This window comes from Ptychodera flava, chromosome 16 (genome assembly GCF_041260155.1).
Source record: "Ptychodera flava strain L36383 chromosome 16, AS_Pfla_20210202, whole genome shotgun sequence".
Taxonomy (NCBI): domain Eukaryota; kingdom Metazoa; phylum Hemichordata; class Enteropneusta; family Ptychoderidae; genus Ptychodera; species Ptychodera flava.
In genome coordinates, this window is record NC_091943.1 from 13,008,668 (window position 1) to 13,069,774 (window position 61,107).

General features: G+C 36.3%; 2 protein-coding genes across 3 annotated transcripts; one reads left to right on the forward strand and one right to left on the reverse strand.

The window, feature by feature from the left end:
- The first annotated feature begins 1,429 nt into the window (after positions 1 to 1,429).
- On the forward strand, positions 1,430 to 6,686 carry LOC139114042 (iron-sulfur cluster assembly 1 homolog, mitochondrial-like). The gene is made up of 3 exons (XM_070675518.1): positions 1,430 to 1,528; positions 2,437 to 2,596; positions 4,133 to 6,686. Exons 1-3 carry the CDS (start codon positions 1,445 to 1,447, stop codon positions 4,279 to 4,281), a joined length of 393 nt encoding a protein of 130 aa, XP_070531619.1. The 5' UTR covers positions 1,430 to 1,444; the 3' UTR covers positions 4,282 to 6,686.
- Positions 6,687 to 8,314: 1,628 nt separating this feature from the next.
- On the reverse strand, positions 8,315 to 54,679 carry LOC139114053 (sorting nexin-27-like). Of its 2 annotated transcripts, XM_070675537.1 has the most exons (10): positions 54,525 to 54,679; positions 39,281 to 39,344; positions 38,810 to 38,911; positions 23,344 to 23,460; positions 21,113 to 21,154; positions 20,374 to 20,501; positions 19,855 to 19,955; positions 17,473 to 17,508; positions 14,168 to 14,309; positions 8,315 to 13,347 (listed from the first exon to the last, which is right to left on the reverse strand). In XM_070675537.1, exons 1-10 carry the CDS (start codon positions 54,588 to 54,590, stop codon positions 13,195 to 13,197), a joined length of 951 nt encoding a protein of 316 aa, XP_070531638.1. In that variant the 5' UTR covers positions 54,591 to 54,679; the 3' UTR covers positions 8,315 to 13,194. The 2 variants fall into 2 exon arrangements, with proteins under 2 accessions (XP_070531638.1, XP_070531639.1); XM_070675538.1 differs by lacking the exon at positions 17,473 to 17,508 and having other exon boundaries at positions 54,525 to 54,678.
- Positions 54,680 to 61,107: the final 6,428 nt, after the last annotated feature.

The window sequence follows — 61,107 nt, forward strand, 5'->3', positions numbered from 1 at the left end:
TCTTACCTCATATGCACATTTTTGACACTGACAAGTTCATTTGAACAAATTCACATCTCAACCCCTACATCTACCTGTACACCAAATACTGAGATGGTAGCTTTGGCGGTATGGGAGCCTTTGTGTGTGACGGACATACATCCGCACATACCCACAAATATACAGACACAGACGCCACTCAGACTCACCATATAAGCTCTTTTTGGTATTTATATATAAAACCAAATATGAGCTAAAAACAATCAAGAGTTGCAGCTTCTGCCCCTTTACTGGGCCCACTTGTTTCGTTTTTGTTTACAAAAAAAATCATACGTGTTTAGATTTTTTCAAGATAAAAGTCATGACGTATGATCTGACAAAATGATTCTAGATTTTGTTTGAGTATTAGGCCTACTAACATTAGCACAATTATAGCATTAAATTTATTCATTTTTCATTGAATTACCTTACTAACCCTGGAATTGGAAAATGTAAAGGTAAAAGGGAACCAAAAAATTTTCAGGTCCCCCCCCCCAACAGGCAGTGCAAAACTTTCGAGTCCCCCCTCCACTACCCCCAAATGTTCGAATCCCCCCTGAATTCCTCCAGCCCCCCCCCCTCACCATTTTTTGTGAACGCATGCGCAGCCTTAATAAATCTAAGAGTACGATACTTTGCTCATACTCCAGTTCTCTCCCAGGCCCCAATCCTGCCTATCAGCACATATGGCATAAATTGATGGATCCTAGATGGAATAATTGTAGCCCGCGCTTTCGCACCAGTCCTTAGGTAAACAGCTATTAAACAAGAAAGGGGCCATCGCACCCCTACCCCCACCTCCCGGCAAGACTTATTGCAACTACACACACCTATTAAACTTCACAAGGTAACCCCTCTCTGCACTTTCAGACGTGGGAGAGCCAAGAGAAAAGAAATCTTTACAAAACCAGTTCCAGTAGGCTAAAGATAAGACCAAGACACATTTTAAAGATTGGTAGCATAGGCCTAAACTTAAGCATATATCTTCATTGGCAATATCATTACCGAATGATAAACAGTAGACATGTAACTCCGGCATTGTACATAAACAATAGCAATAACTTGAATAAGATGGTCCTCCTCTACCTCTCTATATATACTCTAGTATGTAGAGAGGAGGACTATTCCATCGCAAGGTGAATCGAGTCTGTTTCATGGAAGTCTCACAATTGATCCGTCAGTCGTTTGTTTGTTTGTTTGCTTGCTTACTTGTTTGTTTTTTTATTTTTGTTTATTTGTTAGTGTTTATTATGTATAATTATATTTTTTACCGTTTCTTCAATTTTTTACATTTTTTATAATATTTATTTACTTGTTTACTATTAATCAGTCAGAGTTCCCAGTGATCTTGTGCATCACGGTCCCACCGTGTGCGCATGCATTGTCGATGTCATAGGTGTGACGAAATGAATTGTGGGGAATCAAAATGGCGGCGCCCGTTATTCGAGCGACGGTGCGTGCCGCTGCGGGTAAAACTCGGCGTATTCCGACCAGAGCAGCACTCAGTTTGGTAAGATGTGACCTTTTGTGAAAATGCTTGATCGAGGGATTGGTCAGACCAATATACTAGCTAGCAGACATTCATTAATATGCTATTCAAGGCGGAGTTATGTGCAGTTGGTCTTGCTTGGCTGCCAGAGTTCCGTAGCCCATGCATAACTATGCGATCTGCCGGCTATTTTTAGTTTCCCCATGGACCAAGGACCTGCATGTAAAAAAAGAATTTTTTAGGACCTAATGTGCATTTTAGGTCCATGGTTTCCCCACCACCTGTTGTATTTGGGCGATCGTTTGTGTTGGAGCCCAAAATATAACACACCAAAGTCGCCAGGAAGAGTTAAAGGCTCCGGAACTACAGTAAGCCAAGACCAAATCAATATCCGCAAAGTAGCTTCGCGACACCAAAGTTTTGTGAGATTGGGATTACTGTTGTGATGTGCACCAAAATTTGAGTCATCACCATAATCACAGCTCTAATCTTTGATCTTAACTGCAAAACCAGATTTACTACAGTTTGTTGATTTAGAGATTTAGATGTTAAGATGGTTTAGTCCTTACCTGTACTTCCCCACGGCTGTTCTTGTCATGGTCACCTGACAACTCAACAGCTACAAAGATCTAAGAGATTCAGCCATATTGGACATCTGATTTCAACCTGTTCATGTCTACCCCAAAATTTTCACCACACCCCCCCCCCCCCCCCCCCCCCAGTTCCCCTTGAACAGGTCCACACTTACCATTGAAAACAATGGGTTTGGGTCAAACCATGGCAGTGAAAGGTTTTATCAGACTGATGTTCTTCATGCCATAACTAAAAACTGAAGCAAGAAGTGAAGGAAGACAGGATAAATATCATTTATATGAGTCTTATTGCGAGATAAAGTAAGTCAATAAGGTGTGTTTTTTGCTGTATTGTAGACACCAGTTGCGGTCAGTAAAATCAAGACACTGATGGAAAACAAACCTGAAGTGCTTGGAGTGCGGATAGGTGTGAAAACTAGAGGATGCAATGGACTCTCTTACACGTTTGATTATGCCTATGAAAAACAGAAGTTTGATGAAGAAGTTACACAAGATGGCAAGTTATTGTTAATGTGAATAGTGGTGATCATGATTACAGGTTTGTTACTAAATATAGCTGCATGTGCACGACTTTGGACAACGCTGCCTAAAATTTGGACAAATTTTGATGTTGAATGCACAGCTGTTGTTTTCAGCGTGTAGTCTGAGCTATAAATTCATACAAATTAGTGTGACTTTGAGTAGCCATTGTAACTCTAGCAGGTTTTATTTTTGTCGTTTATGCGGGAAATGCGGACAAATATTAATTTATGCATGTTAACGAGAGAGAACAGTGATGTCATTTGCGATCAGCACTATTATTGAAACAAATGCAGAGCCTTCTAAAGTATTATTTTGAAACCAAATCTCATTGATATGACAATAATTTAAATATCTAAAGGATTTTTCAGGAAATGTGAATGCTGAGCAGTAGAGCCTATTAGTTTGTTGTGTTGACTCCAAATACAAGATCTGATTTATTTACTTCATAAAATGTTGACGCAGACCCTTAGATTATAACTCATTCACCCCTGATACCCCCTGTGCAGATGTACCGTTCCTGTCAGTGTGAGAAACAATGACCAAGTACCAAAATCAGCCAGCAAAATAAAATGGTCAAAGGGGTGAAATTGCTCTCCCACCATGATTTTAATTTAAGGTAGAATGCCCCTTTGAGACAGATATTCAGACTCTCAAATTTTGACAAATTTTACATAGTATTACAAACCTGTCATTCATTTGACATATTTTAATCTACACACATTGTTAAGGTTCATGATCAATTTCAAGAAAGCACTTCTTGAATCATTGTTCATGACAGGTACTGTACATATGCCAAAAATTGCCCAATTGCTGTCAAAGAAAATATTGACATTTTTTTCGCAAGCCACATATCAAAGATTCTCAAAGGATCATCATGTCCAAAAATTTTCAACCCGTTTGTAGAAACAATGGACATTTTCAATCTTTTTAAAATATTTTCAATCTGTGAAATCACCCTCCTGTTTTTAACGATTGTTGTTTCCAGTGGTTATATTATATCTAGGTCATGGAAAGTTCTTGAAAAGTCCTTGAAAATGAAATTGAGTCCTGGAAAGACCTGGAAAAATGATAAGCCATCAATCATTTTAAAAAAATGACAAGATGATCAGTCATGATTCTGTAAAAATGATATGTAAAATAGCGTATAAAAATGATATTTTGTAAAAATGATATCTGGAATGGTATTTTGGACCTCAAAAGGTCCTTGAAAATTGCTATAAAGTCCTGGAATCTGAATTTACTTGGAGTCAGTCAGTCAATCAGTACGTGCTTAGAAATTTGTCAGGCAGATGGTGAGTATTTTTCCTCTATTGCCATTGCTTTCAGTCTTTAAAGGTACAGGGACTTGATCCCAGGGATCGAGTTTGTTCTAGTCTGTAAGAGAATTATGAAGGTGTCATAGCCTTTTGTTTCCATTGAAATTGTAATCTAGTAAGTAAATCTCCTGGCAAGACAATCTGACGCCTGACCCATGCCTTTAACATTGGCTGTCTCTCTCTTCTGATTTCAGGTGCCAAAGTTTTCATCGATGCCAAAGCTCAGCTGACTCTGCTAGGAACAGAAATGGACTTTGTCGAGGACAAACTCAGTAGTGAATTTGTTTTTAATAATCCGAACATTAAAGGCACTTGCGGCTGCGGTGAAAGCTTCAGTGTGTAACAGCAGTGTCCTTGACATTACTGCATTTTATTATATACCTGGAAGTCATCCATATTTATCGGAAATATGAATTATAGAAGGTTAGGCTGGAAGACAGGCTGACACTTTTCTGATCTTCAAACCTTAAAACTTTATACTTGTGGAACAACCCCATTGTATTCAGTGGCAAGGTTGGATCACTGTATTATGAAAAGGGGGAGAAAGAGTTGTCAATCGTTTGGTTAGAGGTTTGTGCAGCACAGTTGGCTGAAACCTTTGATGCACAGTTTGTTGAAAGAAAATATCCTTTTGTTTTTCATACCTGTATTACACGTATGATGGTATTATATAATGATGTGTGTGGAGTAGAACAACTAAATTGAATTCCCATAAACCAGTGTCTAAGGGAGTTTTGAAATCAAAAATGACCACTAACCTATCAGTATAGGACACAGTCAACATCAAAGTTATCAGGCATATGAAGTATAAAGCTGTATATTTATATTAATAGGGATTTTCAGGATGTATATTAGCAATGTAATTTTATTTATTGCCCTTTTATTGCCAAAAATGTGACGTGTTGACCCAAAAGTGACCAAGGAATGCATACTAGCTGTATAATACAGAGTTTTTGGTGTAAGAATTCAGCAGCAGACTCAATGTTGTGTAGTAATGTGCTGTCTGATTGTATTGCTTGTCACGCATGATGACATGCACGCTTGTTTTACTCCAAGTTTGTGACCAATGTCCGCCTTAACAGGCCTCGGTGATGTGAGAATACAAAGGTATGTTTTAGACACTGTAAATCCAAAAGAATCTTTTAATATTTTATGTAATGTAATATATATGAGTCAATTTGGGTCATCGTCGCCTGCAACAAGCAGTGGAATTCCTCCAAGCTGTTCCTAATTGAGTTATCCATTGGCTGATTGGTTGGTTTGTATCTGTGATACTGTTTTCTTTTCATCTGATTTTATGAAAGGAATAACTCTCCCAAAATGCATGAGGTAAATCTATCTGGTGTTTGATGATCACCGCCAGCACCGGTTATCACAGTAAATCCAGTGGTCAAGTAGGCTGACTCGGTCTTCCTGTGTACATTCTTTGCTGCACCATTCTGTTCAACCCACATGGTCGGCCAGATCAAGCAAAATTGAAAATCCCCTGATCACAGCATTACAAACACATGATCCCACAGTTCGGACTGCAGAATTTGCTAATCTCTTGAAATGCTTTCTTTTTAGAAGTCGTATGTTTTATAAGACATTATCGTTCAGAATTCCTACAAGTTTGTTTGAATGTCAACCTTTGTACATTTTTAAGCATGTACATTTTTGCTGTTTGAAGTTAACACTACTGTAAATAACAGTAATTTATTATTTTGTTGATTGTAAATGTATACTGTATGTCGGATTGAATTTTAATATTCTCTGAAAATCATTATAATTTAACAACGACAACTGAGGAAGATCTAAACTTTCACACAGGTGATTTTCATATGTCACCTGGCAAATCTATAATGGCGTAACTAGACCTGATAGGATTAGTATTTTAAAAATATTGAAAGTTTTAAAGATAGTCTCATATGCGTGTGTGTAGGGTTAAAAATATTTTACCTATAGGAAAGAACAGCATTAAAAATTGAGAATACACAAAAACGACAGTATGAAAAACATGTAGCTTACAAAAACAAAGAGCCTGTCAGGGCATTTGATGGCTGTCAATGTTTCAAGACACTCGCGTCTTTCCAAGATTGTGATTTTTCAGTAATATTTCTTCTTTTTTTAAACAAATAAACTGCCCTTTGTGCCTCTGACATTGAGGCTGACAGCTCAACATTACCTTCTATGAGACTACCATCTGGGCAAAGATGTAGCCAAATGCTTTACACGGGCTGTTTGGGACTCCACTCCCATGTTAGCACACCTGGTGCACTTACAATGGAAAATCTGTTGTCCAAGGGTGCCCTGTACACTCCCTGTCTAAAGTGTAAAGAGCGCCCTCAAACTACAGATTTTCCAGTCTACTAGTCACCTATGTCATGGTTCCTCGTGCCTATGTACAGCAAACGTTCTATTTTGATCACAAATGAATGTCATAAACTCTGATGACACTTTGCTCTTGGAAAGTCTGAGCCACATCATTTTCCCTTGCAGCCTTTAATAGCTGCACATTCAAATATCTCATTCCTCTTCTATTTTGGCATATACCATTGTTTTCATTGTGCCTACCCAAAAATATAAACATATCTGTGTTCTTGCCAGTCTCTGAAACCTGACCACAACACAATTCAAAATGACCCAGCTTACCTGCAATGCATGGTGCAGCCTTTTTCTGTGTGTAACCAGAAACGTAATGAGATTTCACCTTACATCAAGTGTGTAAAAAAGATTTGACAAGTTAATAAAATAAAATGTCACAACTCAGTTTTTGATTAATCGTTAGCTCCACAGAGCTTTGAGATAAGTCACGTCTGTTGAATTTTCCTTGTATGTATGTATGTATGTGTGTGTCTGAGTGTGTGTGTGTATGTATGTATGTATGTAATTTGGATCACAAGATCATGGGAAAGCTCTCATTGAGATGTGTGAACATCCAGAATAAGTGGGCAAAATTGTATTTGGGATACCGGTATTTGTATTTTGTTGTTCGGTAAATATTTTCAGAAACTATTAGTCTGAAGACTGATTGCTTTGAAGAGTGATTGCAGTAAACTAGGCTGTGGCTGCTGTCTCAGATTTGTTCAAACGATGGCAAAACTGACAGCATTTTTCCTCAGAATATACCATACTATTACTGCATATCCAATGTCAGTCCCTGATTATAGAACTAGATGATGTTTGCAACGGTGAGTATGAGACCAGGACTGGGATATTCAGTCGTATGTTACTTGTTGCAGGATCTCTGACCAAACTACGACGGATGATGCAGTGTAGGATAGCTGCTTTGCAACTGAATCTTGTTTACACCGATGATGTACTAGTCCGGTTCCCTGTCCCTTTCTACAGCTGCCTGCGCTACACTCACAAAAAGTGAGTGTAGTGCAGCCAGTGGTAGGAAGGTGGGCAGGGAACCGGACTATCATACATAGTTCACCATTGAGTGTAGGCTGAATGTTGGTTGAAAAGACCACACTCACAGCCTGCATAAAATGTAATACACAGTTGCTTGTGAACCAATACACGACGGCCGCTGTGTGGTATACATCAGAAAAGGAATGCACACCACACAGTGGTTGTCATGTATTGGTTCTCAAGCAACTATGGTGTCATCAAGTAGTTGGCTTGGTGGTCCCGGAGCACCCTAACACAACTGGATCTTTCAGTCTTCATGGGGCAAAATGTACTTTGTGGTACGTGTGAGTCAAAATCAAGCAAACCAGTATCTCTGAGACTGCTCTCCAAGTATGAGGTCCTGCACAATCACAAATATTGGTGACACTCTATACCACCTGCACAGGTTGCCTGGCACATCAGCAACAGTACATCTCTGTATTTTGGTCCCAAAATCAAACAAAAGACATTCTTTTGCATTTTTTTTTCATTGCAAGAGCAATTTATCCTGTACACTGAGTTATCGATCAAGTGTCTTTCTTTGTCATCTTATGAAAAATGTGGCCAATCACATTTTGGCAAATTGTAGCAGTGGTGTTAAGCCTTATGCAGAGAACGTGCAAACACCTCCTAGAATGCGTAACACATTGTCTAATATTTTCCTTGCATCAACTTTCCTCAAGAGAACCGTGACTCTTTTGAAGCATCTGTTTTCCCCATGTTTTGACCAACTGACCACAACAAATAAAGGGAATTGAGTACAGAATAGTGCCTCAACATCATGGAGCCCCATGCTGCAAGATGTGTCTAGTTTATGCATTTTATGTACATCGTTCTTTCCTGCAGATTTCAATGGTTACAATTTGGCCAGAGAAAAACGTGTATAGCACCCTCCTCATACATATTCTCAGCTCTCTCTCTCTCTCTGACGCACAAAGTCACGCATTGTAAGTGAAATTATGTGCAAGAACAAGAGAAATCGACAAAAGATTCAAAATCAGTTCTCTTGTAACACTCCCTTTATTTTATTCACACTTTTTTTTTATTTTACAACTCGCAAAATTAAAAATTCACATTATTATTATCGGAATAATTACAGAAAACAAAGAGAACTTTCCCTTGCCATCAGAGACAAAGTGTCTTATTAATGTTGGTAATCAGAAGGCACTCTATACACAACTCTTGTTAAATAAATGTACATAACAATGCTAGAAGGCACACTGTGAATAAAAACAAGGCATCTGATCTTTACATCTGAATGCCTGGGCTGCAAAATCTGGAAGAAGTTTGCTGTCATACACATGTGGGAACCTATAGGGTTGGTGTCCCATAATCGAGGGTTGAAGTCTTAAAACAGAGTTCAATGCAGTAATAAAAGCATATGTCTATCGACAGTCTATTATACACATTTGTAAAAGCAAACTGTACACAAAAAACAGAACAAAAAAGATGCGTTTCTACTTTATGGCCAAAGCTGTGGTATAAAATGATCATGATCCTAAAAGATATTTAAAGTCCGTTAATCTGCGAAAAACTGGCTCCACTATGAAAATGCTGAATTTGTTAACACGATTTTAGACGATTTCTGTGATACAACCTGATTAGAAATTTAAAACCTACTTCAAAATCCACACAGGTACCCGTCAAGGATTACCTCAATCCTAAAGTCTTTCTGCACCGCACTTCCCATGAAACACTGATGTTCCTAAATCAAACACTGATTTGTCCCTCAAACCACTAATATACCTAGATGTTGATAAAATTTGATAAAGCCATCGTTGATCTAAGAACTGATTGCTTTTTCTATTCTCAGCTGAAAATAAATGAAGGTGACCACAGTAAAAATGGTTGCCATTTTATCAACTCGCTGCACTCGGGGCCAAATTTGACCCTGATAGTCCAAAACATGTCACAAATACTGATGTAAAACAACTATTGAAACACACACAGATACCAGTCTTCAAGAGCCAAAACATCTCCTTGATAATTTCAAGTTCTTAGAGGTCATTCCACCGGCTCTGATGATTTTTTGGCATGTGTGAAAAAAAACCCACTTCAGATAGTTAAGAAAATTAATGACAAGTCCTCCTACACAAAATGGCTACCACATTCTGAACAATCACCAACACAGAAGTTGATGGCGCTCATCTATGAGTGCGGCATTTACAAACAAAATTTTGTAAATCATGGCTTACAATCATTTGTGACAGTCTATTTGTGTATCACAGGACCAAACTGTTTCAAAAAAAAATCCAACTTCGTCATTGATGTAGTCGTCAAAGACAATTTTCCGTTCGCTGCAAGATCTTGTACAAGGACGTTTCACATTCAACTTGGTTTCCAACATTATGAAAAAGGTCTAGCTCTGTACGAAAGGAGAGAGAACTTCTTAACAGTCCTACAAACTGCAGATGATGTCCTGTTCGTTCTGTGTTGCAGTACTTTCTACACAAACACCATCGCCACACAACATCTCGTGAAATCTCATGTCGAACAGAAAGTAGTCATAGCAACAAACCATTTATCACAGCACAGTTCAAACATAACATACTCTAATATTTCTGTCACTAGGGTTTGATCTCCTACTGAGGCTATCTCCTAAATTTGAACACAAACCTGACCAGCCATAATTGTCAATCACACTTCTATTTTTGTGAAGAACACAATATTTTTTTTTCTGAAACGTAATTCTCTCAGCGGTCTAAAAACTAAAAGAAAGTCTATCATTGAACAGTTAAATACAGCATTGAAACTGTAAGAAATTTACAAATTCACAGATCTATTTTTTTTAGATAGCTGGTACCACAATGAAAACAAAGAATTCAAAAATATTAGCATGACTTGTGAGAAAGTAAATGAAGCAAGTAAAGGAATAAAGAATTAAGCACAACTTTTTGTTGAAAGAGTTCATTTTCTGACCGTATTGTATGAATTTTAAGAAATACTGTTCTTTCATAAACTTTAATTTAGAGAATTACTGCAGAGTAGCAGTGAATTAGCCGGTTGGGTACACATTTCCAAAAACATGCAGACTAAACTTCTCAGCTTTGTTTCAAAGTGAACAGGTCTTTTTTTTTAAGAACGAGTATTTACAAGATCACACTGCACAAAAGTTTGTATATCTATCAATGTTGATGCACTCTGGTATTGTGGTATTGTCACCTTGCCGCATGAGAGTGGCTTGACAATTGTCAGGATTTGTCTAATCAGCAAAGTCATGAACGATCAGGAACCCATGTCCTCAATGGATAGTGGGAGGTTCTGAGAATGTTTTGTTGAACATAGATAACAGGAGTATCATCGCAGTCCACTGCTACTGTCCCCGTTTATGTGGCTTCATCAGTTTGCAATGGGTATATTCCTTGAACAGTCAAAGCTCTGACACTATTGGGGTGACAGTAAGCAAAAATACCACAAAACATAGAAACTCTGTGAGTTTGCTCATTTCATGTGCGAAATCTTGTCTTTTGGTATTAGCAGGTCAAAATAACTATCTTAGACTACAAAGATAAATACGCTATGACGCGATTGTTCATTTACGACACAATATACAGGGTAAATACCAACATATCTTTGTTACTGTTTCATTTGCTGGTTTTCATGAAGTAAAACCCGCCAGACTACCCAGCACATACATCTTCTTTCAATCAAACCATGTTAAAATTTTTATTTACATGTTTACGCCATGTTTTCTACAATCAAACACATAATTTGAATCTATTATTGCCTCACTTCAAGATAGAGAACACTGTAAAAAACAGCAAGCTGGTTTCAAGTTAGGCTTTAAAAGTTCAGCTCTTGAAAGCTGCTGGGTAAAAGCACTAAGGCAGGTGGATGTATGAAAAGTAGATCAGGACCATAGTTATTAACAACTTGGTGCACACCGGAAAAGCTTTGATAGGGCGCCCTCTACAGGCGAGCTGAAGCCAAAGTTCATAAGTGTGTGTAATTACAGCTTTCTTGTGACTTTTCGAATAAACATGCAGCATAGAGAAGTATAAAATTGGAAGATAAAATTTAATTTCTCTCTGACTAACTTCTACAGACTGTTGTTATAATTTATAGTGCTCATTTCAGCATCATGCTAATGTAGCAGATTTTTAAAAAGTTTAAAAAACGATTTTTTTGAAAGACTTATAAAAAGGAGTTATCCGATGTGCTCTATGCAAAGACTAAAACTAGAGCTGGGAACGACCTAAAAAATATGAAAGCACTTCATGACTGTCAAACAAAAAAAAACCACATCTCAAACACACTTTACACACATATACAGACAGTTTGTTAAACCCTGGAATAGCATACTTCAATCAAATATTCACTTTACATCATTTCCCATTGAAACTCTTCAAAATATAACTTAAGGCACAACCAAATCACACCAGTACAAAGGCTAGATCTTAAATTCTATCGAAAACACAAAACCGAAGGTAAGCAAATGCCGAGAACCCCCTCTAGAAACCATACAGGGGAGGGGAAAGGGGGACAATGTGTTTGCATTGATTCTGGGATGAGCAAAATGATTTTGAATTTGGTGGACCCCGGATTGATTTCCACACACTTGCAGCAGTCTAGTCTGCAAGTCCGTATAGCACACAGTCTAGCCTGCTATTCCCCATACATTCTCTGCGATATTAGTTTTAATATAGGTATCCGATGTTCAAAAGGACCAGGGAAGACAGTCATTTTTCCAGTCTGACTGTCATGATAGATTTTGGTGGTCTGAGATCTCACATGTGCTCATCCCTGTCACTGTCTTCTAAGGCACAAAAGTGAGTGAAGACAATTTGTACCCAATTTTTCAAAAAAATATCTGGTAATATTTAGTTGCATAGAATGTACCTGTAATCTGTACAGGTCATTTCAATGATGTCATCTGGTTCTTCATTTGCCCCGGCCAAGAATCAGTGGTTTCACAACCCCCTCCCATCAGTCTAAAGGAAGTCCTTCTCTGCTTTTTTCAAATTTAAGGCACGCGCAGGATAGATTTGCTTGCCAAAGGAAAACAGCACCATAAACATAGATTTTTCAAAACTTGGACAGCCATGTCAATGCGATTATCAAAACTATTATGAATCCCACTGAGTGATTGGCTTGCACTGTGTACTTTCACAGTTTCAATCGTCTTTTAGCCAATCAGAATCCATGTGATATTATTTCAGCCCGATGTGTAAAACACTATATCAACTCTGGAAATAACATCCATGAGATCAGTAGCACCCATGGATATGAAGATAATTTTGTGAAATTTTATGATTATATATCTTCTTTGGTAATCAAGAAAAATATTAGATGGATTTGAAGGAAATTCTCCTTCCATTCCTGCTTTGAAGCATGTTTGCATAGGTAAGATTCAAAGATGTATTGTTTTTTCAATGAATATCGTTTGCATATTTTGAATACTCTGGAAGACTATCTTCAAATATAAATACAGTAATCCTGTATTACATATAATGCCGATAAACATTTATCAACTGATGTTCCATATTGCTTTCAAAGGTGGTAACTCTTCATATTGACTTCAGAAAAAAATGGCTGACGACTTCCAGGGTGTTCAATATTAATTATGACATCTCAGATTGACCATAGCGACCCTTGCCTGTCCTGGCACATCCCATAATTGACTTGTAATGCTGATAAGCTGCCGTATTTGACTCCTTGCAGGTCGACATCTTTGTTAATGACCTCTGCACTGGTGAAAATAAAAATGAATCAACTTCTACGGTTTAAAAAGTTCCCACACAGAAACTGTAAATCTATATTGACTTCTACACGTCTACAGTTTGAAATCCCCACGTTTTATCACAGAAATGACTTCTGTGAGCACACATTTGTCTCTAAGAGAATAAATCTACAGTAGTCTACTTCTCATGTTAGCCCACTCCTATGCCGACAAATCGGTGTATTGTTCAGCTAGCTGTCCCTCCAGGGCCGTGCGTTTCGTGGTGAACATCACGTTACTCCAGGCAACAATTGCACCTTCTTCGCCTTCCATTTTGACATCTGAGGTCTGGAAAGGAGGGCCATCCAGCTCTTCCTGCAGGGGTGGTTTGGAAGGAGGAAAACAGAAAATGGGGGTCACAACACTTGAGTCATGTGACTTCACAGTGAAACCTGACTGAGTCATGTGACCTAACAGTGAAACCTGATTGAGTCATGTGACCTAACAGTGAAACCTGATTGAGTCATGTGACCTCACAGTGAAACCTGATTGAGTCATGTGACCTAACAGTGAAACCTGATTGAGTCATGTGACCTAACAGTGAAACCTGATTGATACAGACAGTCTATTCTGCTCAAGACATATTGAAATCGCTATATGCAATACCTTTGGTGTATTTTCATGTATTTTTCTCTTGTTTGTAACTGCATTTCATGGTGACTTTAGAAAATTTAAACTTTTAAGTTTAATTCTCCTCTAATCCTCCTTCATCAAATGATTGCTGATAAAGCTTTCTCTTACATCTGTGTTGTTTCTGTAAGAGGGATGCGGCTAGGGGACAGATACTTAGATTTTCAAATTTGTCCAGTAGGTTTTTGTCTTATGCTTGTGTGTGTGTGTGTGTGGGGGGGGTCATTTTATAGCTTGGAGTAGTAAAGTTTTTGTTACCTTTGTTTTGTGAGAATCAACATTTGATTTTTCCCCATAGAGTCAACACAGGGGTGGCAGCCATTTTGAATTTTATAATAAATATCAGTAAATGATATGTAACTTGTATCTCAAGTTCCAAACTTCGTACGGTGACCCCTGATTTTTATTCTTGATTTGGTAAGAAAGACAATGGTTGAAAGTTTAAGCAAAAGTTTAGGTCATAAAAGGTTTGTCAGGAGTTTAAACAATAACAGAAAAAACTTACCTGTAGTATTCTGATCATTTCCAGCGTGACAGCTAATAGATAAGGTGCCTGCGGCGTTTTGATATGTAGTTGTGTAAAATTGTTGTTGGATACCGAGTACATCTCATACATTAGATACATGTCTCTCTCTGCCCTCGTCCAACTGTGGAGAAAAGAAACAGTTAAAGTTGAAATATAAGAGCCGCGATATACAGGCAGCTGCAGCGAAGCTATTTTCACAGGAAATTAATGTGCGAGTTACCGGTTTTGCAATTACGAGATTCAAAACTATTTGTGACAAAAAACTTTTTTGCACATTAGAGCATTGCACAAATGAGTATAGATTATTCAGTGACAACAGTCATGAGTTATAATTGAGTTCTTTATAGGAAAATGTTGCATTGTGAATCAGATTAATTCGGTGAACATTACTTGGTTTTGTACCAGTATGTGACAAGGGGGTTTTGGTTAGTTAATAGGCATATTATGTAGAGGGCGCTATATGAAGATGTTTGTATCTTCTGCAGTCAGTAGCTTGTTGTGCTTGTTAAATGTACAACTTTTTTAGTTTCTTTTGATGCTTTTTCTAAAATGCTGTCTTTCTGAAGTTCTTTTATCTGAACAAAATCATAGAAAGTTGTGACAGCTGATGTGCAGTGATTCTCTGGCTTTTTATACAGTGCAGAAATTATTTTTCAAAGGCATGTCAGATGTAAAATGTGCAGCATAACCATATGCAGGTGCACTCTCTGCCGTATTTTCTTGTTTTCAAATAATACAACAGGATATTGGACATGGCTGGCTACAATTCCCTTGGTGTTCTTTCCCTACCCTGTTCCTGATTTATTATTGATGATAGGTGAAGCCCACTTCCCATGATGCTCTTTCTACCCTGTTCCTGATTTATAATCAACCATTGGTGAGGTGCCCCACCCACTTCCCATAACGCTCTTTCTACCCAGTTCTTGATTTATTTATCAATGATAGGTGAGGCGCCCTACCCATCCTTTCTAAGCAACAGAAACCTTGCAATGAAGTATCTTTTATTTCTGTATCCTACACGAGTATGGTGGTGTCAAAGGTTATGTTCTATTTTTGGTAAACATTTATCTGGAGATCTGTTTGCTCATTCCCCACTGAATCGAGAGCACAACATTGCAAAAAACATGTGAACACAAACTCCAAATTTTCAACTAAACTTTGGCCCCCTAAAAAACATCTACTTATGCATAAAATTCTTCTAAAAATTTTCCTTCATGGAATGCAGATTATTAGATTATATTTCTTTTTGGAGCCATTTTTGAGGTGAGAATGGAAACTGTTGCCATAATTCTAGGGATATTTCTGAAATCGAATTTCAACATTTATTAGATTTCATGTTCAATGAGTATCTAGAAATATGATTTTTTTACAAATTATTTTGAGAAAACGATTGCAAAAAAAATCTCTGTACTTTGTGACTTATTCTACAAATTCTAGACCACTTGTAAAACCAGCATCATATTCACAGAGGAGCTAATTCTTAACTTCCTCATTCTGTAATATTGATTTAGCTGTCATTTAACTTTGTCTCAATATTTTAGAAAACGAGAAAGTGCAACATTTCGGTCACAAAATTAATAGAAATTGCCACAAGCATATGAAATTTTAATAGCTACGGTCTTCAAATTATCACAAGGTTACTGCAGAACACACGACACTGTGGAGGAAAATAAGTAACAAGCAAGCTTACATGGTTTTTTGCACATCTCCGTGCCTGTCCTTGTTTGCAAAGAGCATTCTACTTCACTATTTGTGATTTATGTTTACAACCCTCAATTCAATGCTGGAGCATGCTCATTGACGCATTTGAACAGCCATTACGAATAATCACCCATTGATTGGTAAATTAAATGGCAACTTTAAAAGCCCTCTGGACCAATCAAATTTCATGTCATGACAATGATATTTATCACCAAGCTTTGCATTACCTTGGCTCGTAATACCTCATTAAATACCTAAAATCAAGACAATGTAATCTGAGTACAGCTATGATCAACGACCTTTTGCAAAGTAAGGTCACCGAGCATGAGCAATTAAGCCTGCTTCTTCAGAAGCTGAAATGTATTTACAGGTTGGTGACCTTTGCTGAGGAATCGCCAACGCCTGGTCAGGTTCTTTGTTTTTGTATGAAGCCTGGTTATTATTTTCAAGTAATTATTAAGTGATCTAATTTCAGAGTGACAGATCAGTGGCATATTCCACTATTTGGGGGGGGGGGTTAAGGAATGGCAGAACAAAAATTGATGGGATACCACACAGATCACATTTTAGTATTTGCAGTCACCAATAGCAGAAGATAAGAATGGCTGTTAGAAGCGAGTAGCAAAGCCCTGGTTATGCAAAGGAAGCGCTAAAATAAAAATAAACCGAACAAACTGCTCTCTATTTACTGGTATCTCATACAAGCAGGTTTTGATTACTAATAACATGGTTACTAAAACACATCACTCATTTGTTAAAGCCAATAAGGCATCACTTTTGATGCATGTTTCACGTTTTTATCGTATTTGTAAAATACATTTCTTCTTCTACTCCTAAAAATCTGGCAATGCAACTTGTCAACACAGCCTGTACATAGGTAATGTTATTGTCGACGACTGAAATTTAGTCTGGACTAGAATTTATTTATCAACAATAACACTGCATAATAATATAAATAATGCGTTGTGTTTGCAAGTCTTACACTGTCTCTATCAATATCCTTTGGGTTGAAGAAGAAGAAAATACGCAAATTTGCTGAACAAAAATAATCAAAGTATGGCTGAAAGTTATAGTTATTGTGCTTTTATAATGACCCAATGGCACACCCGTTGTCTTTTTGCACACACCATGGCAGACAGAAACTGTCTTGTGTTTTATACCAAGCACCCACTTTTTTTTACCACCCTGCAACACCATCATCCTTTCAAAAAAGCATCAAACAGCCACACTTGGTAACTTTTTTCATTAGTATCATAACTGTCATATAGAATTCTCATGATACCATGGCACATGAAAATCAAACATGGCCGACAACTCATTTCACCAGCTGTAATCACACGCATGAGTATCACATGAGCCATTCCAGTCTAGCCTTGGATAAAACTGAAGCAAGCTTGATGAAAGATTACTGAAAAACAGAGCAAAGCGCAAGTCTTTTTTGTTAAAGTTCCTCAATGCATAGTAGCAAATGGGTAAGAAAAATTGAGAGTGGGAAGAAAAAAAAGAACACTATATCTGTGGCTAGTTTTGTTGTCAGCACTGCACAACAATCACTTGGAGAGATGGAAACCAAACAAACATACCTAGAGTTAGACTCCCCACATTTGCCTGTGTAAATACTGGGATGAAAGAAAGCAGCATATTACAAATTTTTCAAACTTTGACTTACTATGGTGGTGAAATTTTAACATCAACTTGTACTGTTCCCGCAGGGAGTTTTGAGAAGCATTCAACGATCGGGAACTTCGCATAGAAAACAAAGAGGGAAAGCTGGTACTAGATTGACCCTTTCACTGCTAAATTTTGGAAGAGTCCTATTGTTTTTTATGAAAAAATTTAACCTATGTCAAGTAAAACGGTGGTGAAAGGTTCAACAAATTGGTTGATGTTCTCTATCTCTACCTATGAATTTTCAATTACACATACAAACATTTTTAATTTCTCCACAAACAATTTCATGCAGTATGACATTCAAAGATGAGCAAATTGAAAGTCAATACTTCATGTAAATTTCTAGGTGATCTGATGATCTGACAGTGAAATGAAGATCTTTTCGTATTTCCAGATTACTATCGAAGCCATAGTTTGAATTTCAATTCAAAATATTGACAAATTACATCGCAAAAAAAACAGAACTGAAACACGGGAAGAACAACCTCATCTGTGGAATGGGATAGAATGGACATACAGCGATGAAAAAATTATTATCAAAACAAGGAAGTATGAATTTTTGCTTATCTGAAGCTACTCCTTCAATATACGAAATGCATTACAACATTGTAACATAAAAATTTGGAGCAGAATCCTTGATCTTGGAAAGAGCTGGTGGTCAGAATGAGGACATCCAAACTTAACCTGTTCATCCTAATTCTCTGTAAACAAGTCAAAAATCCCAATTTTGGATTTAAGCCAAACCATGGTGGTGAGAGGTTTAGTTTTTCTGTCTTCAAAGATTTGACGTTTGGCAGAAGTCAACATTTGTTTTCAGTACCCTGTCATGTGAATATTTTTTTTGCAAAAAGGTACATTTTTTCTGCTCTGTAGACCAACTATTCCCAAGATCTATGTGTGAGAAAGAGAGGAAAGGTTTGTATTACGTAAAGGAATGCAGACAAAATCACGGTGTGAAAACTGATCAAAGAATACTTATGAAAATACATAAATTTGGTTCATATGGTACATAACATGAATCCACCATTTAGTTTGATGGAAAATTCATGATATATTTTCCATACATAAAATCATTAATATATGAAGAAGGAGACTAGAATATAGTCTAGGTCAATCAAGCCAGTTTGTGGCTATGCAAATTTCATAACACCTGGGCTTGCAGAGCCATGAAACTGGTCAGCTAGATACTGATCTAGGGCTCTAGACAGATTGCGACAAGAGGATACAAAAGAGAACAAACAAACATAGAAATGGATAGACAAACAGACATATTACGAGGCATCATGGTGCTACAGAGAGAGAAAAGACTATAAAACTAGACAGACATATGCACATCAATATGTAGAGAGAAATAGTATTGTCTGTTCAAATGGTTTATCTGAAATCTAAAATTTTTGTAATATTAGTCAGAAATGTATTGTCTACTACAATATGTCCTACATGACAGTGACCAAAAAGCCAAATCTGAGACTTTCTGAAAGTATACAGCTACGTGTATTTGCATATAGTGTTTACTGATGCTGTCTACACAGACACATTTACGGTTCACAAATGGGACAATAACATGTCTGACATCTACGAACAAAACCACAATTTTTCTATGATTCAACCTGTTACATTTTGTATAGAAACAATCAGCATGTGGCATTTATCATTTTACAATATTTCTATTAGTTTATTTTTCACCGATTGTTGCACTAACATTTTTAACTGAAAGGATATATTTATGATTAACATATTAAACATGCCATAACACGGCACGTTTTCACAAATTCTGTCCCTACTCCCCGTTTATACACTCTGGGTCAAACCACACCATGAGGGGTACAGTAGAATCGTACTGGTGGAAGAGCTCACTAATTATACCCTAATATAATCTTGATAATACACTTACAAATGTATTTAAAGAATATTGCATCAATTTAGTTTTACATAAAAATATTTGAAGTAATTTATCAAATTACAAATATTGGAAGAAAATCTCTAATTCAATAACCTCTAAAGTTTTGCATTTTAAAGTATAATTTGTAAATTGTCAATCAACAAAACTCTGGAGGTCAAGGAAAACTTAACATTGCACAAAAAGCATCAAGCAAATAGAGAAAAAAAAGGTGAACTAAATTTTTATATATTTCGTTTCAAACTTAATAATGGCTCCTGCACTTCCTTAATGTTATAACACTTTCAACTTGTATTTGTGGATAGACATCAAATTGTCAAATCCTTAACACAGTCCTCTCATACTGTTAAAAACAAAATTGAACTTTCACTTGTAACAAAAAGTTAACACTCACCTTTTAACTTTTCTCCATGAAACAAAGCAAGTTTTGTTCGTAAGTTCAAGTCTTAAACCTCGCCGTGTCGCTGCAATTGTAACTTGTGCCCCTTCTGGTATCTGCAAGAAATTTCACATATACAACATTTTAGAAACATTTGGAATATTTAAATATTGTAAAATTATATTCATAGGTAACGTTTAACAAAATATTCCCAACTGTCAATGATCACGCGCAGAATGAAAGAAATTTGTAATATACCTCTCATCATTTTCAGTTGGTTATAAAGTTTAACCCTTTCCCCACCATGGATTCACAAAAAACAAATTGTTATCAATACTGATCATGGGCGGTACCAGTTTACAAGGAACTGGGGTGAACTGGTTGAAGTGGCGTACATTAACTTATTTCTATCAGACTTCTGGTGCCACAGCACAGGTCTGGCCACCAAGCTGATCACATGATATGGTGATGAATCATCCGTATTGCAGCTATCCCAGAAGTCAACGCTCTACAAGCAATAAGTGTCATCCTTACCGATACACTCTTGGCTGTGAATTCCTTATGTATGGAACAGTTTCTGATAATGGCTGAGGTATAATCTTCTAAATTTTGGCACAAATTTATATATTGGAGCGGAACCGGGAACTGTGGGTCGCAATTTTCTGTGAATAACAGAAAAGACAATTGATTTTTAAGAAGGCACAGTGAACGGGAAAATTTTCAAAACTGAAAGATTGAGAATTGGTCATTCGTATGACCCATGACCTTACATCCTGATATTTTTTAGGGCGAACAGTATTAAAAATTAAAAATTCAGCATAGAATTCCTGGGGCTATACAGTTATGTTTACAGAATTCATGGAATATGATGGTTGGCTGTTGGGATTCATAATCAATGCAAATACCAAGACGTAAGATCGTCTAAAGGTCTAAAAAATGGTTGACGGTTCCTTCACAGCTTATGTTATTGGACTCCAGCAACATTTAGTAAATCCAATGCTGTTACAATATATCAATTATTACATCTCAATTTCAACAGCACAGAATGATGATTTGAAAAAAACATTTTATGGTATTTTAAATAAAATTATGACTATATACAGAAACATGAATTTTCTTTGGAAGTGAGTTAACACATTCTACATTTTGGAAGCTATTTCCATCAGTCATATTTGAATTTTTTTTTCAATAACACTTTACAAAAATTTCTTTTCAGAGTAAGAGTGGCCCTGAAATTTTCTGATGAAAATGGCCTACAGAGGGATCCACTCACCTTCAAGTTTTGCCCTCTGTTCTTCTGTTGGTTTTAATTTTCCTAAAAGAGAAAGCAGATCAGTTATCAGAGAGTGAAACCTCTCCATTTAGAAAGATGATGAACAAACATACTGATCTAACTTGTATGCAAATTAGTGTCAACATCCACGCCCAATAACAATGACTGACACATATGAAAAGAGAAAATTGTGCTTTTTTAAAATTTCAGCAGAAAGATTATCTGAAATTGTTGCTTACTCAAAGTGGTTGAAATTCTGATTTTTTTTTTAACAGCAATAGCTACAATTTTGTTTTTAGTCAGATTCTTTGCCTTTGAGTCTAAATTTTTATTTTCCATTTTTTATATTGCCTGCTTTTAATCACCTTGTTTGCCACCTATGAATATTTTGTGGATATATGGTGCTTTACACTTACCAACTTATCATTATTGTTATTTCAATCGACAGAGGAAGGATAACCAACATTTAATCGGTAAAGATCGCACAAATACTAGGCAAATTACACCAAGGAGAGTCTGTACAATGCTCCCCTTGTGTTCAACTTTGGATCAGTGTCAAGATTTGCTACAAATCTACTTCTACTTATTACCACAAAGATGGCAAAAATGGCCTTTCAGGATTGAACGAATGGTACACTTTTTATGTCTAAAGCTGTAAATCTCTGACATTAACTGAAGTATTCATAAGGTACATAAGGTACTTATGTGAAAATTCACAAAAATTCTGATTGAATAAACAATCTCAGATTTCAATATGGTAGTACATTACAGTCACTACGGAGACGTTGATTATAATAGCTGACGCACTAGAAATGTAATCTTTTGTTTAGGGGAATGGTGGTAAGACCCCTATTTGTAGTGCGCGTCAAAATCGCGATAAGGATTCTGGTGAACAGAAAAATAAAAATTCAGACTGTGAAACCATGACAAATATGATATCTTATGTGCACCGCATGACAGCAGAATGTAAGAGAGAAACTCAAAGAAGAATATGAATGACAATACAGACATGGGACATGTATTTGTGTTAGGTTTTAAATGTGTGGACTCAACTAAATGTGATTGTATGGCTTCCATGCAGTACTGTACGATTTCTGCCGTCGTTGAGAAATATAACACAAAAATTATGGCAGCCTACAACACAAAAAACATAAGTTAAACTCTGACAGAAGAATGTAGACTACTTGGAATGTTGAAAAAGTGAAATCATAAAATTTGTTTATCTATATCTATGTGTAGAGGTCAGGTTGGTATTCTCCGTGCATAGTGAACAGCAGAGTTTACCAGAAACCAATTTCACATTATGGAGTTTCATTATGAAGGGGGTGGAGGATTGACACCAAAAGTAAGGAATTTTGTCTCTGGTGCATCAGCTTTTATGATTGATAACCCTTACGTAAACTGTACCTGATGCATAATTCAGTGGCAAATAATGCATTGGATAGCCTTTGTGTTACAACTTTAAAACTTTAAATCGCATACAGGATGGTCGATTATAAAAGTGTCATTTGTAAATTTGATCTTTTTCATGCACTATGAAAGTCTGATAAGCAATGCCAGTGTAATAGTTGTCTAAAGTTTTATCTCATATTTTATGTTAATTTTGTTGAATATTTTCCAATCATTCCAGTAACAAAGGAACACTCAGAGTTTAGTCCACACAGTCTGATCCTAGAGTATCTTTTGTTGACAGTCTGTCACCTGACAAGGAAATAATTGTTTGCTTGCCGTGGGTAAATTTGTAGCAGGGCAGGTGAAATTTCCAATTACCTGCCAGATGGGAGTATGGAAATAATTTATGAATCTTGATTTGCTAAGCTCAGAGGCAAGGTATATTTTTCAAAGTTACCTGCCTGGACATCTGGTTGTCATTTTCCTTGAGTGTCATAAACTGATATTGTGTATTTACATGTGTATTACTGCACACAGTCTGTCTACATAATTTGAAGTGGGTATCTGACCTTGTCTCAGAAGGAAGGACAAAACCAAAAGATTTCTTTATAGTATGGTAAAAGTTCAAATGTCTATGAACTATATGTTAGAGTTTTCGTGAAGGGCAGTAAGCAGGTAAATGTTACCGGGTCTCGCCTTGGTATATCAATGCTGTCAGATTTTATAGCGGACAGCAACGATGTTACCAGGGTTCACAAAACATTTACCAATATTTGCTCCCTGCCCTACGCAAAAACACTGCAAGTAATATTAAAATGTCTGTGTGCACTGTATCTCACCATTCTTGATGTCTGCCTTGGCTTGTGTGAACAAAAATTTTAAAGCAGCCTCGTCATTTTTTGTCAGTAATTTCTTCTCTGCCCTGATGTCAAAACACCATTTCTGTATACAGAGATCTGTAAATAAACAAACAGTAGACGTTGTTTACCATTGTTTATCACCATAGTCATTGTACCGTTTCTTGAACACTTTAATTTTTGAGGAAGAGATGCTATGTGAACATTCTTTTTGATACTTTAGCCTTGATTGTTGAAAAATATACACCACTAATTTGGGTAATTTACATGTAATTTACATAAATTTACATGTATGTATGAATTTGCATGTTACTACATGGAAGGAGGATTGTCCTGATCATCTTAACGACAGGTGCAAATCTATATATTGCATATAATACTACAGTTAGTGATTGTTGCGTTACAGCATCCCAAGAAGTTTCATATTTCCCCTAAAAAGAATTTAAAATCGCAACAGGTGCCTAAAGATGAATGAAGTTGACATGTTTTGCGTCATTCCCGGGGATTTACGTATATCAGAACCGGGACAAGACCTTAAAATAGATTTCAATTTCCTGAAGGAGTTGGTGATCATGAATAATAAATTCTGTTCATTTGTAGTTATAGCAGCTGTACCTTTGTAAAAGCGAGACTTTACACAACCTAGGTGTACCATACTTTTCGTTTGAGATAACAAGAAAGATTTGAACTCTGTTACATGTTGATTTTCATGCCTCTTATGGGGAAAAAATGTAAACATATTGGCATTAAATCGATTTCACTATATCTTGCAAATCAACAGAGCATGCCATTAAGCCTGGTGCCTAATCAAAGTTAACTTACTGTAAATAAGCGTGTTTTAGCTTTACGGTGCAAGATGCCAAGGTACACTGCATATTCGCCTTTGATAATGACTCATATTTGAGATACATATTGAAATTATATTACAATACAATTTTGCAAATGTGAAATTTATGTTAATTTTGTCACATCAAACTTTTGATAGTACTCACAATTCCTGTCAGAGTGGGGTCAAGCTTGGTTTATTTCCAAATCAAACAAACATGCTGAGAGGGGTAAATATATTGCTGCCATGAAAATTATGGCCGCCTACACCTGGTCTTTCTATCCAGTCAACAGTGAAAGATTCTGGGGCAAGGCTTACAGAAATGAACTCATTTACCCTCTCTGCCATCTGCAGGGCAGAGTTTCGTCACATGGAAATGAGTTGTAACAGTGTCACTTGATGAATTCCAATGTACTTTGACAGAGGTTAAAGTACGAATTTACTGAGATCAGCTGTAACTGCTGTCTCAGAAAGCCGGCCCATTCTGTTGTAATGATTTCTGAGCCACTGAAAGACTGGCCATGGTGCTCTCTTCTGAGACACAGACAGGGCAAAATACTTCACAAACTATCCAAGCACTGTTGTTAGCAATAATGTTTATGTGTCATTGATGAGTTCTTGCAAACATATTTTTTTCTTAAATTTGAGTTGATGGTAAAAACTCTAAACTGACCATGACTATGAAATAAGTACTAGAATAAAGGGAAAGAATTACATTACAGTCTGTCAGTCTGTGATGGTATTATACAAAACAACACCACTGGCTATGACAATTTGAATAAAGCCACTTCTATAAATGCTTTCTGTAAATTACTGTTATAAATTCATGTGACAAGCCAGAATTTACACACTATAATTTGACTGTTATTTCCTACAATTAGTTCAAGTCGGGTCAATGAGCAAATTCAGAAGAATAAGAAATTTGGAGAGACTGGGTAATGAGATTTCCCAATATTCAAGTTTATATCTCTCCCTCCTAGTGGTCACACACAGCCTTGGCAGAATGCCATGGAAAAAGATCCATGACAGATATCTTTTCTGCTCAAGAAATTTACAAGTTAGCAATCCACAACAGCAAAGCAACTCTAGCTGCCATACCAGAACAGCTTGCGACAATTTATGGAATGCTGAATTTTGTGAACTTTGAAATATTTCAAAATAAGCAAAAAACAAAAAACCCAAGTACTGTTCAGAAAACAACTGAATGTCGATGGCATGCACTGGGCGTCAAGACTTACAATGCCATGTTACTGAGGATCAATAGATTGAAGCTATTCAGAGGCCGTTCAGATCAATATGTACTATTGACACAGACTGTGGCTAAGGTTAAAGTTTACACCAAGCGGTGTGCATTTCTTCTGCATGTATGGCTTGGTCGTAAAACAGCACAGGTGATTCAAAGAAATGTGACGCACGCACGTACGCAACGGCTTTCAAGGTGTTGAAGAACAAATACGTCACACTGAGACATACTAGAGAGGTTGCATTGCAAACCACTTGTGACAAAATGGAATTGTAAACGTGCTGGACTGACCAAACACAATGCCAAGTATTTAATATTGGCATGACTTTTTTGTAATACGTCATGCCAATATAAAATACATGGCATTGTCATGTGCTAGGAAGACCAAACACAATGCCATGTACTTTTATATTGTATTTTATTTTGTTGTTTGGTCTTCCTGGCTCATGACAATACCAAGTATTTTATATTGGCATGACTTTTTTGCAATAAGTCAAGCCAATATAAAATACACGGCATTGTCAGTGTGCTAGGAAGACCAAACAACAATGCCATGTATTTTATATGGGCATGACGTACTACAAAAACAATGAACAAATGACAAGGATCATTTATCTATCGAACATGACCTGCTTGCCTTAGACTGACCAAACAATGCCATTTATTTTATATCGCCATGACGTATTACAAAAACAATTAAACAAATAATAAAGATCATTTATCAATCAAATATGACCTGCTTGACGTAGACATCTTCACAAAGACAAATAGACAAGGCAACTTTTGTGTGATACATACAAATAAATCTTATGAGGTGTTGAATGTATACAGAATTAGACAATATTTTTTTTCCATCACACAACTTTAAACTCATGCTTTCATTTTGCATATATATCTGTCATTCTCATTGTCAAAAACAATCAAACACCTTCAATATGTTCAAAATATTTGTTGTTTCCTGGCCTGGTTGGTGTTGATTTTCTTAAATGTGATATGCGGATCCTGAGCACCTGTTGTTGGAAAGGCATTCAGGACAGTGCCCCTCCCCCCCCCCCCAACCCCCACCTTTTTGGGATGTAGTTGTAAAATATTGACTGACTTAGGGAGTCTATACCAACATTAGAGTTAGAAATGTCTAGGAGCCCCATCGGAAAACTAGTTTTAATTTCAATATACGATAATTGTACCATGATACAGTGAAGGTATAAATTATCAGTTTTGAATTATTGGGATAAGACTACTGTGTATCTCAAGTTAAAGTTTTTTTGTTACGATTTGTTTTGAAATAAACTAATTTAAAAAAAGCAATCACCGATGACAAGACAAGGTGATATTATCTCCCTATGGTCCAAAAATGTAGGAATGAATTAAGGTCAAAAAAAAAGGAACAGATTTTACAAACTAACAAACTAAACTCAGAGGGGTTTATAAGCTCAATACGCTCAGATGTTAGAGTCTGGTGTGCAGTTTACAATTTACTTAACGGGAGAGAGTTATCGGAACTTTGCTCAAAAGATGCATGGGACACATTCGATCAGTGTTAACTGCATCAAAGGTATCGATTCAAGTTAAAACATGTTCGTCATGATGTACATCGTAAAAATTAAATGTTGCAGCTAAATTGACTCAATGTATCTGGATATTGTGCATGAAATACATTGTTTGTAAACAAGAAAGTCACACAGGGCGGTTCCAATGACCCCCTCCCTTGTAGCCGAGTTTATTCAATTTGCACAAGAGTTATTTTAACCATTTTTCAAAATATTAATTACAATGCCGGGGGTACTACCTGTTTGATTGTTTGATCAGAGTCATGAGACCGATAGTGTGAGGACAGAACAGGGCTGAACTTAAATCAAAGATGTTTCTATTAATCCCATATGGCCAGCGCCAATGATTGACAGTTCCATGATAAAAGTATTTGACATTTTCAAGTCCATGCACAGGTCACCCCTATCAATACCACTGTGCCGGAAGTCCAAAGATTGGCACCAGCAGATCAGCAAAGAAGGACTCCGAATAACAATAGCCAACATGTAACAATAAACGGCGACTAACTATAGCACTTGAAGGGACTGATCGCAGTCCCTCAAGCACTGTGTGTACATCTTGGATGCAACACTTCTATTTTGGTATCAAAACACTTGAAGGCCCACAAGTATTACATAACCTGAAGTGTTTTGGTATACATCCAGCTATTCAAAGTTGCATGTAAAGATGACAATGCTTGTGAACTATAGGAATGGAAGTGGAGCAGTGTTCAGGGTGTTGACATGCAATTTATGATTCTAGTATTTTCAAAATTTGAGAAATTATTTTTTTTCAGATTTTGCACAGCCTTACTAGCAATACTTTTCCAAATTTATAAAATAAATTCATAGTCAGACTTTAATGTGAATATTGTTTTATGAATGTCACCCCGGCCACAAAAAATTTAGCAACTTAGGTATACAATGCAAGATGCGAGGTACATTAATAACTCTTTGAGCGCTGTAATTTTCTCCCGCTAAAAATTTTAGTGCAAAATTTTACCAATATTTATGACTTTTTCCATAATTTTTTTTATAATTTTGGACCAAATGGACATCACATTTCATTTGCTACAGTTTTTCCTCAAAATTTTGGCAAGAATCTGAGAAAAATTGACTAGGGTTTATTTTATAAGGGGACAAAAATAGACTTTTTCGCTCAAAGGGTTAATTTTCCATATTGATAAAGAATCATTAGCATAAAATTTTAATATCAAAACAATGCTCAGTAATGTGATTTGCATAAATGAATACTAATCTTCCTCAAATCTTGCACCAAGAGTTTATATCCCACAGATTTTTTCCCCATTTTCGACCATCCCCTCCAAATATGTAACGTTCCGTCTCTAATACAGTACAGTTTTAGCACTCGGTGCATTGTGACAATAGAGGTGCTACATATGTGCACCCTCCCACTATGATGGAGGAATCACGTTTCACCTTATCTCCTCATTGCTCAACTTAGCTTCAACTTCATCACAGAATACAAAGGGACTTTAGAAAAATTCATGAGTGAAGCAGTTATGAAATGATCCTGATAAATATCATATTATATTGACATGAAAAAAACAGATATCTGATAATGATAATAGCTTTTGCAGTTTTAACAAAAGGAAATGATATCAATTTGGGGTATACAGTGTCATACATATAGAGTGATATTTTATGAATCTGTCTGCTGGCTTTGTGTATATGGGTTCTTGGAATAGCATGAGGTGAAAAGAATTTTTATATGACCGGATATAAAACAAGGTTGCAGCCTTGTGACCTTTGACCCCAGTTAATAAATTCAAGCAGAGAAGTTAACAGTGGAATCTTTTTACATGACACTCATGGTGATGAGAAATGAAGATTCACCTACTTGACAGATATGACCTTAGAGCCGTATTAATTTACAACATGAATTGTGTCAGTGGATATTTAACATGCCCAAGTGCTGGCTTCTTGTTGCTCTGATGTCACGACACTGGAACTTGATCTGTCCTTTCGATTTGTCATACGTTTTTCAGCAAATGCTATTAATTTGTGCATGAACAAGTTGCAACTGAGACTTTGATTCAACCAACTGTATCCTCAAACACTATCTTCGCTTTCACAATTTTCACAAATGCATTCGAGTCACAAGATACCGGCCATACATTAATGTTTCCATAATTAATGTACCATACACAGCAGACCTACTTGACCTGCCAGTAATATGTATATGAACATGTTTGTATTTACAAAGACTATGCAACAAATATTGATGATGATGGCAGGGTAACCTTGTGACCTGAAACTATAAAAGTTGACAACAAACTCAACAACATGCAGGATTCCTTGTGAAAGTAAACAATACGGTGTTATTTTCTCTCTGTGGGACTATCTCTGTTGTGTTTTAGCTTTGTGTCAACATTGACAACCATAGTCCACTGGACAGGAATGGAATTCCTTGAATGTCATTGCCGACAGCAAACTACTGAAGGACAAACTGACAATTACATCATGAAGTAGGATCTACGTTTGCATACACTTAAAAGCCAGTGAAGTTCAACTAATATAGCCTAGTTCCTCAGTTGGGAGGGGGGGGTCATTTTTTCTAAATCAGAAAGAGGAAATGAATGTCACATGACACACAGATTACATTAGTCATCAAAATATTCATGTATGTCCTGGGAAGACCAACAACGGCCGAAGCGTTGTGACACCATAAATGCGACACCACCAGACATAGTTACATTCCAGCTGATGGTGTCAAGTGTTCATGTCAGTTTGCAATGTACCCTACATCTCATCAGTTGCTAGGATGTGACAGCACAACAAAAAACAGGACATAATCACAGTGCTGAATGTTATTATCTAACCTTGACAAGAATACAGTGAAAAACCTGTTATCATGATCACTTGTCTTATATATCTGAACTGAGAACACCTGTTTTAGAAGGAAGAGACCTTTGAAACCTGACACAATCAGTTTAATAGTAATTAACCTTTCTGATCAGGATATGTTTTTCGATAACAGCACTTTTGTGTTTTCAACAGTGATGTTGTCCTGAGACTTGCATGATTAAACATTGCGGTATCCATCTCATTGGAAGGAATCACCAATATTTAAAACGTTTTCTTGGAAACCCTTCAAAACGTCTGCAGATACAGTATCTTGCAAAATTTTTCACAAAAATGTCTCTGCATCTGCTGAAATTACACTGTGTCTGTCTGGTAAAGGTTTCACGACAAACACTTCCCTTCAACAGAAACATTCAACCTCACATTAACATTGTTCCAGGTATCTTTAGTGTACTGTTGTCCGGTGAGGTGAACTGATATGATAATTGATCAAGATATGATGTCCAAAAATAACTTCCCAACCTCTTTTTCAAACCAGCCATTTAAATTTGCATATTGACATATGGATAGGGTGGGGAGCCTCTTTCACACTTTTTACACTGTATAAGATATTTTTTGAACTCAAAATCCAAACTCAATAAAATAACTCAAAAATTGGTGTTGTTGGCTAGAATTCTTATTGGTTCTATCTTTTCCCAACTTTGTACCAAAACGTTGACCCTGGTTGGCTCAACAAGAATGCAGAACTTCCAACAGAGTCATTCATGTACAAAACTCCATTTTCCTGCGAGGGCGATCCTCATTATCTGTTCCACTGACATGACTTCATGGTGGTAATGCTTTCAATATTGTACAATTTTAGCACTAATAAAAATATTTGAGGTATGCAATGGCCGTCAACTTGGGGAAGCACGCACTTCTACTTGCTCTTCAAGTTTTGGCAATACTCATTAGTTTGAAGTCTGCCATTTCCGTCAACACCCATAATCCAGCAAGTAAGTCTCATACCCTCCCTAGTCCAACTAACCAGGACAGTAATCTCCTGGTGAACGCGATGGTCAACACTGAACATTTGTCTCAGCAAAACCCAGCGGTCGCGTGACGAAACAAAATGGAGGACTGCCGCAGTGACAAGGAGCGAGCATGCATTGTCTCATTTAACCTTTATCATTATCATGCTGTCTGGAGACATTTCCCCAACCCTGGTCCTATTGACTCTACTAATATCACTGGTAATACTTCTGCTCTTAGCTTGTTTTATCAAAACTGTACCAGCATAAAAGGCAAATTACGCGATTTCCAATTGCATTTTGCCGGCGGCAGCTATGATTTCATCACCGTATCGGAGTCATGGCTGGACAGTAGTATATGCGATGCAGAAGTCCTTCCAGATTGCGGGTATAATATATTTCGACGGGACAGAGAGTCGGCACCTACAGCGACGGCGAAGAAAAAACATGGAGGTGGAGTTATGATTGCAGTGAAGGATATTTACAAGGCTCGCCGCCGATACGAGTTTGAAACAGATCTAGAAATTGCGTGGGTGCAGGTATATATGAAAAGCTGTAGTATATTTATTGGTTGTGTTTATATCCCAACATGGGCCAATATGAATACATGGGAGCAGTTTGAATTATCCCTTGAATCAGTGTACACTTGCATCAACAACGACAAAGACTGCGTATTTCTATGTGGTGATTTCAATCGCCGCGACATTGAATGGTCTATTGTTCAAAATGCAGTGCGGCCATCGTCGTGGAATGAACACCTGTCGGACAGATGCATCGAAATAATTAACGAGTTTGGTTTGACACAAGTCAACGCACACAGAACTTGCAATGATCACGTCTTAGACTTGGTGTTTCTTTCGGTGGTTCATGTACAGCATCCGTCACCGAAAAGTCTGTTAAATCTAATCATGACGCTCTTCACTGTGAACTTAAAATTGTCGGTAAGCGTCACATACTTCTGTGTGAAAGATCTGTGTATAATTTTCGAAAAGCTGACTTTGTACACCTGAAGTCACTTTTGTCATGTATCCGTGGTCAACAATGCTTGACATTGAAGATCTCGATCAGTGTGTTAGATGTTTTTATGATATTTTAAATAGTGCAATTGATGAATGTGTCCCCAAAATAAAACTTAGAGGGCGCAAATACAGACCTGTTCACTGTTACCTTTATTTAGTAAAGTCTTCGAGAAGATCGTTTTTAAGAGTTTATATGGCCATGTTGCTAACGTTATTTCTGATGATCAACACGGTTTTGTTCTTGGGAGAAGCGTCGAGACGAATCTAGCCACTTACACAGACTTTATTTCAACAGCGTTCAACAATAAATTACAACTGATTCAATTTATCTTGACTTCAGTAAAGCTTTCGATTCCATTTCTCATAAACTACTCATTCACAAACTTTCTTCTTTCGGTTATACCGGAAATTGCATTAAGTGGCTTGAGTCGTATCTGTCCGATCGCTCCCAGAGAACTGTCATTGAGGGAAGTTTTTCCAAATGGTGCCCAGTTGTATCTGGTGTACCCCAGGGTTCTATTATTGGTCCCCTGCTTTTTATTTTATACGTAAATGATTTGTCAACATGTGCTCGGTCATCAAATGTTATTTTATATGCAGATGATTCGAAGCTTTATAAAACTATCCAGTCAATTTCTGATTGCGCATTGTTGCAAGATGATCTTGACAGGGTTGTCCGTTGGTGTTCAACATGGAAGCTTAAGTTAAATATTGACAAATGTGGCTTCATTAGTTTCACTAATAAGACTAAGATGATTCTTTTTAATTACTCAATTAATACAACTCCAATCACACGTTTTACGTCAATCAAGGACCTTGGTGTCATACTTTGTGGCTCCATGGATTTTTCCGAGCACATTGATACTGTCGTCAAGAAAGCAATGCGCAATCTAGGTTTCTTAAAACGCAATTGTCAAGATTTCCATAATGTAAAGTCGGTGAAGGCCTTGTACATTTCTTTGGTACGGAGCTGCCTCGATTTCTGTTCTGTTATATGGAATCCATGGCAAAAGAACCTAGTTGATAAAGTTGAACGTGTTCAAAAGAAATTTATCAGATACTTATGCTTTAACAAAACATACCTTACTGTTCTTCAGAGTATAGAAAATTATGCACATTTTTCAAACTACCTCCCCTTTTTAATCGTAGAAAAGTTTCTGATCTCTGTTTTTTATACAAATGTATTCATTCTGTGGTTAACAGTTCTTATTTAACACAAATCCCACTGAATGTTCAACGAACTTTAAGGTTTAACTGTCCGTTTCGGGTACCAGCAACCAGAATTAATGTTCGCAAGTACTCTTTCATTCCACGTGCTCTGTCCACTTTTAACGAAATTGCAAAATATAATCCAAATATTGATATTTTTGACAGATTTAGTCTTTTTAAAAATAGTGTAAAGAATTATTTTTATACATGATCTCGTTTGTGAATCGCAATTGTCTGTTTTTATTGTATATATTGTTTTTATTGTTTATTTTGTGTGATTGTGCTTGTATTTCTTTTTATGTCGAGCGGAGCCTGTAATTGGGATTTTATTCCTGTTGGTCTTCCGAATAAATAAATAAATAAATAAATAAATAAATAACCGATTGGTTCATTCCTTATGAGAACAATGCAGAACCTCGGCGACAAATTTGACCCAAATTGCACTGATTTTTTTTCTCTCACAGCAGACAGAATTCAACTCAAACACATTCGCTGGAATTTTGAAAGCGATCAGCTATTTTTCGGATCATTCTGATTCTATTGATGGGGTTCAAAACCCATTCTGTTGATTCTTACTGTAATTTCTCACATTATCTCTCCACAACCTGTCTATTCTTATTTTTAAAAAGTCATCGTTGATGACACAGTCCCCACTTGTTAATAATGGGTACTTTGATTACATGTCCTCAGAGAGGATAGAGTCCTCTTCATTAATTAGGTCTGTGATAAAAATACTTTGATACAGATGGCGCTCAATGGCCAAGAATGAGTACCATGGTGATGAAAACATAAAACCAATGTAGGCCACCATCCTAAAGTTCAGAAAATGAGTCAACTAGGAATTAATCAACAGGATGTTGCAAAACATTTTTGCGTACAATTCTAACACTTGACAGATTATCACTGGTACCATATTTCATAAAGTTTGATGCAGTATTTACAACACTATGAGATCAACATCTGTATCAAGTTTCATCACATTTGACGTTGTATTAATTTGTGGCTATATCACCCTAATTAGGAAAGTTCATTACTTATGCAATTACAAATTAATTAAAATGACACTGATAAATGTCTTTTTCAATGTTAAAGCAATGTGAGCTTAACATCGGTTAATATCTGTATAAAGTTTCATGAATTTGATGCAGTACATATTTCTTGACATATCAGCCTACTTACGAAACTTCAATAATTGACATGTTACTGCTACATGACGTGAAACAAATTGACGAGCATATGTATGAAATAGGTCAATGTCAACTTTGAATGATACAGGTGGAAATATGTCTGAGTTATGGCTCTGTACATGAAAACATTGTAATAAAATGGCTGCCTAGCAACCATATTGGATCGTATCACATAAAAAATCGACGTACATATGTATGACATAGGTCAATGTCCTTGTACCAACTTTGAATAAAATCGGTTGAGATATGCCTGAGTTATGCCTCTGTATATGAAAAAATCGTAACAAAATGACCACACAGCAGCCATATTGGATCGTATCACAAAATAAATTGACGTGCATATCTATGACATTGGTCAATGTCCTTGTACCAACTTTGAATAAAATCGGTTGAGATATGCCTGAGTTATGCCTCTGTATATGAAAAAATTGTAATAAAATGGCCGCCTAGCGGCCATATTGGATTGTATCACAAAACAAATTGACGTGCATATCTATGACATTGGTCAATGTCCTTGTACCAACTTTGAATAAAATCGGTTGAGATATGCCTGAGTTGTGGCTCTGTACATGAAAAAATCATAATAAAATGGCCGCCTGGCGGCCATATTGGATCGTATCACAAAAAAAATTGACGTGCATATCTATGACATTGGTCAATGTCTTTGTACCAACTTTGAATAAAATCACTTGAAACATGTCTGAGTTATGGCTCTGTACATGAAAAAATCGTAATAAAATGGCCGCCTGGCGGCCATATTGGATCGTATCACAAAGAAAATTGACGTGCATATCTATGACATTGGTCAATGTCCTTGTACCAACTTTGAATAAAATTGGTTGAAACATGTCTGAGTTATGGCTCTGTACATGAAAAAATTGTAATAAAATGGCCGCCTGGCGGCCATATTGGATCGTATCCCAAAACAAATCGACGTGCATCTGTATGACATATGAAGTAATCCTTGTACCAAGTTTGAATGAAATCGCTTCTTGCATCTCTGAGATATCTGTGTGAACGGACGGACGCACGCACGCACACACGCACGCACGCACGCACGCACGCACGCACGCACGGACATGACCAAACCTATAAGTCCCCCCGGACGGTGTCCGTGGGGACTAATTAGGCAGCCCAGCCTCTCCCTTCCACCGTTTATGTGGTAGACCAATATTGGGAAGTTTCTTTATGGTTTTACGACCATATAACCATATGGGTAATATCTGGGGACCAACTTCATCACCATTAGATATACATATATCATTTCGTATTATTATTTTGGTTACAATGATGCAAAAAGTAGATGGGCATGGGCTTCTAACTGCACATTGTATTTTATGACATGACTCTCACTTTACTCAACTGTATAACAACTGCATAACTGCTATATCTACACTTAAATGTGATCAAAAAATTAGGAAGAAATTGAACACATTTCTATTCAAACGTCTACACGAACCTGTTCAATAGAATACACTGACAAAGTGTTGTACGTACCATAAAGATTTTAAGGAGCAGGACAGGAAATGGGTCAGTTGTTGGTCAATTTTGCGAAATTCTCTGAAATGCTTCCTTAAATAGGGTTCCGCCTGTGTACTTAATCAGGAATTCAATGGTTTTCTTGGGAAATTGAGCTTTAACAAAATCAAAACAAATGCATGTGGCAAGCTGGCGGCAAATCTGTGCGGCTATATACACAAAACGCATGTGTTCAGCTTGTCAATATGTACAGGCTGTATGTGTTGATCGAGTGTCCAACATGATATCATCAAACATAGGGCCAATGTCCCTGAAGCTACTATAGACATGGATACAAAATTGAGTACGGTATTTCCTGTCTGTATGAAACTGTCTCTTTAAGATCATCCTAGAGACCTGTATACCAAATATTAAAGCTGTCTGACCAGCGGTTTTGAAAAAACAAACAACCTAACAGTCAACAGAGCTCCGCTGTGTTATGTAGAGAATAACTTTTTGTGACAAGTGTTGATGACAAAGGTGGGTATCTTTGATAGCTCATTGACCAAAAATGGCAAAATTAGCTGCAAAAATAGTCACAATTGAAGATTGCATCATAATTTCAATATATTACATTAAGATAAACCCTAGGAACCTGTATATCAAATATCAAAGCTATCAGATGAGTAACATTTGAGAAACAAAGATTTTGACCAAAAATGGCAAAAATTGAGCCAAAAATGGCAAAAAATGACCAAGAAATACAAAAATTGAAGATTGCATCAAATTTCAATACATTACACTGAGATAAACCCCTAGGAACCTGTATACCAAATATCAAAGGCATCAGACAAGTAATTTTTGTGAAACAAATTTTTCGACCAAAAATGGCAAAAATTACTCCAAAAATACAAATTGCAGATATCATCATATATTCAATATATCATATTTAGTTCATCTGTAGAAACCTGTATACCAAATATCAAAGCTGTCAGAAGAGCGGTTTTGATGAAATAAATTTTGGACGAAAAAATTCCTTAAAAATACAGTTTTGCATATTTCATCACAATCTGAACAAATCTAAATTGGGTTATCCTTAGGGACCTGTATACCAAATATCAAAGCTGTCTGACCAGCGGTTATGAAGACGAGATATTTTACCAAAAACGCCTTTTTTGGTGCTAATTTGCATATTTTCAACAATATCAAAAAATTAAAAAAAAACAGTCTCTCATAATCATATTTTTCATCTACACAACAAATATCAAATCAATAAGTACTGCGGTTCTCAAGATATTTGAGTGGACGGACGCCTCACAAACGGACATACATACATACATACATACATACATACATACATACATACACATATATACAGACTGAGGCCGGACGGATACCCATCCCAATAGCTTCTATAGACTATAGTCTATAGTAGCTTACAACTGAACTTTATTCCACACTCAAATAGTTTGTCAATGCCAATCCCATATATTGCACATGATAAACTGAATTGGCGTGGCAGATACTATGCAGTCTATGTTACTTTAGCAACAAGATTATGAAACTAAGTTTTGGGAAACAAAAATAATGAAACTATTATTTAAAGTTATATGTACTGTCCCTTTCATATAGATCATCTAACGACTACCAGCACACAACGCATCATAAATACTATTAATGTTGATCATCTGAATACTCTCAACGTCAACAAGTACATGATTGCTCGGTAAATAAAGTTTGACGGCACAGACAGCTGTTTCTTAGTCATCTGTTGTCTAACCACTACACCCATGCAGTTTAACGGATCACTATCATGGGAGTTACAATAGAGGTGGCTATTACCTACATCTGATAAATTAGCCACAATGGACATTACACGAGACAAGCTGAGGTTACTATGCTCCTGAATATTTGCCAGGGCTTCAGAGCTTGTCTTTGTTGCCATGGATATGGAATCTGCCAGCGACAGCCATCTTGTAAGTTTAGATATTATATAGGGCACATAAATGTTAGAAATGACTAGCCTAATAAACAAACAGATTTTTGCTCAATAATTGGGCAAGTACATGTGTTCCTGGCAAACAACGTATCTTTGACTACTTCATTCAAAAACATAGGGCCAAAGTCCCTGAAGCTACAATAGACATGGATACAAAATTAAATATTTCCTGACTGTATGAAATTATCTCACTAAGGTCATCCTAGGGACTTGTAAACCGAATATTAACCCTTTCAACACTGTATTTTTTTCCCACCAAAACTATTTCCTGACTGTATGAAATTATCTCACTAAGGTCATCCTAGGGACTTGTAAACCAAATATTAACCCTTTCAACACTGTATTTTTTTCCCACCAAAATTTTGGTGCAACATTTTATCAATTTTTATGAAGTTCTCTATAATTTTTTTATAATTTTGGACAAAATGAACATCGCATTTGAATTGGCTTAAGTTTTTCATCCAAATTTTTGCAAAAATCTGATAAAACTGACGAGGGTATATTTAATAAAGGTGACAAAAGTTGACTTTGGTGCTCAAAGGGTTAAAGCTGTCTGACCAGCGGTTTTGAAAAAACGAGCGACCCAACAGTCGACAAAGCTCTACTGTGTTATGTAGAGAATAACTTTTTGTGACACATGTATTGATGAAGAAGGTGGATATCTTTGATAGCTCATTTCAGGATGGCCTGACCAAAAATGGCAAAATTAGCTGCAAAAATACAAAATTGAGGATTTCATCATAATTTCAATATATTATATTAAGATAAAGCCTAGGAACCTATGTACCAAATATCACAGTTATCAGATGAGTAACTTTTGAGAATCAAATATTGTGACCAAAAATGGCAAAAATTGACCCAAAAATACAAAAATCGAAGATTTCATCAAATTTCAATATATCACACTAAGACAACCCCTAGGAACCTGTATACCAAATATCAAAGGCATCAGACAAGCAGTTTTTGAGAAACACATTTTTTGACCAAAAATGGCAAAAATTGCACCAAAAATACAAAATTGCAGATTTCATCATATATTCAATATATCATATAATAGTTCTTCTGTAGGAACCTGTATACCAAATATCAAAGCTGTCTACGACAATATGTCATTTAAATTTATAAAATTTAAAACCACTCACCTGTTGCGTTGACATCGACAATATCAATGTCTTTAAATTTTCGTGTAGGATTTTCAAGTCCTTCAAAGAGACCTACATATCTTAAACTGCTACCTTTGATTCCTGTAACAATCCAAAACAATTATGTCAAAAAAAGAACGCTTTTTCGCAGCTACCTTATTCATCATCGAATTTTCAGAAAGTTTCATACTAAATACAGATACTAAGCTACTAGACTGTGTTATTGGTATACGGTATCTGACTTCAGTAAAGAACAGTCATACAGACTACAAAAAATGTGTCATTATTTTTGCAAATTTTTGGTGGGAAAAGTGGCTGATAAAGTGTCCCACAGTTTCAAATCTCCTTGCATGCACAGTATCACGCATCAAAGTCGTCTATTTACAAGTTGTAGCATCCAAAGAAATCTGTTATGGTTCTGTCAGAATCGCATCTTATATTTTTCTTAATAGACTTGCACTTTTTTTTTACCTAATTCTGCAGCTGATTTCTTCAGAAGGACTTCAGCTGTCGTCGATTCCCCTGGTATTGAGACCTGGATGGAGAAGGAAAAGACATACGGGATAAGGAAAGACAGAAAGTTCTGTTTCTTATGTGTAAGTGAATAAATAAACGAGTACACAAATAAATCACAACGATTTAATACTAAATAAATTAGTTTTTCAACCAAGGATTATTGTCATGAGATAATTGTATCATGCAGTCTATGAATCATGGCATCTTGACTTCAAGGAGTCAAGTAGTGTGTGTTATTTCCATCACAATGTGGAAAGCGTAAATGTCCTCACATCAAAACTCTAATAATCATCACAGTATCTTTCAGATACTGTTCACTGCAGTATTATGTCCTTTGTCATGGGCACAGAATCCTAAACAAAGCCACATTGTGCCAGCTGGCACAATTGGCTTTGCAGTCACAGGTATTGAAAATCTGACCTCAACCCGTGGTGTCATGTTTTGAATCTTCATTTCCTGTGTGGCCATTAACAATATGCTAAAGGTGTGTGGAATCATGATAGAGCTTGGGTTGTGCTCTGGAGGGAGGGACAGGGTCACAAAATGTCAGTGTAGAAGTCTTAGTCTGTAGAGAATGGTAACATGTCTATTCTCAACTGGATTGTAGATATATTGACAGAAAAGTCATGTCAGGACATTGACCGGCAGACTGCTGTAATGCCATCTTACACATTTCATATTAAAGTAAAATACTGCCCATAAAAACTAAGAAACTGCATTCCAATAAAAGTTGTATGTACAGTCTACAGGAAAAACTAAATCTATTTCTGTCTTTCTGGTCAGGTCTTTGCTCATTGATACACGATGATGTAAACATTTTGGGGAAAATGATGAATTTCACGGTGTTGGGGTACGGTTATGGGTTCACAGCACATAGTTAACACTTTATTTTGGTACCTAAGGCATAAAACTTTGGCCCTGGTTTATCACAAAAACTTAGGAAGCACAAATGCAACAAGAATTTCTTTACTATTGTGGGGAATTTTGGCAATATAAGATTCAAGATTCGATGCCCTAGAACTGGAAAAAACAGCAGTGGCAATTGTTACGTTATCACAACTGTCTCCATCTTTATGGTGAATTAGTGTTTGAGTTTACACTCTTACAGCTGGAACAGGGTATCCAACATCCCCTTTATTATTATTATTTCATGTTTCCTGAGATGTGAGATTCAATGTCATAGCCACAACTTTGCTTGTAGCAAAGTTCAAGTTTTATATTACCTCCTGTGACAATGATTTCTGAAAAAATTTACAACAATTTTGGGGAAAATGTGTATTTTTTGAATGCACAATATTAATGATGGAAGTTGGACGTTATCAACAAATCACCACTATACATTTATGTCACAATGTGTGCTTTGAACAGCTTCGTCTTCCTGTTGGTGCATTTAAATAATAGCATGTTTTATTTCCTGTGTTTCAGGAACTGTTATCCATGCAAGGTTATAATTTAAAAGTAAATTTCCATTCAGTGAAATGCAAACAATCTGACAGGATTAGAACCTACAATGTTCTACCATGCCACAGTTTGGGAAAAAACAGAGGAGCAGCCAATTTACATAACAATGCAGAATTTGAATATTCTAAGTTCTATTGCGACCATGTATTCTTTTGTAAAGTTATTAACATATGAATAGATTGCTCCACAAACAGTGGTGGCCCATCCTTAAAAATACCGCAATTATACGGTGTCGCTCAAATTTGATCAGAATTGGTATATACCAGTATGGGTTACCAATGATCAACAATAAATGTTGTTTCTATCTGTTCAGTGGAGGAAAATTCTACGTTGATGTTATGGCAATGATTTCTGCACAGTACAAGCAGGAAAACAACAAGAAATATTTTAAACCAGAAAAACAAGAATGACAATAGTAATTAAGGTCTAACTTTAGGTACTGGAGGTCAACTTTAGCAACATGCATAGCAGAAACAAGCCCCTCTTAGTTTAGTATAAACGGTCTTCCCCCATCTACTGTCTATGGTTGCAGCTGGTCTGTTAATATGTAACAGTTCATAAACAATGACAGGAAATGAGTCAAGATCAGTGGAGTTTGCCTGTTTCTCACTGCCATGCCTCCTGCACATTTGCAGGATTTCACTTTTTCTAACCTCATTTGCACATTTTTGACACTGATGTGTTCATTTGAACAAATTCACATCTCAACCCCTGCATCTACCTGTACACCAAATACTGAGATGGTAGCTTTGGCGGTATGGGAGCCTTTGTGTGTGACGGACATACATCCGCACATACCCACAAATATACAGACATACAGACATGCAAATCAGATGCAAATGAACTGATTCAGCTTACGCGATAACCTCACATTGGTACACCAAATGTGAGCTAAAAATCCCCTTATGGAAAACCCTGGAACATGTTACCATTTATATAAAACAGTGTACTGTTTTCCATCCGAGACTTATTCATGCAATAATTTTCACTTCTTTCACTGTTCAAAGTAATGAGACTGCCACATTCAATTTTAAATCCATCCTACTCAGATGGTATTATCACTTTCACTTACTCCATGAAATGTGAGAAAAACAGACACAGCCGTTGGTGTTACACTTAAAAAGAAAATGGCAGATTTGACCAATGACCTTTTATCATTGTTATTATATCACAGTGCATGTCATGTCAGTTCATCATTCCCTAAGTCAAGGAATGCCACGCATGCATAAACGACCTGACAAGTCTCCCCTGCTATTCAATAACAACTCGGCCATAACATGATGAAACAACCCATATCAAAACCTATCATTGACTTTTGACATATACACTGTAGCAGTGTCCTAATATTTGTTTTCCTTTTCTTCCACAGACTTTTCAGCATAAATTTCAACCCTTGTGTGCAACAAGCTTTGAAGTTTTATAGCAAAAATACATAAAAAGTATTTACTTTAAAACAAAATGAGAAATGTTTCAAATAATCTTTATTCTTTTATGTATATTTGCTTGTAACATTTAAAAATATTTTCACTGTTTGTGTTTGTTTTTTATGATTTTTTTTACATTATGGGAAAGATATATAACACTTTTTTGGAAAATACACTTTCTGAAGGATTATGCTCCAAAAGATAGGGTAGTATAAGACTGCTTGTTTTTTCAGAAACAATCAAAGTGTTGTTTTTTTATCATTCTGGAGCAAGCAGTGGAATATAAATTTGAAAACTGTGAGTCAATTAAATATCGTCCTTATGAGAAATGAATGCAGAAACAACATTGAACCATTTGTCTCGTTTAACTCTCTAAATCAGTTAATAGCTTTAGACCACTCACAGTAATATCATCATTATTATAATTATCATGATTATAATAATCCTCATTATAATTATCATCATCATAATTAAATCATGATAATCATCATCAACATTATTATAATCCCATAACCATTATTACAATAATCATTATCATAATTTTTCTCATAATCATCATCACAATCATCATTGTTAATATCAAATTATGAGTATATGAGTTGGACTAGATTAGTTGTTTACAAACAACTATTTTTGAACTCCATTTCAATTAAGTAATGTAATCTGTATTTGTATGGAATAAATTATTATCATCATCATCATTATCAAAATCATTACCACAATGATCATCAACACCATCAGCATTGTTGTTCTTGCTGCATAAAATCTTCACCATGATATAACGATGACATTGTGAGCACCTGAAAACTTTCCCCGAAAAGAGATCAAACTTTGTGACTTGGAAAACAATTTGATCACATCAAACCTAGTTACAGTTTAAACCCATACTTCACCGTAGAAAGCTATCTGCAGCACCAAGGGGAACGATTTGCAGAAAAATACAACCAAACTCACTGTTGTACATTTCAAGGGTGAGTTACACGTACACATAGGTACCGAGTACCCAAGTATTCAGGGTACTTAGGTGAGAAAGTAAATTCCCCTCGTACACATTATATTACAGGACAAAAAAAGTTAAGTGCTAGGCTTTATTACAAATCAACATCGACCTCTAATTTGTGCTTACATCTGTCGATCGTATTATGAGAACCTTATAAATAGTAAATAATCACTTTAATTTCATTTCTAAGTTTGACAATCAGAAAATCTTCTAAATAAGTATGGCATCACCATTTCTTTGAAGTTCCTTCGAGTAAATCTACAATCTGGTGACAGTTTACTTGTTAAACCCAAATGCCCTGTAAACAACTCCATAATCACCATTGGGTTTGGGTGTCATGAAGGGTTAAAGGTCGTGTATGTGAGAGTAAATTCTGGCAATAAAAGGTAAACAAGCTTCTTCAACTAATTTTGTCTGACTTTTTCATCTCCATCAGCATGACAGTTTGATGCCTTGCATTTACACAGCAAACATTGACAATGGTGAATCATTAAAGCTCGCTGAGATAAACAGCACAGAGAAGGACTTCAATCAATATGCCCATCATTTCTACAACCCTCAAGACGCCTCCCTTCAGCATCCTAACTATTTATAGTAAAATTACTCAAATAAACACACAGGAAGGATATCTTCTCCTATTTCAAAACACATCAAAAGTAGAAGGCAGCAGACGTTGAAATGTTTTTGACAGCAGCAACTGACATCTCTTGACAGTACTTTCTGCAAGTTGCACGTAAAGTATGTCCTAAAATGTCAAGGTCACTGAGGAGGAGCAAACGAACTGTGACCTGTGACCTTATTTCCATTGGAGGAAAGTGTTCCATAGACGACCAGTAATTTACACACACAACATTGGGCAAAGTCTGCACAAAAACTGACAGTAACATCAGTATCTCGTTGACTGCCGTCATTGTGGTCAAACAATCTCTTTGAAGAGCTAATCAACTACAAAAGTGCTCAAATAAATATGGTACATTTCAATGTATTGCATTAGTCTATATCCATAGACACTCGAAACCCCTCCACAATTTATGATTTATCATAAGTACAGTGTCACTTAAACACCACAAAGTTATAACTGGTTTAATGAAAACAAATTTAACAAACAATTATGAAGTCTTTTGGAAAAAGTTGATCACTGATGAAAATAGTAAACTAAGAATGTATGCCAAAATAAAACGTAATTTTAGATTAGAACCCTACTTAACACAGTTGCAAGGTGAGAAAAGAAAATTGCTCACCAAACTTCGCATTAGCAATCATGATCTAGCAATTGAAAAAGGGAGACACACTGTTCCAAAAACCCCAATTACTGAAAGATACTGCAATCAGTGTAACACCAACAGTATTGAAGATGAAACACACTTTTTATTAGTCTGTCAGAAATACAAAGTCCAAAGAAAGTACTTTTTCAGTAAAATCAATTTCCCAAACGACGATACTGAAAATCAGCTTATTTCTCTACTAACAAAACAAGAGTTATCTTTTAATGAACAACTTGCTGATTATATTTTTACTTTATATAAACAAAGAAATACCTAGTTATATTTATTATTAGCTACTATTATTATACTGTAATACTTTATCTTTATTGAAGAAAATTTTAACTTATTTTGTATCACACTTTTATTGCTACAAATGTGATGTAAATTCTATATTTACAAGCAAGCAATAAAAATATTATTATTTATCATATCCCTTACCATAGCTATTACCGGTAATTAGTACAGACCTAATATGTACATTTAAGTTCCTTTTTTACTTTGTATGGTATATAAACATTTTTTTTTTTGTCCATTATGGCTCTAAAAGTGTATTTGAACACAATTTTGCACATTTTGCGTTGGAAGATCACTCAATTATTTGGTTACAAACCAGTTGCATGCGAAACTTAAGCCGAATCTTTAACTCAGTACAAATGACTGTCCTTTACAATACTGACTCTCCGGCAGATAAAGGTTGACATCTATTTGTAAGCAGAGATCTGTAAGGACACTTCAATATCAGTACAATGCTAACTTTCAGCTGTTCATGTCGACTTGCCATAATATGTACAAGATTATGTACCAACACGACCTAGTTTTGAGAATCACCAATAAATATTTCTTCCGACCAAACAAGCAGAAAAAAAAAGATAAATTGAAATCTCTGCCTTCATCTGCAGTCAACTGTGATGTTCAGAGTGACTTACTTACAAGTGGTCTATGTTCACTACATGGACAGGCTTGCAGCATGCCATTACTGACCTACTTTATTTTACGGACCAGCTTGGGTGTCGATGCTTTGACAGTACTGAGAAACAGGCTGTCAAGTACAATGTCAACTGATATTATTTTGTTCAATCACATTTTAGAAACCCCCTCCTCCTCCCCCAAAAGAAACAGACTAATTTTAGAAACCCCCTGAGGGGGTTTGGCCCTCCTCCCCCAAAAGAAACAGACTAATTTTAGAAACCCCCTGAGGGGGTTTGGCCCTCCTCCTCCCCAAAAAGAAAAAGACTAACAAAATTAAAGACCCAGCTATCCTTGAAACAAATCTACCCCTTTACAAAAGCAGCCACTGAAAAGTAAACATCTGCCCTTCCATACAACAATTTTTTTTCATATTTACAGCTGTTATAATTATAAAACTTGACAGCTGTTTAGCAAGAAAATGACAACTCTCCAACTTTTCAATGATCTCAACTTGTTTACTTTGTGATCTAGAAGACCTCGCCTTTCAAGAAAAATTCTCAGACGATACAAAGTTAAATCTTTGACCAAACTCCATGTTTGGTTGCAAAATCTTTTGAGCAGATCATCATTTGTCTTGCTTACTTTTAGATGGCATGTACACTTGACATTTTGTCAGTGAACGTCATGTAAGTCTCCTGTCAAGCTCTATCAATTGTAAATCCCTTACCACAGTCACTCCAGGAGTGACCATGTCTTTACACTAGTGTTGCTCTGTCTGTCAAATGCAATACTTTACTGCTCAACAAGCTCTGTCTGTCAAATGCAATACTTTACTGCTCAACAACACACTCAAGGAGTGCCGTACGGTAAAAATTGCAAAGCTCCAAGTTACATTGACAAAGTTGTATGTGCAGCTAGTGCTCAGGGAGAAGGTAAAGTATCCAAAATATATTTCACAAGAGGTAGTGAAATACATTTTCTTGTTCTGCCCCTGAATCCTGTCAACTTCTACGATTGGTATCACAGCCTCTGTGTGAGTAAAATCAAGTATCATTGTTGACAACAGACTGTCAGTCCAGGATAGAATTCAATTGTGAACAACACCATTGCATATCAAACATTATTCATTTACTTGTGTTTGCACGGCTAATACACTGCATTCCAACATGCTTCAGGAAGATAAAGAGTAAGATTACACAGAACAATTCACACTGTCCTCACAAGGGGATTTTTGGGGATGGGTCATCCCCCTACACGTTTTTTTATAACAATACAAAAGAATATTTTCACAAAAAAGGAGTATGCAAATTGTGCACGGATATGTAAATCGGCCTCCTTTCTGTTTTTCCAAGCTGTGGATAACACTGATTTATGATGTATTATATCAGACATACTACATCTTTTAAGGTTGTTATATTGGGCCTTGTCTGGTGTAACAGTTAGGGTTCATCGATAGATTTTGACACATGCTTGGAATATCTACAACTCAAACTACGATTTATATAATGAACTTCACTGTATCACGAATGGCACTCAATCATTTCTTCCTATAAACCACGTCATTCATGGACACACTGTAAGCTGCTTCATTTGACAATACCTGTCACCTTTCCACTCAATTGAACACACACAAGTTGTCAGATAATCCTCATAAAACCCAACACCCACTTGAAACACACAGACACATGAACAGACTGACACAAAGTCTTCTTTGTTCTTCAAACTTCTCAGTTGACTGTCCAGCCATTATTCAAAACGTGCCCCAGACAGAATCAGTATACATCATGTGTGTGTATGTATATGTATGTATGAATATATGTATGTATGTATGTATGTATGTATGTATGTATGTGTGTGTGGTGTATATATATATATATATATATATATATATATATATATATATATATATATATATATATATATATATATATATGTATATATGTATATATATGTATAGATATATATATATATATATATATATATATATATATATATATATATATATATATATATATATATATATATATATATATATATATATTAGGGTATTACCAACTTCTGACACACTTCCACATAAAGTATAGTTTCTGTTTTTAAGTACATGTACCTGGTGTTTATTTATTGTGCAACATTTCATCCTGTAACTAGATTTTCTTCAGGCAGATCTACATTGAAAACTAGAAATATTTGTCAGTGTAGATAAGTCTATAGAAGCTCTTGGTACATATATTTAAATCCTGTATGGTGTTTGTTCCTACTTGTTCTCAAAGTATGCTGCTATATGTAATGGACAATTTGGACGTCTTCATGTGTGCGATCAATTATGTTCACTGAGCTCTCACAGTGCAGCTTGTGGGAAGACCAAGAGAAACAAGTAGAGTATGAACATGTATACTTCATCGTGGACCAAAATGGAAATTTGGAATGGCAATGCCATACTCAACTTATCGATAACACTTTAATCTCAGATAAGAACACACTTCAAATTATCATGGCATGGGGAATTAGCACATTTTCTGTATACATCACTGGAAACGATAAAATACCATAAATTGAACTTTGTCATTCAGGCATGAAGAAGGACAACCTCTTAAGAAATACCGGTCTGTTCTAAATCGTCATGGATGCCACACAACAGCTGATGACCTTGGTATTACAATCATGGCAACATTGAAGAATACAACCTGGTCTACACAAACTTCTAAATGAAATTTGAAGATCTGTAAAACATTACCACTTCTAAATGAAATTCGAAGATCTCTAAAAAACAACAGTACAAGCTACCCTTTCATAAAGTAACATTACTGGTAGGTCAAATGGTGCGCCGGCCATAATGTAAAACCACTAATCTCAAATGTGTGTCATTTTTAAAGCCACAAAGAATTCATTTTTCAAAGTTTAGAGACGAAAGCCCCTCAATCATAGCTTGTATGACTGCCAGTTTTCAATGGGTATGCATGTATTACTCCATCGTACGACAAAGGAAACAAGAAATGTGCCACGACAAAGGAAGTTGTTGTAACTTGTTGATTTTTGTAGACTTGTAGTGCAAAGATTGAACAAAAGGGGCTCACTCAACACAGGAACTGTTTTACATTGTAACATTCTATTTATAATAATAATGTAACATTAAGCTATACAACTATATGGTAAGCATAAACTCTTTGAGCTTGAAGGATAAAAACGTACCTACAATTATAGAGTAATAAATTTCCAAAGTGAATCTCCACTTGTATTTTGTAAATTTTCTCTGTGTTAAATACTATTATATGACAAAAATACACAGAAACATGCTTGTATCCATGGAATGGTTGGCTTGTTATGCGCTTTCTTTAAATTAAAATTGATGATCACGAGTACATCTCTCATTTCCGGTTGGATTGTACTATAACAGTATTCATCACTCCAATATTTAAGCTATGGTTTAAAATGAATAAATGTACTGCAAACAAATGTCAAAAGTTACTAAACCATGTTTTTATTTGTTGGTGTCTGTCTGTGTGGATATATATACACACAAAATGTATACAATGTGTCCTCCTGTGCCCTCTCTCTATATTATATATATATATATATATATATATATATATATATATATATATATATATATATATATATATATATATATATATATATATATATATATATATATATATATATATATCAAAAAATGTCATCAAAAAATGTCATCATGTATTCATTTTAGAAATTCATTTCACACTATGATATTCTTGGAAATTAATTGAAAAATAGCATGGCTATTTGAAATAAGTTGCCGACTAATTTTAGATATTCATCAACCAGCTGTCCATGTTTTATGCAAAGTCCACTGGCCTTCAAGATAGAAATATCATTCACGTTCCAAAACGAAAGAGAAAGCACCGGGGTACTTAAATATTTGATTTACAAAATGAAATTTAAAAAATAATGCATCTTTCCAACTGTGTTATCACGATGGTGCCAACATGGCAGCTACACAAAACGGACTGTATACATTTGTGCTGTGCATCATGGGAAGGCAAAACTCATGTCAAAATTCCCTGCCTCAGAAAAAGAATCTGCTCAGTATTTATTATTGTCATCTAAAGTTTCTAACTTTTAGAACCTCGTTCACAATAACATTTTCAGTTTTGATGTTTCTCTTCCAGCATTTACTAATCAAATAAAATTAATTACTTAAAGGTCAGATAAACTTGCTTTTGGCCCAAATACTATTGTATGCAATTAATTAATCAGGTTAAGTGGGGAGGATTTGTTGTAAAACGTCAAGTGATGAATACAAAGTTCAGGCGTCACTGAACAAATAATTTCTCTGTCTGAGTCCATTCAGAATGTGAATTGAGCTAACCACGATGTTTTGACCGACCAAATATTTTGACAGACCACAAGAGTTGCCATGTCTGGTAATTAGTTCCAGAGCTGCCAATCCACATTACAAAAGGACTTAAAATGTCACTTTTTCTCCTCTCAAATTAAGTGAACTGGAATTGGCACTGAGATGATTCAGAATATTTTTTTGTTTTAGTTCTATTGAAATCCTGTGTAAAAAGAGAAATCCTCAATATAACAATGAAATTGTGTCTGAAAAAAGGAAACCCACAGGATAACAATACCAATAGGAAAAGCTATTCAGGTCATTCATTCATGAGTGTTATCTCACTGCATCTACACAAAACTCCTTTCACAACGCTGCTTCATCCACAGCACAACAATTCTTCCAGTGCACACAATTCATTACACCTCAAACATCAAACTTTAGTGACCCAATGAAGACATGACATGAATTTACCGATAATTATTGGCACACTCTTTCTGTCATATACTATTTTATTTTCAATTTGAGGCTGCGCTGCAAATGGAAATATTTTATTATATGCATATAGAATAGCTACTGGATTTCTCGCAAAACCACACACTTGGACATTTGCAAATCAAGATGTTGTCCTATAATTCCCAAGTGCCTGCACGTGAACAAGGTGTTAGATGTGCAATTATTGTCAAAACCTGAATGTAATGGCTTATCAACTATGATAACCTATAATAACATTGAAAAGAGCACCTACCCAATGAAGGTAGTGACTCAGGTTCGTGGACACATATTTTCAATCAAAAGTTTCACATAAAAAACGGGGTCTCACACTCAACATGTGGTACATTTTCTGTTAGGTCTATATTTGAAGAAGGTAAAAATTTTGTTTAGTTGTCAAAACATGCATTTGTATGTTTGTTTAAGTCAAAAACGTGTGATTTTGAGTTTTTTCACTTAAAAAAGTATAAGTAAGAATTGGCAGCACCACTACGTGATCTGTTAACGGCACTAGACAGCTGGATATACCGGGTGGAAAACAGTGTTTTGGATTTTTGAAATTCTGCACAGTGAGCCTTCGAAGTGTAAACTGTCGGATTTTTGCATAAATTATCGTCTGTAATAATTATAATCTCCATTAATTAAATCACTCAGAAAATAATTCATTGACATACCTACCAGTAGTTTTTAATCAACAAGGAATATTTTTGGTGCAGGGGACCGCGGAGGTGGGGGGGGGGGTTGAATTCACCTAAACAACTGTCTTTGCTACGTCGTAACATTTATTTTTATGTAAAACACGAAACTCAGAACAGTGTTTTTCCTCGCCTTTTTCACAAAGTGCAACACTGATTGGCCCTTGAACAGAACAAGCATACTGATGTTACTGGGCCATCTTTTTTAAATTCAAACAATGAAGTCTTGTGGTTTACCAGCACAAAAAATTAAAACAAGCGACTACATCCAGTGACAAGTTCACGTAGTCAAAATGGCTGCGGATTCATGGATAGCTAATACTTCAGCAGACGGTTAAATTAGATACATTTGTCTCTTTTTGGTTTGTTTGTTTTATTTTAATTTTGGAAGAAAGTACCTGCAATATTCACACGCAGACTTCCACACCTCAGACAGTTACAATACAAAGTTGAAAGCTGCGACTTCAGATAATTTTTTTTTTCATTATTTTTGTTCTAGAAGAGAAGTACAATCTCATTTTCCTCCAAAAAGTCTGTTGAAATACAAAGTACAGTCTTGCAACAGTCACTTGAACAAATGCTGGTATCTGGCTTTGATAATACACCATTTCTGCATACAGTGTGTTTTTTGACAAAAATTTTATTGTCAACAATATCACTTGATGCTCATACACGTAAAGGCAATGTTGACATGTTAAACACAAGCACAGGTGTGCATGCATGGTATATGCATGCATACAATTTGCATATACACGTACACACAATAACATACATATACACGGTATCATGAGGAAGTTAATTATGGAAAAGAAGATTTTCTTCTGCACATTTCTTGTTCTCTATGTAAACCACCAATAGGATAAATCCAGAATTCGAATGGACATTGGTACAGAGAAAACTGCATGCACAGATATACATGCATTTTCATACACGTCTGTACACGGACGTTTGCTTGTACTGAAACCACATGATCTCTTGGGCGTACTGAGTCGGCAGGACACCACGTCCTTTTTATTACGGAATAAAACCATTGGGAAAAACACTGCAGCAGTAACTTTAAAGTAAATACATTCCTTTGTGTTGTAGAGCAACTTTTCCAAAAATCTTCCGACAGTGTACTAACAATGGAAATTTGTTACAAAGGAATGAGAGCAAACAACAGCTAAATTCCTTCACAGGGCAACATTTCAATATTTTCTCTGTTGACATGCAGATGAAAATCTACCACATGTACTCGGGGAAAAACAAACTGAACCTATAATGCAAAAACACAAAGTAAACACTGAGAAAGCCTTGAAAATACTGCTGAAAAAAAGAACCACTTGCAGCACATAGTAAAAGCACAACAAATAAAATCAATTATTGCCTTTAATGCCAATATTGATCTGCGTGACCACACAAAGACTGACATCCTTAGGGGGTCTGAAATAGTGTCAATACCGGACACTTTAAACCACTTATTTTATTTCAATCCATAAAATCGTGAATCACAACGTATGGGATATCAATTGCTGGAGATATATGTCCCTCAACGAGCCTTCTCCTTTGTACATATCTGATTAAAACTAAAATATCTCTTTGAATATGGTTTAGGTTAGCCTGATTTCATGGCAGAAATAATTATCAAAATGATATAAATTCTGAAATACATCATTTCTACACCATGAGTATATTAAAATATTTACAAAAATGGCTAAATTATTTGTATAGATGACTGGACATTATTATTTTCAGATGTGCAAACTCGATAGAAAGCTGGAGACCTCCATTGTATATTAGGACAGTTAGAGATTTTCAGATAATTTCAAATTTTTTACAAAGTGCAGAAACACTGTGCCATAGATCATCAACCATAATACAGTGAGTATTAACTTTGATCTGGTTACATGAAAGAAGCAATACCAACAGAAGGCCAACATGTGCCAAACCACTGAGCATTTTAGACTTTGACACCAAAGCGTGGTAGCCTCCCCTCTGGTCCAATGGTTTAATTAAAAATCCAGATTGCGAAGGATGACCCATGAACAGAGAGCCAATTATGACATTGGCCACATCCGTGCTGTCAAACTTTAATATTTCACCGTGAGTACCATAAATTTTTCTGTCTGTCTAGTGCAAAATAAATCTTTCTTGGGTTACAATCATTGAGCTACAAGGTACGAAGACAGCAGTAAGAAACAATTTTTTTCTGAAGAAAGACTTGTCCTGGGCAAGGTTTCTTTACAAGAGCTAAATGAAAGCAGGGCTACTTCACCACTTGCCAAGTTTGCTATGAAGGTCATTGACAATAAAAACAACCTGTGGCATTGCCAAATATGTAACAATTTTTACAGCTTACACCTTGCACTTTTTTATGAAAAGGACATCATTTTATTGATTCCCTATTTCTAAAATTTTAAGTCACCACCGTTCTTTCCATTGCAGTGCCGAACTAAAAAATGCGTGCTTTTTACCGGCCGGCATTCACATACGTCACATACTGTGTACGCCAGATAATCTTGGCAACCAATGGGGTCAGAATAGCCAAAGGTCGTGTCACTTAGATACCATGTTTAAACTTAACCCACTGTAAATGTAATGACCTGGAGTGTGTATCTGCTATGGGGCACAGTGGGCTAAGCCTTACATCCGTGCAAAGATAAATCCGATAGGTTCGAACTGAGGTCGAAGTAGCTAATTTTAGGCTATGACAAGTTAAGTAACTGTTATAAACCGTTCTTTATCAGTCAATTGTGACCATTGGAATTTGCTATGTTGATAAGAGGCCCTATGCTTCAGCTGACATAGAGCAGATACGATAAATCCAAAGTGAAAATTAACTTCAAAGGTACGGACAATTTCACATCTGAAAAAATCAATTCGTTCCGTGTTTCTGGACATCGTTTGATCATCGGGCTAGTCTGTGAGCCATATCTTGTAGGATTTTTCAAAATATCGATAAGCTAGTCACGGTATGGTAACATCAGAGTGCTCGCTCACTCAGGAAAGTATGGTTAAGTTGTGCGAAGTTGTAATTGTCGGAAATGGGTCATTTTGTCGATTGAGCGAACGCATCGCTGCTACAGTTTTTTTTTTGTGATAGCGAAGCCGAAATGGAAAAGGACCGCAGCTCGACGCAAAGGCCCGTGCTTGGTCGTCAACATTCGATGCAAACACAAGCGAAATGGAAGTCATGACCCGGTTTGTTTTGACGTCATGGTGTGGACTTTGCAGTGACAACGCAATGTACGCGCCAGGACCGGGTCGGCCGCGGCCTGCAATGCATGCAACCCCACGTAAAAACCCGTACTTCGCGCTAGCTTTCAGCATGTTACAAGCGATTTCGCACAAAATACTAAGCAATCTAAGGACCGGGCGACAACATAAACAAATTTATACAATTGCTGTCACGGCGATCAGCATATAATCGACATTGTTTTGGGTGGGACGCAATGCAAGCCAAACTTTGCATAACAATAGCTGCAATGTTTCGATTGCCGCTGCTGGCTTCTCTGCTGCTGACCGAGCGCCAGTGAGTGTGTACGTTTCGTTCTCAAATAAACCAAAAACACCATGGTCGGTAAAAACATTCGGCGAGTGAACAAAGTATGTATTACGAAATACGACACCAAAAAATCGGAATGTTGACGTTGACATACCTTGACGTACGGCGTATCTTCGTCCAAAGTCGCCACCGACAACTTCGTATGCATCTCTGTCTCCATATTTGCCAGGGGGTCAGAGTTAAAAGGTTGCCACACTAATTTGAATTTTCGTTTAGAGATTTCCGGGACCTTGCCTTGTCACCGCTGTTTCAGGCCGGAGAGATCGGTACGCGCTGCCTCCGTGTTTTATGATATTTAGGAACTGACAAACTTTTTCAACATCTTTTTCTTTAAGTCGACTGATTTTTATTTTAAATATTAATGATCCCATAAAAAATACGAACACGCAGTGCATGGACGTTCCACTTTCACTATTGAACTTCGAAGGGTATTTATTAAATAGAATGTGATCATAGTTTTACCTTGCAGCATGGTCAAATACACGACAAATTTGACCTTAGTTTGAAATTGTCTGGGCTAACATTTTTAATGGAAAGAATGTTTCCGGTGTGCCCGTAAAATTTGGAAAAACCGGATAAAATTTCTACAAATATTTTCTTTCTTTATAAGCTTATTAGTCATCAACATTCAATTGTGATCAGGTCATTAGTGGGTAAAAACAATCGCACTTGATGACATGTCCTTAGGCCGAAGGTGTGCAGAATGCATTATACATCAGGTATAGGTATATATGATAGCACAGTCTCCTGTGGTGTATATACATATAATAGAATAGTATAGAATATAATCTTTATCAACTGTATGCCAATGTTGCATATCAGCAAATACAATAAAAACATTTCAGAATTGAAAATCTCTCGAAAATATAAAAGGAGACTTGAGTATTCACTTTACATGTTGTAATGTAATGTAACCTCTTTTTTTAAAGATGCAGTGAGACCGTATTGAAATATAATATAATCGCTAGAGGGCGTACTCCGCTAAAATGAGATGTGGTGGTGGTGGTGCTGGGGGAGCGCTACTTTTCAGACCCATCCTTATTGTGCTTTATAGTGGTTTATTTTGATTTGACTTTCAAGGTTATTAAGGGACTGGTCAGTTTCCTCAGCCTGGGGGGGGGCTGGTGGATTCATGGGGGGAAGTCACCCTGTTTTGACTTTGGTGATAGGGGGGTCACCACGTTTTGAAATACCCAATAGGGGGGGTCAGTATGTTTTTGAATTTTGACACAGGCTCATCATTGCCAAAATGCTAGTGTCAGCCACAAATTTCATCATTCAGTTGTATTTTTCGGCACGCCCTTCGGGCGCGTAACTTTAATAATCAGTCATATTTTTCAGCACGCTCGACTTTAACATATCAAGCATACATACATCAGAGATATCTGTATGTTCAATATTTTTCAGCGTGCTCTTCAAGCTCATTACTTAATATATCAGACATTTTTCAGCATGCCCTTCAGATGCATGACTTTAATATACAAGGCATATATATCAGAGATATCAGGATGTTTCATATTTTTCGGCGCGCCCTTCGGGCGCCATACTTTAATAAATCAGAGATATCTTGATGTTTGCAAAGTGAAAGTGTACATTATGAAATCTGCATTTCATATGAAAATGATGACAGATTCCTGATATTTTTCTGTTCTCTCTATGAGAATTCAGTATGAGAAAGCAACATGCACAAATATTTCACAATATATATTTGATACAGTGGCTTATTTTAGAGATAGAAAAATGACAAGATATCTTTCCTTCTCATTGATGCAATTATTTTCCTTTGTGTCACAGGTTTTCTGTAGAAAGATGCTTTTTTATGAACAAAATAACAGTTAAAAAGGCAGTTTTTGTCATTATTAGCTGTGCTTTTATGGTTTCAATTGTGTTACAAGAAAAGGTACTCTCAGACACTGTACACATCAGATTTGGCTAAAAAAGCTCTCTATGGCTCCTCAGGAGATTTAATTGGATGGCTGGCAAGTCTTAACACCCATCAAAGTTTTTGATTCACTGCTTTTTCATCTTTGATACTAATGATTGGCATCCATTTCTGTACAACAGTTCAGGACATCTGGTTAAGCATAGAAAGTGTGAAATACATTCACAGCTCATTCAAAATACAGCTTATTCAAAATGTACTGTATTCAAACTTTAAGATTGACACTTTGAAATTCCTATCTTACAACTGACATGTTAACAATTTCATATAATAATTAATCCTTTAAAAAGGGAGGAAGCGTACAGGTAAGCCTAACAAAAGTACACCGTGACCGTATACAAAGATAATTCAAATATGCATTCATCTACTCAACAATATATAATTATAGTCATATATAGTTATAGTTGACATCGATCTTTGGTCTACTAGTTTATTTTTATGGTTCAAAGAGTGACTGCTATATTCGTTTGAGAGCTGTGCATGCTGAATTCCATTTTGAACAGGGTCAAATAAGAAACTGGTGAAATGAAGAAATAATTATTGTGGTCACAAGAAGAAGGCAACACTGACAGGGGGGTATAATCGTGGCAGTGCGGCCATTCTAGTATATCAATAACAATATCAGCAGAGTTGTGGGAGAAAGTGCCCGCTAGCTAAGATTACGAAAACACTACCTGGCCATGGCTATGTATTATATTACGAAACATTCAACTCCGACAAGTACTGTAGACCTTTAGGGGAGAACCATTTGATTTCTGGGGATGGACAATATTTGGAAAAAAATTGTCGGCAGGTGAAGAAGAAGGAAAAGAATGACCCAGCAATGTCTTAATTTCCAGTAATGACAGACAATAGAAAAAAGGGTTCCACAACAGCGGGAAAAATAATTTGCTGCCATACCTATTTCCTCTACCCCCCCCCAATTAAAAAGGCTATCCCCTTAGTGAGAGATGCACAGTGGTTGGAAGAGAATCACCTAAGAGGGATTCCCCCTCCCCTTCTAAGGGGTGGACCATTTGATATCCTGGGGGGTCTGGAAGTTTTGAGAGGTTGCATTTTTTTTTCGTACCTGATCCACTGTTCATTTTTTTTCACTTTCTGATTACTGGTAACTTTTTTTCTCGCACTCAATTCTCATTTGGATACTTTTTTTCCAATAACACATATACAGTCCTCTACTGTGAGCGGAGTAAAATGTTGCATATTAGACAATCAGTTGGAACACAATACTTGTACATATATTTACCATTTACCATTTGTCAGTTAGAACAAAATACTTGTACATATATTTCGGGACTGGTCAGTTTCTTCGGCCTGGTGGGGGCAGGTGGATTATTTTTACTGACGTCAAAAAGTGTCTGACCACCCTATTCCAACTTTCGAAAACAGGATGACCCCCCTGCACGCGACAAAGGTAAAACAAAAGGTGGAATATAAATTCAATAATTTATATATATATATATATATATATATATATATATATATATATATATATATATATATATATATATATATTAAACATTCAGTCATTCTGTTTTAATGCAATTGTTGTCATGTCATTAATTGTAAGATAGGACCTTAAAAGTGTAATTTCTAAAGTTTCAATAGTATTTTGAATGAGCTGTGAATGTATTCTACACTTTTTATGCATAACCAGATGTCCAGAACTGTTATAAGACAATTGTGATTGTGAAATTTTAGTGCATGTTGCTTTCTAGTACTGAATTCTCATTGAGAAAACAGAACAGTATCAGGAACTTGTCATGCTTTTCATATGAACTGAAGATTTCATTATGATTAGTACACTTTGCAAAACAGACTTTCAATTTACAGACATCAAGATATTTCTGACATATATCTCTAATATATTTAAGTACTGCACCAAAAGGGATCACCAAAAATATTAAACATCCAGATATCTCTGATATATATATATATATATATATATATATATATATATATATATATATATATATATATATATATATATATATATATATATGATTTATGAAAGTCATGCGGCTGAAGGGCATGCTGAAAAATATGTTTGATATTTTAAAGTAATGCGCCCAAAAGGGCGCGCAGAAAAATGTTAAACATACACATATCTCTGATATATATATATGTCTGATATATTGAAGTTTCAGGCTTGGAGGGGGCTCTGAAATATATGTCTTATTATTATTAAAGTTATGCGCCCAAAGGGTGCTATGAAAAATACAACTGAATGATGAATTTGTGGCTCCCCAAATGTATTTGGCCCAAGAACCATTGTGTATTTGACACAGTCTTCAGTTTGCGCCCGAAGGGCGCCCTGAAAATAAAAAAAGGTGTTGCAGAAAGTAACTTTTGATAGCTTTTTTTTCTTTCACCTTAGTGAGCCATCTTTTTGTTTTCCAAAGCTCCCTCTGGCTGATTTTTTATTGACATTCGCTGGGAATATTTTTTTAATGCTCCATACCCACCCAGGATATCAAATGGTCCACCCCTAATTAGGGACCAGTGCCTTCATTTGTCACATTCTGCATGATCGAAAGTCATATACCCTTCTTAAAACAGTATCAACCGCGGTCAACATTTATCTTGTCAGAAAAAATATGGAAATAAAATCAGAATTCGGGTTCACGTGTACGTACGTACATACTGGAAGAGATAGACATACGGCATGAACTTGAGAGAGCAGAACAGCAATCAGACGATCTCCATTTTATCGCGGCAACTGGTGTGAATAGATCTCCAAAGTAACAAGGTACTTTAATCTATAACCGCTTTTCGCAGAGAAATTTGTACAACGTTATTTCTCCGAATCTTCCGTTGTTCCCTGTAAAGATTCTGGCAAAACTATGGAACGTTTGTTGCATGTTATAAACTACTGTAACATGATTCAAAATTAGAGAACTTTTTGAAGTCTTGTTGGCATAAGTTTACCAAATTTAGAATGAAAATGAAACTAAAATAGTGCCAGCTCTTTGACATACATGGCCATGCATGGGTACTTGTCGGGGCGACGTAAATATTTGTTTATCATATTTTCAGGATATTGCTTCGATTATGAGTGTCAAAGAAGCTATATATCATAACGTCACTCCTAACATCACATATTTTCAAATTACAAGTTCTTCACATGGGCAAACAAGCGTGTAATCACCCCAGTGAACGCTGCGCGCAGGTGAACGTGCTGGCATGCGTGTAACACTGTATTGGCACTACCAGTGGCACTTCATACATTGTAAGCTGCCACCCTGTCGTCCCCTCATCGTGATGATAGGCGGTCGTTGACGTCAGGTGATGGGCTGTGCGCCCAAACGCAAGAACCAGCGAAGAACCTGGTATGATGCGAGCACAGTCGCTTGTGGTTCGATACATGGCGGTTGACGCTGTAGTATAATATTTTCTGATGCATACCAGAGCGATCATCGCCGTGTATCGAACCTCGAGTCACTGTGGTTTCGGGCGTAGGCAGACTCTGAACTGTTGTTGAGAAATATAGTAGGCCTATATTGCGGTGCACTTGACTTCACAGTTCTCCATCACTGTTAGAGAGCTTGACTGATGGATTTTGCTCCGATATGGTGTCTTCGATTGAGCAATGCACTTTTAGTTCTCTTACTCCCTTTGCCTTTCCGAGGAGGGGTGGATACCCAAGGATGTGTAATCGGCTCGTTTTATGATCTTACCTTTTATATACATGATAATGCAAGTTTTTCATGAAATATTCCAGAAGGAGTGGATTTACATGTGTTTGTATTCAGGACAGACCAGAAAAACCGGGAAGCAGAGATTTATCTCACACAAAGGTTTATGCACCAGCACAATTATTAATTAAAACAACAAGAACTCAATTACATAAGTCGATATGAATACAACCAATATTTGCGACAAATGTACAAAGACGCTAATTACGTTTTACGAGGATGATTACGAAGTATCGACGAAAACAAGAATATATTTGAATTATAAATGAGAATCATGAAGGTAGTCGTGAGAATTTCACGTGGTTTGCAACGTGTCATGGTGACGTTTAAATATTAATTGTGATATGTAAATTTAAGATCAAGACCTGCATTGATGATTGGATGTATTATTTTATCTCTAATTCGTGTCTATCGTATGATCAAAGCCACGCCTTATAGATAACGTTTTAAATCCGATTCTAAAATAATACGAGAAAGAAATACGACGCCGGAGAGAGGAATACAGCGGACCCGAGACATTTAGACTAGGGGAGAAGCGTATCTTGGGCGATGGCACAAGCTTGTCTATCGAGAAATAAAGTCTATGTAGTACCAACGAACTCTGAACGTCTCGTGCAGTCAATACTTTTAAGATCCAAGGTACCTCCCAAGCCAAGGCGAGTTCACGAGTAAAATGACCTCTCAATAAAACGAACAGCAAGATTTGAAATAATTTTGAAACTGTGCAGAAGACCATGAGAGTGACATATCACTGAGTCAGAGCCGATGATACCGCAATCAAAAAAAATCTGTAGCAGAACAAGTAATGAAGAACTTTGGTACCTTCCAGGTCACAGCATGTAAACTTCATATACACAGGTATACTGTATATACAGTATTAGACAGAAGATGACGTTATGACCTCTAGTAGGTTCATGCTGTAGGTTATTTAATTCGCATACCGTTTATTATTTACTTATTTATTTTATTTTTTTTTCATTTATTTATTTAGTTGTGATTTCATGTGTTTCTTATACAATTGTAAAGCGAAGAAAAGTCAT

Excerpts from the sequence above, each read along its gene's own strand:
- LOC139114042 (XM_070675518.1), top strand. The coding sequence starts at position 1,445 with ATGGCGGCGCCCGTTATTCGAGCGACGGTGCGTGCCGCTGCGGGTAAA. Across the intron at positions 1,529-2,436 it reads CCAGAGCAGCACTCAGTTTG|ACACCAGTTGCGGTCAGTAA; the intron begins GTAAGATGTGAC and ends GCTGTATTGTAG. Across the intron at positions 2,597-4,132 it reads TGAAGAAGTTACACAAGATG|GTGCCAAAGTTTTCATCGAT; the intron begins GCAAGTTATTGT and ends TTCTGATTTCAG.
- LOC139114053 (XM_070675537.1), bottom strand. The coding sequence starts at position 54,590 with ATGGAGACAGAGATGCATACGAAGTTGTCGGTGGCGACTTTGGACGAA. Across the intron at positions 20,502-21,112 it reads ACAGAGGGCAAAACTTGAAG|AAAATTGCGACCCACAGTTC; the intron begins GTGAGTGGATCC and ends TGTTATTCACAG. Across the intron at positions 13,348-14,167 it reads AAATGATCAGAATACTACAG|GAAGAGCTGGATGGCCCTCC; the intron begins GTAAGTTTTTTC and ends CCACCCCTGCAG.